This window comes from Ailuropoda melanoleuca, chromosome X (assembly GCF_002007445.2).
Source record: "Ailuropoda melanoleuca isolate Jingjing chromosome X, ASM200744v2, whole genome shotgun sequence".
In the NCBI taxonomy this organism is placed as follows: Eukaryota; Metazoa; Chordata; class Mammalia; order Carnivora; family Ursidae; genus Ailuropoda; species Ailuropoda melanoleuca.
In genome coordinates this window covers 71001710-71073798 of record NC_048238.1, presented here as the reverse complement: position 1 = coordinate 71073798, position 72089 = coordinate 71001710, and positions in this window count along the sequence as shown.

Here is a 72089-nt window from a genome sequence, read left to right as displayed (position 1 = left end):
AACATGTACTCCTTTCAATGAAAAGAGAACAATAAAAATGCAGAGAAATGAGATGGCACCTGGTGGTCAGATCCAGGATGGCAGCTCAGAGAGTCCCAGACTAAGGGTTACAGTAAGGAAGAGGGAGGATAGAGGTTGGGAGGCTGGCTTCATGGAATCAGCTAGATTTCTTGATTTTCCCTAATTGGAATAACCCTCTGTATGCATCACTTTTCTAGAACATAAACACTGTTTCTAGGATATCTGAACCTGAGATTGGAAGTCTAGCTCCAGTCCGGACTAAGAGCAAAGCTGCAACTGTGATTGTGTATGGAGGTGGTAGAGCTGGAAGAGGACACAGAAACACACATACATGCGGTGTCAATACAAAAAAAATATTAAAGAGGAAAAAAAAGTTGGTTTAGTTTGTAGAGTTAAGAGTTGTTTGTTCTTGGGGCGCCTGGGTGGCACAGCAGTTAAGCATCTGCCTTCGGCTCAGGGCATGATCCTGGTGTTCTGGGATCGAGCCCCACATCAGGCTCCTCCACTAGGAGCCTGCTTCTTCCTCTCCCACTCCCCCTGCTTGTGTTCCCTCTCTCGCTGGCTGTCTCTATCTCTGTCGAATAAATAAATAAAATCTTTAAAAAAAAAGAGTTGTTTGTTCTTGATTACAGCATTTAACATGCAAATTACACTCTCCTCTTGGTACCGAAATAGCACCCTGCCTTTTCCTTGGGACAGATGATCCAGATAGAATTATTCCAGGGCAACCCTTAACTATGCGTCAGCCAGCAATGACCCTCTCTCCCTTCTTACATACATATGTAAACTCTGTCTCATGCAGAAAACTGGGAACTGAGCTCTTTTCTTTTACTGAACAGCTATACACAGTATAGCACCAATGATTTGTCAATAGATTTGTTATATTTTGAACACCAGATCAAGACTTCACATTGTTTAACCTGTCTTTGATGATCCCAAAGGCACTTGAGAATCCAGCAGGGTCTCAAGGTCACTGATTTTCACTGGATGCTATTAAACAGTATAGAATGTTTGCTACGTTTGTGCTGGCTCTGGGTATTTGCTCTGAAAAGAGCTCATTTGAATAAGGTTTTGACACATCTGTTCTGTCATTCTGTAGGCTCAAAATGAACAACAGAGAAAGTTTCGTTTTGCATATCCATAGTTGCTACATGTTTGATAATGAAATGCATATTTGTGTAAAGAAAGGTATAAAAACACCAACAAAAACTTAACAGTAAAATGCAGGGTCTTTGAATCCCATGAAATCAAGAGTTTCTTGTAGTTAGAAGTCATACTGAGTGCACATAATAATTAGGTATAATTGACAACTGTTTTTCCACAGACTGAATTTTTGCTGTTTTGTATGTAATTAGTAGCTTATGTTTTTTTCCCTTTTTTCTAATTTTCACTACTGGAGTCACCAGTCTTCAGCCCCGAGCTCCTCTTCCATTTCATCTAGTACCCATTGGCAAACTCTCAGCTCTGAAGCTTCCCACGTTCTCTTGAAAGCTTCACTGGTATTTGCAGGCACGGCCATGGTGGCTCCAGTCATCTGCTCCTGCATCACTGGTGAATGGTCAGTGGCATTATCTTGGCTCAGGATCAGAGTAAAAGCTCTGAAGACCAAATGTATTTAACAAGTACCAGGATTCAGAATTCACACAGGATGCATCTAATGTGAGTAGTTTGAATCTTTGTTGCAGCATAGTCTTAAATGGGAAGAACGGTGGTAATGGGACATTGCTTGTGACAAAGCCTGAAAATTTCATATTGATCCATTCACTGATACGAATCACGAGAACTAGATGTGGTATATACACATAATGGAATATTGCTCAGCAATAAAAGAGAATGAGATCTTGCCATGTATGAGAATGTGAGTGGATTGAGATGAAACAGGTCAGACAGAGAAAGATAAGTAACATATGATTTCAGTTAGATGTGGATCTAGAAAATAATACAAAGGAACAAGCAAACAAACGACAACAACAACAACAACAACAACAAAACAGACATTTAAATATGGAGAAGAAAGTGGTGGTTACTAGAGGGGAGGTGGGTGAAAGGATAGACAAAATAGATAAAAGGGATTAAGAGTTACCAAGTTCCAGTTTTAAAATGAATAAGTGATGAGGAAGGAAAGTATAGCATAAGGAATGTAATCAGTAATACTGTAATAACGTTGTATAGTGACAGGTGGTGACTGCACTTATCTGGGTGAGCATTGAGTAATGTATAAAACTGCCTCATATGTTGTATAAATGAAACTAATATAACATTGTATGTCAACTATACTTCAATAAAATAAATAAAAAATCAATCAATAAATAAAAGAATTATAAAAAGACCATTTGTTACATTGCTTTTCATCATGTCTGTAAGCATAGTGGAATGAGTCAGAGGAGACTATGCACTACTTTCCTTTTAGATTTTTGAAAACTTCATCTTCCGGGTTTTAAAGAAATATTTTCTGTTTAGTTACATGGGAAAAATCAGCATACCTGTTGCTTGGTTGTACTGTCCTGTCAAAAGTATGTCGAGGTTCTAACCACAGATACCCATAAAATGGGACCTCGAGTGGAAATACTGTCTTTGCCGATGCATCAGGTTAAGCCGAGGTCATTAGGGTGGTCCTAACCCCATATATTTTAAGACATTATAAAGAGGTGATAATGCCATTGAAGACAGGGACGTGCAGGGAGAACATGTGACGACAGAGACAGACACTGGAGTGATGTTGCTGCAAGCAAGGAGCATCAGGGATTGATGGTCGGTACCAGAGGCCAGGAAGAGGCAAGGAGGATTCTTCCTAATGTCTCAATGTGCAAGGCCCTACTGACACCTTGATTTCAGACTTTTTTTTTAACAGATATAAAAAACTTCATTTTTAAAAAGTACAGCTTTTTTATGTTCAGTCACCATATAGTACATCATTAGTTTTTGATGTAGTGTTCAAAGATTCATTAGTTGCGTATGACATGATTTCAGTCTTTTATCATCCAGAACTGTGAAAAACTCAATATCTGATGTTTTATGCCATTAATTTGTGTATGTTATTGCAGCAGTTCACAGAAACAGCTACAGTACCTTAGTTCTGTTTCTTTTCTTGTTGGATTTGTTGCTTTGTTGTGATTAGCAATAAGCATGTGTCTAAGGATATGCATATGTATGCAGCAATAGCATATGCTGGTTATATATTTATTTCTGAGCCACATAGCCTGTGTTTACAACTAAGCCTCGAAACTTGCTAGTCCTGCCCTCACTGTATCTCAGTTCCCTTATGTATGAAGCTGGGCAACAATAGCTCCTCCACATAGGTTGTGGTGAGGATTAATGATTAAGTACAGTTTTAGCACTTACAACAGCATTTGGGAAGGGGGAGGCAGCAATAAATACTAATCATATTATCATTAATATATTACAATGGACCTTTAAAATTTCAAGTGTCATTTTTATTGTTATGTGCATTTTATTTATTTATTTATTTATTTATTTATTATGTTATGTTAGTCACCATACAGTACATCATTAGTTTTTGATGTAGTGTTCCATGACTCATTGTTTGCATGTAACACCCAGGGCTCCATGCAATACACACCCTCCTTAATACTCATCACTGGGCTAACCGTGTGCATTTATATTGTATGGCATGTACTGACCTGCAAAATATATTTGTCATAAAAAAGCAGTTTACAAAGCTATAAGTAGGATATTATTTTACTTCTTTTCTTAAATATAGTTACATTTGCATAGTAAAATTTCTGAAAAATACATACGCAAATGGAAACAGTGCTTATCTGTGTGTCACAGACATTTAATAGCTTCTAATAATTTCTTCCTTCCCTGTATTTTCCAATTTTATTTACAACCAAAGGACTCGAGGGTCGCCTGAGTTGCTCAGCTGGTTAAGCGTCTGACTTTGGCTCAGGTCATGATCTGGCTCCCTGCTCAGTGGAGAGTCTGCTTGTCTCCCTCTCCCCCTCCCCACCTGCTCTCTCTCGAATGAATAAATAAATAAATAAATCTTTTTTAAAAAACAAAAGCTCTTGGGTTTAGAAGTAACAAAGATAACAAGACAAAAATAAATATTCCCAACAGTTCTCACAGGAGAGTGAGTCATTGTCACATGCACAACAACCCTAAAGCAAGGGAATTAGTAAGGTGGTCACTGCATAATTTTTTTCAAATTTTTTAAGGATTTTATTTATTTATCAGACAGAGAGAGACAGCGAGAAAGGGAACACAAGCAAGGGAAGTGTGAGAGGGAGAAGCAGGCTTCCCGCCGAGCAGGAAGCCCTATGCGGGGCTCGATCCCAGGAACCTGGGATCATGACCTGAGCCGAAGGCAGACGCTCAACAGCTGAGCCACCCAGGCGCCCCCACTGCATAAATTTTTGAATCTACCACATGACAGTCCCAACTTCATGGGCACAACAGATGCAGAGGGGAAGAGCAACCATGTCTCTCAAATAATCTTTACATTTCCCAGTCTTATGATATTTCCACTCTCATATTTAGTTGCATATTTAGTTAGTTCTGTGACCTCTCCAATCCTAAGTTTTAGTGAAGGTCAAGAGAAGAAAGTAGTTTCACAACATACTTCTGCTGTTCTCTTCAAATAAAGACCCTTGAACTGAAAGCTGGCTCTTGGGTTTAATTTCCCAGTTAGCCAAGCAGGGAACCCACATGGGAGGGAAGGGGGGTGCATGAGATGGCCCAGCACTCAGCCCACAGCTCCTAGAGGGGTGATGCTTCAACAGTGGGATTCATCGTAAAGTTTCTTCACAGGGTTCTACAGTCCAGGGCCCAGGGCAACCAACACACATGGATTAAAACATTTCTGGAAGATCTTCTTCGTGTAACTAAAATAATAAAAAAAGTAAAATGTACACATGCCCAACACTTGTAATAGGAATCAGCTCAAGTTCAAAATGGAATGAACCCCTGAACTGACCTAGGGATTTGACTGTTAGTCTGGAGGAGGAAAACAAACTCCGTGCAATCATTTCTGTCTCTCACCAGGATGGCACAGATTATGATATGGATGTACAGGTCCGGGTGAGTAACAGTGTGAATGAAAGCCGGAAAATAAGACCTGGACAAAGGGAAATTGTTTTACGTTCAGGAGACGTTGAGACACTATTTTGGGCTACCTGGAGCCTAAGAACTCTAATTCTCATCAGAACATCTCAAAAGCACTTGAAACAACAGATCTTAAGAAATGGAGCCACCATTTCTGCACCTGATTGAGGAAAAGGCCGAGGGCTCATCCTGGATTCACTCCATTATCACAAACCCTTACCATCCACCACTGCAGTTTCTGCCTGTCCTATCTGCATCATACTCAGTCCAGGGCCACTTCTGTCCCCTGTACACTGTTGCAGCACTGGGACAATCAACTCTCATCCCTCCCTTGATTTCTGCGAGATTCTCTTAATGCTCATTCCCACAGCCATCTTGTCCCTGTCCATTCTACTCTCCAAACATCGGCCAGCGTCATCTGAGCACATGAATGAGATCATGTCACTCTCGTACTGTAACTCTCCAACCTCGGAATGACTCCAGAACAATGTGGTTCCTGTCTGCCTTTTGACCTCATCTCCTACCATCCACTTTGTCTGCTGGGCTCCAGCCCCTGGAGCCCATCATCTGCCTCTGGACCAAATGATGTCAAGCACATCACAAACCAAGGGCCAGCCCAGACCTGGTTTCCTCTCAATCTTCAGAACTCAGCTGAAATGTCACTTCCTGAGAAAGAGCTTCACTGACAATCCCATATGTAATAGTCCCATCCTGGTGTGCCTGGGTGGCTCAGTTGGTTAAGCATCCAACTCTTGGTTTGGGCTCAGGTTATGATCTCAGGATCTTGAGATTGAGCCCCATGTCAGGCTCTGCACTTAGCAGGGAGTTTGTATCTCTCTCTCTCCCTCTGCCCCTCCCCCCCTTGTGCTTTCTCTTTGTCTCTAAAATAAAGATAATAATCCCATCCCCATTATTTCCTACTCAATAGATTCATTTACTGTAGAGCAGTCATTTTCATATACAGTTTTCATGAGTAGTGATTGGCTTATATGCTTATTGCCGGTTTTCCCATGCTAGAAACAAAGTGCCATGGATGCTGCCTTGTCTTGTTCACTGTGTTGGGTCCCTAGGAACTAGTTCAGTGACTGCTATAGGTTGAACAGCATCACTGCAAAGGAGATATCTTGAAGTCTTATCCCCTAGTACATCAGAAACCTTATTTGGAGTGTGGTTATTGCAGATGTAATTAGTTAAGATAAGGTCATACTGAAGTAGGGTGTGTCCCTAAACCAATGTGACTCCTGTCTTTATAGGAAGACCGCCATGTGAAGTCAGAACAGAAATAATGCCTTGTGACGATGAAGGCAGACATTGGAATCAAACATCCGCAAGCCAAGAAATGTAAACATTGCTAGCCAACCACCAGAAGTTAGGGAGAAGTTATGTATAGATACTCCGATAGCATTCTGAGAGAGGACGTCCCTGGCAACACGTTGATTTCAGGCTTCTAGCCTTCAGAAATTTGAGACAATAAATTTCTAGTATTTAAGCCACCTAGTTTGTGGTACTTTGTTATGGGACCCTTAGGAAATTACCTCAGCCCCTCCCATATCAAGCAGTAAAAAGCATGACTGGAGATAAAAGATTATTCCCTTTTTGATCTACTGGGAATAGACATAGATATTTAAATCTCAGTTGCAGGACAAATTGACACAAAAATAAGACATTAAATGATTCAAAATAGTAAGAAGAACTTGTTGTGAATTCACAGCAGTGATTTTCAAATTTGCATGAATACCACCATACACAAGAGAAATTATTCAAAATGTAAATACCTCCCACCAAACCTCCCAGTTTTGGGTACAGCAGACTTAATGTGGGCCCATGCAGCTGCAATTTTTTTTAATTTTATTTTATTATATTATGTTAATCACCATACAGTACATCCCCAGATTCCGATGTAAAGTTTGTTGCTTCATTAGTTGCGTATAAACACCCAGTGCACCATGCAATACGTGCCCTCCTTACTACCCATCACCAGTCTATCCCCTTCCCCCACCCCCTCCCCTCTGAAGTCTTCAGTTTGTTTCTCATAGTCCATAGTCTCTCATGTTTCATTCCCCCTTCTGATTACCCCCCTTTTCTTTATCCCTTTCTTCCCCTACCGATCATCCTAGTTCTTATGTTCCATAGATGAGAGAAATCATATGATAATTGTCTTTCTCTGCTTGACTTATTTCACTTAGCATTATCTCCTCCAGTGCCGTCCATGTTGCAGCAAATGTTGAGAATTCGTTCTTTCTGATAGCTGAGTAATATTCCATTGTATATATGGACCACAGCTTCTTAATCCAGTCATCTGTTGAAGGGCATCTCGGCTCCTTCCATGATTTGGCTATTGTGCAATGCAGCTATGAACATTGGGGTGCATATGGCCCTTCTCTTTACTACGTCTGTATCTTTGGGGTAAACACCCAGTCCCATGCAGCTGCAATTTTAACAAGCACTTCCTACCAATTTTGATGAAGTGTTCCTTGGACCACACTTGGAAAACTCCTGACTTAAACATCTGTAGTTTGTGTACAATTAATTTAATGTCTACCATGCACAGTTCTGTGTTATGTGGGGTGTCTCTGTTAATATAATTAATCAAAAGTTCTCATGTTCTAACCTCTCCATTATGACCACAGATTGTTTTCCTATGTGGATTCACACTAAACTCCACAATATCCCCGAGTTGTTAGAGAATTGGGTATTGTTATTCCCTTGTATAGAATACACTGGAAAAAAGTGACTTAAATGATGGGACCCTGATTTCTTCACTCTTGCTTGAGAAAAATGTCTAGCACCCTGGACGTCACACTTGATTTTCTAATGGCTCATTTTTGGGGCTTTGGGTGCACACATGCTCTGCTGTTCCACTAGAAAAGAGAGTAAGAAGATCAGACAGCACATGGAATAGAGTGGAAAGTGAAAGGAAGGGAAAACACATGAAACACAGGGGAAAAGGGTGAGCATGTGCTTACCTGTCCCCACTCAAGTCACTGGAAGCTGTGCAGTGAGGCTTTGCCCTTTCCCCAGCTCCATCCCACAATCCCCTCCTGCACACAGCAGTGACACTGAAGCTCACATCATGGAAATGGGGCTTACCCCTTCTTGTTGTTCTACGTCCAAGTATTCTCTCTGGTAGTTATGGTATGATGTTCATATCAGAGGCATCACATTGACAGAATGAAGGAGGCAAAGCTAGAATGGGCAGCTAACAATTTGAGGGCTTTCTAGATGCTACACAGTGAGGTTTGCTATTTTCAGACTCTTTTTCTTTATATCCTCAAAGCATTGCTCTGAAGCTCACAACATTAATTTCTTTATACAGTTTTGGGGATACTCAGGCTCACAGAGGAAAGTGCATGCTCAAAGAATTTTAGGGAGGTGACAATGGACATAGAAGCCAATTTGAAGGGGCTAATACTGGCCAATTCTGTGACAATCTGAGCATCAAAACACATAATTATAATGTCAGATGATAACTATTTGAGCACAATAAGAATCCATGAGTCGTACTAATAAAAGAAATACATAGAATTTAAGAAACAAAACAAATGGGCAAAGCGAAAAAAAAAGAGAGGCAGACCAAGAAACAGGCTCTTAACTATAGAGAACAAACTGATGAGTGCCAGAGCAGAGGTGGGTGAGGGATGGGTGAAATCGGTGATGGGGATTAAGGAGTGCACTTGTCATCATGAGCACCAGGTATTGTACAGAAGTGTTGAATCACTATATCGCACACCTTAAACTAATATTACACTGTATGTCAACTAACTGTAATTCAAATAAAAACTTTAAAAAAGGAAATACAAGAAGAAATGAATAAATGATAGGAGGGAGGCAAAATCTCTACCCAACGCGAGTACCAATGAATAAATCTAGAAGGAATGACAACACCATTATAAAAAAGAAACACTTAACAATTGTCAGAGTAATGAGTGATTCAAGCAAGAATCATAAATGAATTTTCAGTCTGTACCAAGTCCCACAGCAGTCACTGAGTCACCATGGTAGCCATGTTGGCCAAGAAAAGGTGAGAGAAAACAAACAGCAACCATCCTGACTTGTCTCTTAAACTATTACATGTTAGTGACTGGTTTTCTGAAGATGGCCTGTAGAATTTTCTGTAGGTCATTTTCATCCCTGGATTTAGTATAGTGCCAATCATATCTAAAATCTAGGCAAATGAATATTGTGTGTGTGTGTATACCACTTGTCTGTGACAATTTGAGCATCAAAATACATAAATATAATGTCAGATGGTCAATGTTTGAGCAAAATAGGAATCCAAGAATCATACAAATAAAATAATATATGAATAAATAAGTAAATGATAAGGGAGAAGTGAAAAGCTCTATTCAACACTTGAATGTCAATTTTTAAATCTAGAAGGAATGACAGCATTATGAAAGCAACACTTAACAACTATCAGAATAATGAGTGATTCAGGCAAGAACCATAAGTGGATTTTCAGTCTGCACCAAATCTTACAGCAGTCACTGAGTCACCATGGTAACCATGCTGGCCAAGGAAAGCTGAGAGAAAACAAACAGCAACCATCTTGTCTCCTAACGTGCTCGGAACTGAGGAGGACAGACATAACCCACAGTAATTCACCTCAAATATTCCTTTTTTTAAATAATATTTTTAATTATATTATGTTAGTCGCCATACAGTACATCCCTAGTTTTTGATGTAAAGTTCCATGATTCATTACTTGCGTAAAACACTCAGTGCACCATGTGATACGTGCCCTCCTTAATACCCATCACCAGCCTATCCCATTCCTCCACCCTCCGAAGCCCCTGAGTCCATAGTCTCTCCTGTTGAAGGGCATCTTGGCTCCTTCCACGATTTAGCTATTGTGGACAATGCTGCTGTGAACATTGGGGTTCATAGGGCCCTTCTGTTCACTACGTCTGTATCTTTGGGGTAAATACCCAGTAGCACAATTGCTGGATCATAAGGTAGATCAATTTTTAACTTTTTAAGGGACCTCCACACTGTTTTCCAGAGTGGCTGTACCAACTTGCATTCCCACCAACAATGTAGGAGGGATCCCCTNTTAGCTATTGTGGACAATGCTGCTGTGAACATTGGGGTTCATAGGGCCCTTCTGTTCACTACGTCTGTATCTTTGGGGTAAATACCCAGTAGCACAATTGCTGGATCATAAGGTAGATCAATTTTTAACTTTTTAAGGGACCTCCACACTGTTTTCCAGAGTGGCTGTACCAACTTGCATTCCCACCAACAATGTAGGAGGGATCCCCTCTCTCCACATCCTCTCCAACATTTGTTGTTTTCCGCCTTGTCAATTTTTGCCATTCTAACTGGCGTAAGGTGGTATCTCAAGGTAGTTTCGATTTGAATTTCCCTTAATGCTAATCTCCGGTAACCTACATTCTTGAGATTGGATTTTTTTAAGCCAAGTTTCTGTTTTAACTTTCTCTTCTACCATCCCATCCCCCAATTCACTAATTCGTTCTTCTGCCTCGTTTACCCTGGCTGTCAGAGCGTCTAGTTTAGACTGCATTTGATTCATAGCATTTTTATTTCTGCCAGATTCGCTCTCATTTCCACCCTTAGAGATTCTATATTCTTGTTAATATTTTCGTTAATAGTTTTTTCAATCCTACACATCATCTTGACTATTGTTACTCTGAACTCCATTTCTGACAATTTGGTTATATCCATATCCATCAGTTCTGTGGCAGAGGCCACAGTCTCTGTGTCCTTTCTTTGCTGAGGGTTCCTCCTCATCATCATTCTGATGACGAGAGGTTGCGGGGATGCCCAGAGCCCAAATTATTGACCAGGACCCAGGCAGTGTGCACTTGTTTTATAGGGACCTTAGGGATGTAGGCTTCTTGATTTTTCCGCCTGCCTTCTGTGGGAGCGGCCTGCCGCACTGATACTCAGGCAACCCTGTTTGGGTAGAGTCTCCCTGCCCACTGCGAGGGGGGATGGGGATGGGCACAATGTGAGCTGGTATTTCCAGGCTTTTGTTCTCTGGTGGCTTTCCCTGGTGGTTTTCTGTGACTCTTCTGAGAGTCAGAGCAGCAGTGGCCGTATCCTAGCCTCTGCCTCAGAACGGAGAGATCGCAGTCCGCTCTCCACTGAGCTCTCTTGGCCACTTTAACTCTCTCTGTTGTTGCTGCTAAAAACCCTGCAGCATCCCGTGCACCCCACAGCTGGTGTCTCAGCCCTTACTTCCAGGGCTGGCTTGTCTCTGTCCTTTGTGTTTCTAACACCGCCAACCCCCCCCCCCAGTTCCCCGCACTCCCGAGCTCTCTGTTTCAGTGTGGTTCGGGCACCCTCCAGAGCGCAGGTTTTCAGTCTGGTCGCGTCAGCGCTCCCAAGCTCCCAGTTTCAGTCTAGTTCCAGTGAGTGTTCTGGAGCTCTGGATTTCAGTCTGATAGCTTGTGCATCCCCAGGCCCACAGTCTCAGTCTGCTCTCTCTTGCAGGTACCTGTCCGCAACTCCAGCCTGCTCCCCAGTGCAGGTGGCTCTTGCTTCCTGGCGCCCGAGCGCAGCGGCTCCCTCCCCCTTCCATTTATCTTCTGATATCTGTGAGCAGATTCATAGCTCCCCGCTTTGTACCTCAATACTCAGCTCTGGAGATGTTTGTTTGTAGAGATCCAGATGTGTCTTCCTGAGTCTCAGGCTGATTCTGTGGGTTTTCAGGATGGTCTGGTACCTCTCCAGCTCGACTTAGGGGACCAGATGAAAAAGGGGACCCCTACTCCTCCGCCATCTTAACTCTCACCTCACATATTCCTCACAAGAAATATTACAGCTTTACCAACACACACACACACATACACACACACACACTCATACATGCTCTCTCAGTCTTTCTTTCATTTTTTTAAAAGATTTTATTTGTTTCAGAGAGAGAGGCAGCGAGAGAGGGGACACAAGCAAGGGAGTGGGAGAGGGAGAAGCAGGCTTCCCGCATCCAAGCAGGGAGCCCGATGCGGGGCTCAATTCCAGAACACCCTAGAACACCAGGATCATGACCTGAGCAGAAGGCAGACGCTAAACGACTGAGCCACCCAGGCGCCCCTCTCTCAGTCTTTCTTGCCACCAAAAAACCCAGGAATTCATTGAGGTGCATTTGTTTAAGGATAAACAAAAATCCTTAATTCAATCCTAACTAAACAAAGTTGAAAGCTACTAAACTATTACATATTAATGACTGGTTTTCTGAAGATGACCTGTAGATTTTTCTGTAGGTCATTTTCATCCCTGGATTTAGTACAGTTCCAATCATATCTAAAATCTAGGCAAATGAATATTGTGATGATGAATTTTGTGTGTCCATTTGGCAGGGCCACAGCACCCAGATATTTGATCAAACATTATTCTGGATGTTTCTGTGAGAGAGTTGTTGGATGAGACTTACACTCAAATGTGTAGAATTTGAGTAAAGGAGTTAACTCTCTATAGTGTTGGTGGGCCTCATCTTACCATGTGAAGATCTTATTAGAGGGATTATCTCCTCTAAGCCAAAGGGAATTTTTCAAGTAGTTTGCCTTTGACGCCACTACATCGTCAGCCCTTGTGGTTGTCTAACAAATAGCTTTCAGAGCCCAATTGTAATTCTTTCCTGAGTCTTCAATATGTTAGCCTCCCCTATCAGATTCTGCCAACCCTCCACAATCTCAAGAGTCAATTAAATAAAGCTCTATCTATATGCCAATATCCTATTGGTTCTGTTTCTCTGGAGAACACGACTAATACAGGTGTTAAGCAGCAATTATCTTTTCCATCCTAGAGTAACTTGTGTTTTCAAAAAAAAAGATTCACAGCAACTAGCTACTGATGGTTCAGTGAAAACATAATATCTGGGAATTATAATAAAAATTACCGCCATCGACAATAGCATAAAAAGTATGAACTACACAGAGGTAATCTATGTATCACATCTATGTCCACTGGTGTGCAAGGCCTGTATTCTGAATACTGTGAAACATTGCTGAGAGAAATTTTAAAAACCTAAATAAGAGGGGGAAGGGGGAATGAACCATGAGAAACTGTGGACTCTGGGAAACGAACTGAGGGCTTCAGAGGGGAGGGGGTGGGGGATTGGGATAGGCCAGTGATGGGTATTAAGGAGGGCAAGTATTGTATGGTGCACTGGGTGTTATATGCAAGTAATGAATCATGGAACTTTACATCAAAAACTTGGGATGTACTGTATGGTGACTAACATAACACAATAAAAAATTATTATAAAAAATAAAAATAAAAAATAAAAACCTAAATAAATAAAGGGAAATACCATCTTCAAGGGAAAAGAAGATTCAATATTTTTAAGACGTCAATTCTCCCCAAACTGATCTATAGATTCAATGCCAGCCCCGTAAAAAACCTACCATATATTTTTTAAAAAATGACAGGTTTATCGTAAAAGTCATGTGAAAATGCAAAGGGCCTAGACTATGAAAACAAACTTTGAAAAACAAGAATAAAGCTGAAGGATAAGCACTACCTTATTTCAAGACTATAACTTCACAGCAACAAAACAGTGTAGTGTTAGGATGAAAGTAGAAATGTGTGTCGGAGGAACAAAACGAAGAGTCCAGAAACAGACCCACACATATATGGAAAACTGGACTTTGACAAAGGCACAAAGGCAATTCAGTGCATAAATGATAGTCTTTTCAACAAAAAAGTGCTGGGACAAGTGAATCTCCATATGCACAAATACCAACTGTGATCTATGCATCGCACCATATAAAAAATCAAGTCAATATGAATTACAGATGTAACATAAGGTTAAAAGTATAAAACTTTTAGAGGAAAACTCAGGGAAAAAACCTTATGATCTTAGTTTAACTGAATATTTTGTAGATATGATATCAATGTCAAAATCAAACTGTAAATAAACAAATTGAAATAACGGATTTCCTAAAAATTAAAAAAAAAAGTTCTTCCAAGGACACTGTTGAGAGAATTAAAATACAAGTCACTGACTTGGAGAATATATTTGTAAATCATATATCTGATAAAGGACTTGTATCAGAATTTAAAAAAAAATCTCACAAAGTTCAATAAGAAGAAAACAGGTCCTCTAATAAATGAGGGAGCAACTGAGAAAATACTACACTAAAGAAGATACGGAATCATGAAATAAACACATGAAGAGATGCTTAACATCCTTAGTCATTAAGGAAATGTAATAACACTACATCCCTCTAAGAATGCCTAAAATAGAAAAAACTTGACTGTACCAAGTTGTGGCAAGGTGTAGAAAATGGAACTCTCATACACAATCGATGGCAATGGAGAATGATGTGACCGCTGAGGAAAACAGTTTTTCAGTTTCTAACAAGGTTAATTTTATAACCGTTCTAGGTAAATACTCCTAAGTATTAGAGAAAGCATATGTTCAAGCAAAAACTTATATCTAAATGTTCATACAGTTGTATTTGTAACAGCCCCAAATTAGAAACAATCCAAATATCCATTATCAGGTGAATGAAAGACCACATAGTGGTCTTAATGTAACATAATGTAACATTAGTCAAAAATAAAGAAGAAAAAAATATTCATATATACAACAAAGTGATAAATCTAGAAATAATTAGATTAAGGGAAAGAAGACTGATACAAAAGAATACACATATAATTCCATTCACATGAAATTATAGGAAAGAAAATTTATCTATAGTGACAGAATACATTGATCATATAAGTTAATATAAATATGTCTGAATTACATAGTAAAAGAAAAAAATTTTCCAAATTGCCTATTAAAAGAAAATCCAGGGGCGCCTGGGTGGCACAGTCGTTAGGCGTCTGCCTTCAGCTCAGGGCGTGATCCCGGTGTTGTGGGATCGAGCCCCATGTCAGGCTCCTCTGCTATGAGCCTGCTGCTTCCTCTCCCACTCCCTCTGCTTGTGTTCCCTCTCTTGCTGGCTGTCTCTATCTCTGTTAAATAAATAAGTAAATAAAATCTTTAAAAAAAAAAGAAAAAAAAAAAGAAAATCCAAAGCTATACTTTTTTTCAGACATATACATAACACAAAATAGTTCAGTTAGGTTAGAATTTTTTAAATAAGGAAATATATATCAGGCAATTGCCAACAACAAGAAGCAAGGGGTTATATATAACCTCGATATTAGTGAGTCAAATTGAGAAAAAAATGAATTTAAAAAGACCAAAAAAGCAATTTCTTTTTTTTATTATGTTTAGTCAGCCAACATATAGTACATCATTAGTTTTTGATGTAGTGTTCGATGATTCATTAGTTGCCTATAACACCCAGCGCTCATCACAACATGTGCCCTCCTTAATACCCATCACCTGGCTACCCAATCCCCTCACGTCCTCCCTTCTGTAAACCTTAGCTTGTTTCCTGGAGTACGGAGTCTCTCATGGTTTGTCTCCCTCTCTGATTTCTTCCCCTTCAGGTTTCCCTCCCTTCCCCTATGGTCCTCCATGCTATTCCTTATGTTCCACCTATGAGTTAAGCATAAAAAGCACAGTTTCTTATGCTGAAGTCTAAAATTCACAAGGAAGATGTGAGATAATACTTATACACCCAATCACACAGAAAAAGTATTCATAGAGCAAAGACTACATTAGATACAAGGAGAAACAGGAAGAAACACACTAATAAAGATGATTCTAATACACTTCCCTTAATCCAAAATGGTCAAGTGGAGAAGTATTTAGTAATTATAGGGAAGAACTGAAAAACATAATCCCAAGGGCAGATCTTACAGATAGAGATTCCAAATTGTGAATCCTATTAGATAAGACACTTTTCAGAAGAACATTGAACATTCATGAAAATTTATTCTATGAGACACTGTTGAACAAATCTCGGGTCTAAATGCAAATAGAGATTAAAATCGCCAAATTTGATGAGGATAATTATAATGAAAACACAACACATCAGAACCTGGCTAAAGCAACAGTCAGAAGATATTTTGAAGCATTTGGTACCTATATGAAGGGTGAAGAGTGGGCAGAATGGCTGAAGGGGGTCAAAAGCTACAAATGTCCATTTATTAAAAAAATAAGCCATGGGGATGTAATGTTCAGCCTAGTGATTATAGTTAGTAACACCGTATTGTATATTGGAAGGTTATTAAGAGAATGGATCTTAAAAGCTTGCATCAGAAGAAAATTCTTTGTACCTATGTATGGTGACCGATGCTAACTGGACTTATTGTGGTGATCATTTTGCAAAATATACAAATATAGAATTATTATGGTGTACACCCAAAACCAACATAATGTTATATGTCAATTATACTTCAATAAAAAAAGAAATGAGTAGATGTGTTCAAAAGTTACAAGCTTCTAGTTATAAGATAATTTGGGAGATGTATTGCACAGCATTTTGACTATAGTTAACAATGCTGTAGTGTATATTTGAAAGTTGTTAAGAGACCAGATCTTAAAAGTCATCACAAAAACTGTAACTGTGTGAGATGATGGATATTAACTAAACTTATTGTAGTAATCATTTTGCAACATATATATGTGTGTGTGCGTGTATATATCATATATATATATCATCATGTTGTACTCCTTAAACTTAGCACATGTTATCTCTCAATTATATCTCAATAAACTAGAGAAAATGAAACAAAGCCTATGTAAATAAAAATGAAAATAAATGAATTAACTGTTCAATTAAAAAAGCATGATAAAGGATCACAATCTAAACTATGAGAACGAGAGGGAAAGAAAAGATAAAGGTAAATAAATGGGTTAAGAAATAGCATTCCTGTTAAAGCTCAGAGTAGTCATGATGGAAAAAAAGCAAAACCTGGCATCGTGAGTGATGCACAAAATACTGTGCTGGGGCTAGAGGGAGGGTTCCCTTTGAACTCCTCACAAGGCTTTTTTGACAGTAAGGATCAGGTTTTTCTGTGTATGTGTATGTACATACGTGTTTCTCTGTGTGTGTACATACTACAGAGATATACATTATTTATAGGCACAGTGTACACATATACACATTATATATATACACATATTATATATGTATTTGCATGAATGTATGTTTGTATACACAATGTTAAATTAAGAAGTTGGAGGTTGAGGACACCTACTGTGCTTGTGTGTGTGTATGTGTGTATGCTTGTGTAATGAAAGCATACAAGACAATACTATATTTTGTTTGAAGGAAACTCTCATTTGGAGTAAAAGGACAAAGTAGTGTGCAAGAATGAAAATCATCTCATCTAGTTAGTGACTATCTCCAGGGAAGAAACAAGGAAATGTAAATATTTTTATAAACTGGGTTAATTTCTTAGTTCACTATGGTTTTTTTGTTTGTTTGTTTTTAAAGGTTTTTTCATTTGAGAGAGAAAAAGAGAGAGAGAGAGCAGAAAATCAAAAATAAAGAAAATATGCTGGAAGAAGCCAAAAGAACAAAACACCTTTCCTATAGAAGAGCAAAGATAAGAATCATATCTAACTTCTCAGAAAACATACAAGCAAGAAGAGAAAAAAATCCACTAACCTTGACATCTGTACCTGTCAAATTATCCTTCAGAAGAGACAGAGAAATAAAGACCTCAGAAAACCAAAAATTGAGGAACAGTGTTATCAGTTGACATGCTTGCAAGAAATATTAGGAGTTCTTTGCAGAGAAAGAAAATAATATAGGTCAGAAACTCAGATTTACATAAAGAAGAGCATTGAAGAAAGAATAAGTGAGAGTAAAATTAAAATTTTTCTTTTTCTTATTTTTAATTGATTTAACAGAAAACAGTTTTGCTTGAAATTAGAACATCAAGAATGTATTTGATTATGTATGGTCTTATATAAATATATACACTAATATATTTTATGTGTAAGTGAAATGAGATGAATAGCAGCAATGATAGCAGGGGTGGGAGGAATGAATTTGGATTATTTTGTTATTAAAGGTATTTGCTCTATCTGTGAAGCAATATAGTATTATTTGAAAGTGCACATGGATTAGTATACGCATATTGCAAACTCTAGGGCAGCCACTAACAAAGAAGAAAAAAGGTGTACTTTCTATGCTAACAGAAAAGACAAAAATGGAACCAAACAAAATGTTGATTTAAAAAACCACAATCACAGAAAAAGAGTGGAGGGAAAAACAGAGAACAATAAGGAGAAAACAGCAACAAATATGGTTACATATTAATCTCCCTATATCAATAATTATTTCAATATCAATGGTCTAAATACAGTAATTAAAAGACAGAGATATCAGAGTAGTTAAAAAAAAAAGAGAGACCCTATTATATGTTGCCTACAGGAAACCCACCAACCCTTGTGCAGGCTGCCCAGACCTTTTACGACCTACCGTCCGCCATCCCCTGTTTGTGACACAGGACACAGCTGTCCAGACCTTGCTCTGATGCCCCGGCATCTCGTAGTCACCCCCTCCTTTTCTGCTCTGTGTCAACATTCGCACACCCGCCAACTGCCACGCTGCACCACTGTCACCTGGTGTTTCCACTACTGCAGGTCCCAGAGTATATTTTTCCACAATCTTCTATTACACCTACCAGGATTTTTAAAATTTATTTTTTAAAGGATTTTATTTATTTATTTTTCAGAGAGAGAGAGAGTGAGAGAGAGAGAGAGAGAGAGAGAGGCAGAAGGAGAAGCAGGCTCCCTGCTGAGCAAGGAGCCCTAAGTGGGACTGGATCCCAGGATCCCGGGATCACGACCTGACAGACGATTAACCAACTGAACCACCCAGGCGTCTTTTTTTTTTTTTAAGACAGAATTAGAATTAGTCTGTTTAGGTACAAAGCCTGGGTTTTTGTAGATTATTGTAATTTTGGTGCTCTTTGTAGACACTTTTTAGGAGAGAAGTTTGATGATGATGGTTCATTGGTACCACTTTTTGTCAAAACTTGTCTGTAGCTTGAACATTTCTCAGCAGGATTGTGGGAGGGAGTGGCTTTGACCCAAACCCATGAGACAGAACTTCCTGTAAGTCAGGATAGAAAGAGTGGATTCTGTAAGTAAGGATTTCGTGGATACAGTATATTGATGGCCTCTCTCTGCACACTTCATATAAATAGAATCATACAATTTATAGATTCAGCTTCTTTCACTTGGCTTAACGTTTGCAAGTTTCAAACATATTGCAGTGTGCCTCAGTACTTCATTTCCTTTGTCACCAAGTAATATTCCACCTTTCATTTAATCATTCATTAATTGGTGGACATTTGGGTTGTTATCACTTTTGGCTATTATGAATAGTGATGCTATGTACATTCCTAAACTAGTTTTTTTTTTTTTTTTTTTTTTTAAAGGTTTTTTTGGTTTTTTTTTTTTTTTAAGATTTTTATTTTTATTTATTTGGCAGAGATAGAGACAGACAGCGAGAGAGGGAACACAAGCAGGGGGAGTGGGAGAGGAAGAAGCAGGCTCACAGCAGAGGAGCCTGATGTGGGGCTCGATCCCATAACGCCGGGATCACGCCCTGAGCCGAAGGCAGTCGCTTAACCGCTGTGCCACCCAGGCGCCCCGCTAAACTAGTTTTTATGTAGACATGTGTTGTCATTTGTCCTGCCTGTGTGCCTAGGACTGAAATTGCTGAGTCATTTAGTAACTCTCCATTGAGCTGTTTGAGGAACTGCCAGACTGTTTTCATGACCCTGACAGTGTTGAGGAGTGCAGGCACAGTCTGTCGTTTTTCTTCTGATTGGACTCTTGTTATGAGTTTTGAGAAAGAATACCGTAGAGTTGAAGTGCCCTTCTTGTCACTTCCTATTTAGGAAGAGGTGATACCCACTTGACATCACTTCGTCACTGGAGATGCTGACCCTCATCACGGGGTTCAGGTGGTGATTGTCTAAATTCTCTAGTGTACAGTAGCTATTTTCCTTTCACCTATTCTACTCTGTAGAAGTAAATCACTAATTCTGCCCTGCCCTTAGGGGTGGGAGTCAAAATTAAAGTTCACCTAATAGAGGAAGTGTATGTAAGTATATACATTATTTGAAATTATTTTAAAGCAGTTTTTCACTTGTTACTCATTTTTAGTTAATTCAAACATTTATATTAATATGAATTTGTGCACACTTGTTTTGTAGAGGTTTTTTAGTGGCTATATCCCAAAGGAAAGTCTACCATTATGACTTCCATGGTGCAGAATAAAAATGTTGACTGAACACTCAGGAAACAACAAAAGAGCTCCCTATGGCTACCATTGTATATCACTACCATGGTATTGTCTAAATATGGTATATCAGACAACACTTAAAGACAATATATTTAAGCATGGCAGAATTTGGAAAAACATTATAATGTCACAAGATTTTATTCCATACTTGGTTTCCTCGAGGAAAAACACCAAATAAGACAGAAATTATTGAAAGTATCTTAGGGGCACCTGGGTGGCTCAGTCGGTTAAGCATCTGCCTTCAGCTTGGGTCATGATCTCAGGGTCCTGGGATCAAGCCCCACATCAGGCTCCAGGGAGCCTGCTTCTCCCTCTCCCTCTGCTACTCCCCCTGCTTGTGCTTGCTCTTTCTCTCTCTCTCTCTCTGTCAAATAAATAAGTAAAAATCTTAAAAAAAAAAAAGAAAGTATCATAAAAAATTATTGCTAACATGCACAAAACATATTGGCAAAATCTTTTTCAATGAAGCAAATGTATGGCTACGTCAGAAAAAAATGTGTTTCATTTGTAAGCTCGTTGGCTAAAGCATAGCCTTCCAGTTCTCTGACTCTGACTTTGTGGAAGTTATTTTACCACTCTAGCTTTAGTGTAACTGATCACACTGTAATACAATCCTTTGTCTATACCCAAACAATTGAATTCTTTCTTGGGGAAAGGAAATCTTTCCTCTTGGGGGAAATACTGGTTTCTCTCTATTTGAACAATCATTTCAATATCCCCGATCTGTACATGTGACCAATGGGTGGTTGTAGAATTAGCAAGTGTAATATACATGAAAGCATGGGGGACCGTGGCTTTCTTAGATGAGGGATGGAGACCTAGCTGGAGAGGATATGTAGGGGAGAGTGATTTGAGTACCCAGAATTCTTACAATTTTGGCGCAAAGGTGAGAATATATGCAAAGAAGACATTAAGTAGAGATGTGGAGAGGGGTCCAGGGCATTAAGATACATTTTTAAATCATCAATTTTAAGAAATGAAATTGTCGAGCATGTTAAAATCTTAATGGAAAGGAGCCATCTCTTCTCGGATTTGACATCTGAATTTTCCACACTACCCTTTCCATACCTTACTTCCTTGTTTCACTTCTGGAGAAGCCTAAAATTTAATCAAATGATGTACAGTTTGGTCTTAATGCCGGTTAACTGGATGAATGTATGTATGTATGTATGTACGTATGTATGTATGTACATATGTATGTGTGTATGAATGAATGGATGGATGCATGAGGTATCAAACATGTGGTGGGAAGTCACGGATTTTTACATCCCAAAGCAGAGTTTTTCATGCAACTGACTGAACCTGTGGTATTGGGTGGTTGAGAGAATGCAGTATCTGACGACTCTGCAACTAATGGATGCTAGAAGAGAGGCATTTTTGGTGTGAAGGAACAGGTGTTGCAGCTGCCTTAGAAAGGTGGCTTTTTGTGGCTACCATGATGACATTTAAGAGACAGTTGCAACTTGACATTAATAGTAGGTCCTGCCTCCAGATGTTTGGAACTCAGCTAAGGCTATGTATCCCTTGGATGGGGGCTGAATCTTCCTGCAGTGTGGTGAGACAAAAGGTCCAGATCTAAGTAGCCTCTTTCCTGTTATGGGGCTCAGTGACCTGGCTTTCATGTAGTTAAAGCCATTGGGGTTCTGCCTACCCCCAGAGCATATGGGTCCTGCTCCAGGGATATCCTGGAACTGCTTTCCTCTAAAGGCAGGGGCATAAGAGGTAAGACAGGTAACATCTCTGTGCCCCAGCTTCCCCTTCTGTAAAATGGGGATGAGAATGCTTTACCCACAGGATCACTGAGAACATTCAATGACACACATGAGCAAGCCCATGGCCCTGTGGTTACTGCAGGTTCATGAATACTTGTATGAATTCAGGCACTTTTTATTCTTTTTCAACTTTTTTTTAGGGGTTAGAGGAGGAAATGAGGAGGGAAAAAATTCCCTGGTGAGACATCCATTATAACATTTGGTTGTTATGATTATTACTTAATTGTATCTGTGTCACTTTCACTAACCTAGTGCATAGCATGGTGCAGAGTGCATAGTTACTCCAGTAAAGTACAGCAACTGCTGGACCAGTCTATTCCTGTGCAGCTCTTCATGAAGATGGCAGGTTCTGAGGGTCTGTATCCTGCAGGCTGCTGAAAGGTCTACTTCAGATTCAAGGGCAGTAGTCCTCAGGTGCACCCCAACACTTCACATTCCTGGTGGGATATGATGCCTGACACAAGTGAGTTCATAGATCTGAACGAAAAAATGCTGTGGAATAGCTCCTGTGAGGTTCACAAACTAGACCAAAAGTGGAGAAACTGCTTTGATGTCATCATGGGAGAAGAGGTTTAGCAGGTGGAATGTCATTCCCTCAGCAGCTACATGCTGTGTTGAACATCCTGAGGCACATCTTAGAGAAGTCCTCCCTTATCTGAAAGGAATGAATTGTTGAGCTGAAAAAGAAACCTTATCTTTAGTATGCACTTACAATGAGTATACATATGCTTTTCTTTTTCTTATTTTAATGTTTTTTTATTATATTATGTTAGTCACCACACAGTACATCCCTGGTTTCCAATGTAAAGTTCGATGATTCATTAGTTGCGTATAACACCCAGTGCACCATGCAATACGTGCCCTCCTTACTACGGGTACATATGCTTTTCTGACTGTATAAATGATAATTAACAAATTCTATGTTTTCCCAGAAGAATGTAAAAATATGCAGTTATTTGGAAGGGTTCCTAGCAATTTGAGATGTTAACATGGATTATTTCCTGGAACCTTGGCTTTATCCATTCTATAAAAAATTTTTTTTATAAAGAAAATTTTTAAGAGCCTGAAAAATTTCATGTGTTAGTTAAAAACTTATAAGACTTTGGAATTTTTGTAATGATAATGACCACTCTGTTTGTCCTGTTATGATTCCTAGCAATGTTCCTTTTACAAATCAGAAATTGTTAAATATCAGTATGATTATATTCCCACGACATCACTTTTTCAGTTCTGTACTCATGGACCACTGTTTCCCTCACCATGCCCTGTCCCCAAGCAACCACTCATATTTTCTCAACAGATTAGTTTTGATCTCCTGTAACTTAAGTCAGTGGGATCATAGAGGTTGCATTTTATATTCGTCTGGCTTGTCATGCCCAGCCATTTATTCATTCATTTATATTTCTTTTCTTTCTTTCTTTTTTTTAGAGAAAGAGCAAGAGAGAGTGCAAGCAGTGGGGAAGGGACAGAGGGAGAGGGAGGGAGAGAATCTTGAGCAAGCTCCACACCCAGCATGGAGCCCAAGAAGGGCTTGATCTCACAACTCTGAGATCATGACCTGAGCCAAAATCAAGAGTCGAACAATTTACCAACTTAGTTACCCAGGCACCCCCATTTACTTATAGTTCTAAATTATCTTTTATTTGACATGAATATATGAAACATTATTTATGAGAAGCTACTCTGACTCATCATGGAGGAAGAGGTTTAACAAGTGGAATTTCATTCCACCAGCAGGTGCATGCTGTCTAGTAGCCCTTGATGCCCATCTCTGTGATGCTTTTATAGTGAAAAGCAATAAATTGTCCAGTTGGAGAAAGAAGTTGGTCTTTATATACATTTGCTATAAATATAACTATTAAGCTAAGAAAAAAGAATATGAAAGGGCCACATATTGTATGATTCAATTTTTATGAAATATTTAGGGAAAGACCATCACTATCCTTTACCAAATAAATTCTCACCTTTACATCCTGACTTTAAGAAACCTCTGTCTGGTGGGTTAGGGTCACATCCCATTCATCCCACTTGGTTTCGCCACAATGTTCAAGCAGCAGTTCAGGCTTTTATCAAAAGATTGCACCAAAGTACCACCATCATCAACCTTCTCGTCTATGAAGAGACTGCCAGGACTAAAAAAATAATAATCTCCCCAAACCCAGGTTTTGTGCCTAAATAAAATAATTCTAATTCTGTCTGGAAAAAAAAAACGTTTAGGAATAAAAAAAGATTTTCAGCTATGTGAAAACACATACTCTGTGGCCTGCAGACATTGAAACACCTGGCAGCAGTTGTGTATCTTAGCAGTCACTGGCAGGTATTACAAAAGTGGTACAGGTCAGACAGGGGGTAGGTGACTGAAAGAAACTGGGGCACAGGAACAAGGTCTGAGCCGCTGTGTCTGATGTCACAGACAGGGGATGACTGACGGGGTGGAAGAAGGTCTGAATAGCCTGTACAAGGGTGGGGTGATGGAGACTGAATGCCCTGTCCTGTAGTAGGGACCTTCTGTACAGTCCACATTGTGCATCAGCTGACAGTGATGACAGCTAGATCTATCAATGATGACCATGTTGTTTGAGGTCAACAGGAAATGGATCTACTTTTAATATACTTATGAATTTTCCCAGGAGAATCGTTAAAATAGTAAACAAACCATTTCATGATATTTTTATACTCTTTGTAAAATGTACTCTTTTTCATTAAAAAAATGGAGATAAATGTGATGTCACCTGGTGGTGAGATTTAGGATGGCAGCTTTGAGAGTCTCAGACCAGGGGACCACCCAAAGGGGAGGGAGGATGAAGGTTGGGAGCTTGAACTCATGGAATCTGCCATCTTTCTGAATTTTCACTTAACTGTAACAATCCATCTGTATCCATCACTTTTCTATGACTTAAAAAACCACTTTTGGGGCATATCTAAACCCGAGATTGGAGGTCTCATGCCAGTATATACTGAGTTTAAACTGCAACCTGAAAGTGCATGGAAGTGGTAGAGTGGAGAGATGACAATGTTGCAGGGAATTTGTTTTCCTGTGCCCAGACTAACACCCAATTCCCTGGGTTGGTTTAGGGATGCATCCCACTTTTTATCTTGAGCTGATTTGTATTTTAAGAGCTGGGAATGTATGTATTTTCCTCTACTTTTACTATTTCAGTTGCATAAGGAAGGTACTTCAGAGGCGTTTTAATCTACATGTGTTAGTTTCCCTGGGCCCTGGGGTAAAGGAGCCTGTGACTAAACTTTCCCCTGAATCTTGCTGTTGAAACATTTGCCCTCTGGAAGCTGTGAGCTGAGTGCTGGGCAATCTCATGCACTCTCACCCTTTCCCTCCCCTGTGGGTTCACTGCTTGGCTAACAGAAAGGTTAAATCCATAAGCCAGCTCTCCATTTAAGGGGCCTTTGTTTGGAGAGAACAGAAGGAATCATGTTGCGAAAATACATTCATCTCATGACTTTCACTTTTTCCTGGGAAGTGGAGATATCCTAAGCCTGAAGAATGTAAGGCTTGTTTAAGTGACATACTTGCCCTTTCCCTAGGCGTCTTTTGTATCCCTGAAGCCACTCATAGGGATATGTGATAGATTAAAAAAAAATTAATGTTGTAACCACCTTATTACCTAATTCCCTCGCTTTAGGGATATTCTACCTCGGATATGGGCTCATTTTCTTTTGGGAACCCTTTGGGATATTTATTTTTTCTCATTATTTTTCACTTCTAAACTCAAGTGCTTTTGTTGTAAATAAAAATGAAAAATGCAAGGAAGGAAACAATCATTAGGATCCCTTAAATGTCAATTATTCATGGATAAGCACTCTTTCCATTTGAATATATAATTTCACAGAAAATTTAGTAGGCAAATAAAACTATATTCAGGAACAGAAATGAAATATTTTACTTACAGCTTTGTAAAATGCTTTCTTAATGATAAATATTACATTATGAAGTTCAATCCTTGCCATACAGTGTGAATGAATATAATAATAAAATTGACAGTTCAAACTCCCGGGTCCATTTTGATAGATATAATGATATCAATGATTGATATTTATTATTGTCTTCTCATTGCCTAATACTGAAAAATTAAAAATAGAATTACCATTGATCCAGTAATTCCACCATAAGGTATTGACTCAAAGAAAATGAAAGCACTAATTCACAATGATATATGTACTCCTATGTTTATTGCAATATTATTTACAATGGCCAAGATATGGAAACAACCTAAGTGTCCATTGATAGGGGAATGAATAAAGAAAATGTGATATGTATATACAATGGAATTCAGCCATAAGGGAATGAAATCTTGCCATTTAGACAACATGGTAGGATCTTAGAAGCATTATACCAAATGAAATAAGTCAGACAGGGAAAGACAAATAGCATATGATCTCACATGTGGAATCTAAGAAAACAAACAGAAGCAAACAGAAAAAATAAGCTGATGGATGTAGAGAACAAATTGGTGGTGATTTGAAACAGTGGCTGAAGGCTTGGCTAAGTGAGGAATGGTGTCAAAAGGTATAAACCTCTAGTTATAAATAGTTATGGGAAAGTCATGTACCGCATGGTGACTATAGTTAATAATACCGTATTGCATATTTGAAAGTGTCTAAGAGTACAGACCTTGCATGTCCTCATCACACACAGAAAATCTACAGCTATGTAAGGTGATGGAGCCTAACTAGACTTATTGTGATAATTTCATGATGTAGATATATATATATATATCAAATTATTACATTGAACACACACAAAAGGTAATGAGGGGATGACTTATTTCCTCTTCCTCACCATAATGAGGAAACTTATGTACACAGAAATGGCACCTAAGCTATTTCAGCATATAAATATGTGTATATTTCCTTTCCTGCTCCACAAAATCCCAATGATCTCTATGAGTTGTTTGTGGTAAAGTCACACCCCTTTTGTTAGAAGGTGAACACAGGAGTGACCATACATATATTTGCTGAAGTTTTACAGTATTATATGTCAGATACTTTCCTTTGGTTTGTTCGTTTCTCCTCAAATAGCTCTATGAAGTAAGTATCAACCTGCCCATTTTACACAGGACCTACCATAAGGTCACACACATCTAAAGAGAGGCATCTTTGATTTTCTATAGGTTAATTTTTCCCAATGAAAATACATAATTTTAGATACAGAAACAAAAACTTTCCTTCAAACCAGATTATGAAACGATAACTAGAGTGTGATCCCAATGTCTTTTGAAAAATTTGTATGAGTATAAAAAAGAATGAAGAAACATACACATAGTTTTATTTCCTAGTTACGCTTACATTTACATCACAAAAACCATAACCAAAGTAAAATGAAAAATTATAAGTTGGGGAAAATATTTACAACTTACATCACAAAAGGTTCGACTGCTAATATATAGAGTCATGAAAAAGTGAATGCAAAAATCCCCCAATAACACCAGAGGAGAAATAAAAGTGATAGATACAAATAGGTATTTGACCCAAAAAAGGTCCTTAGTAGTGCCTGGCTAGCTCAGTCAGGACAGCATGCGACTCCTGATCTTGGGGTCGAGAGTTCAAGTCCCATGGGGTGGGTGTAGAGTCTACATAAAAAAGTACAAATAAATAAACAACGCTAGAAACAAGAGAATCTATCAGATTCTAGGGCACTGAATCACAAAAAAAGGTCCTTAAAAATGTAAAAAGTGCTGAACCTAAGTCATGTAACGAAAAATAAATAACTTCCTTTTCTTACCAATATGAGAGCCTGTGAGGAAATCAGCATTCCTATGCATTACCGGAGGTAATGTAAAATGGTACAAACCTTGTGGGTAGGATTTGATTTTATCTGATAAAATTACATATGTATACTTCTCTGTAGAACCAGGAATCTCTTTTCTAAGAATCTATCCCAAAGATGCAATGCAGAAGATAAAATGGCTTACATACAAAGTCATTCTTTGCAGACAAATACCTAATGGCAGAAGAATAGAAAGAAGACAGCTGTCCACCAACAGGGGGCTGGAGTGATAAGCTATGGCACGTCTACATCCTGGCATCCTTTGCAGCTAGAAAAGCAATGAGGACTCCCTGTCTATACTGCTATGGAGTGATCTCCAAGATACACTGTTAAGTGAGAAAAGCAAAGTGCATTAAAATGTGTAGAACAACTGCTGTCCAATGCAGTAACCATAGCAACAGAGGGCTATTTACAATTCAATGAAATTAAAAATTATTTCCTCAGTCACAGTAGCTGTAATTTAGCTGCTCAACACCCACAGGTAGCTAGTGGCTGCCATGCTGGACAACACAGATACAGAACATTTTTGTTTCTGCAGAAATATCTGTTGCATGGCACTAGTGTAGAATACTATACCACCTTTTACCTATAAACAGGGAGGAAACTAATATACATATTGTAATTGCTTATATTTTTTTAAACTGGAAGTTTAAGACAAAAACTGATAAAAATGATTACCTACAAGAAGACAGAGAAACAGCCAGGATGGAAGGAGACGACGTATATTTTCTTAAACATTGTAATACGAATTTATAGGCTCCATGCCCTGAAGTGCACAAGAAACAATGACCAACCAACCCAATAGCAATGAGCAACTCTAGTTCCCTTCTGACCTTGTTGGACTAGAAAATTCCTGACTGACAAGTTAAGACAGCATTTCTGGGGGAGGTTGAAAATGTAATTATATGAGGTATTAAGGCCCAGTTTGGTGATGGCCCAGCATAAGTGTTCCATTTTAGTCCTATAGTTTTCATTTTCACACCACCAAAAGAGATATAGGCCAGGACTAACATCACCAACCATGGGCTGGGCTGACACAGTTGTCTCTTTCTTCTTCCTTAGTGTACTGGCTACAAGTGTGGGCTCTGGAGACAGAGTAGGGCTAAACCCTAGTTCTTCACTTACAAACAATGAGAGTTTGATTATTTTACTTTATCTTACTCAATTGCCTCATCTGCAAAATTGCAATTTTACAGGACTGTAGAAGAGAAAACTGAAAACAAAAATATGTCCCTGTGTTTTGTCTTTTATAAAAATAAATGGTCAGAAATCACAGCACATTTAAAATTCTACTCCATAGACATTGGGATAGGTGGCTCTCTTTGAATCCAGGGAGAGTGAAAGAACTTCTCTGTGCCTCAGTTTCCTGTCCTGTAAAATGGGGAAACAATCAACCCTTTCTCATTGGTTGTTATTTTGAGAATTTATTGAGTTACTACATAAACACACCTAGAGGGGCGCCCGGGTGGCTCAGTCATTAAGCGTCTGCCTTCGGCTCAGTGCCTGATCCCAGGGTTCTGGGATCGAGCCCCACATCAGGCTCCCTGCTCCACTGGGAGCCTGCTTCTTCCTCTCCCACTCCCCCTGCTTGTGTTCCCTCTCTTGCTAGATGTCTCTCTCTCTGTCAAATAAATAAATAAAATCTTAAAAAAAAAAAACCACACACCTAGAAAAGGGCAAGGCATACAATAACAGCTCAATAAATGCCAGATATTTTTATAAATATAGGCAAGTTCAGATTGTTATAGTTTTCATATTTTTACAAAAGGTTTTCACATGCCTTTAATAAGACTTAGTAATCTTACAACTGAATCCTATTCATCAACTGATACACGTTTTAAATCACTATCACCACAACCACTGCTGGATACCTAACAATCATGAGAACATCTCAAAGCACTTGGAACAATCTATCTTGGTAAATAACATCACCATTTCTGCACATGGCTAAACAAAAATTCGAAGGCTTATCCTGGATCCCACCCTCAGCCACTGAGGTCACCTCTCTCCTACCTCCAAAATGTTTAGTCCAGGGCCACCTCTGCCCCTTGCATGCTGCTGCAGCACCTGGCCATTCCATCTTCATCCCTCACCTGGACTTCTGCAAGATTCTCCTAATGGTTATCCTCACGGCCATCTTGTCCCTGTGCAGTCCATTTTCCACACAGAGGGACAGTCACCTTGTAATCACATGAATCAGATCATGTCACTCCCACACTGTAACCCTCCACCCTCAATATGACTCCAATCTCCTTACACAGCCTAAACAATGTGGCTCCTGCCTGCTCCCTTGACCTCATGTCCTACTGTCTGCACTTTGTCTGCCAGCCTCCAGCCATTCAAGCTTGTAGTATTCTCCTTAAACATCTTTTGCCAGGCACCTCACAAACCGAAGTGCCAGCCCAAGCCTGGTTTCCTCTTGACATTAGAAACCCTCTCTTCTCTCATGGCCGTGTTTTCAGTCAACCTTCCCTTTGATTTGTATTTGCAGGAAAGCCTCCCCCGCTCACCTGTCCTGCTGTGCCCCAGACCCCTGTGCCTCTGTCTTCCCAGCCCTCACCAGAACTGCCCGGGTCAGTAGTAAGCTGTAGAGCATTTGGTCAGCACCATCTCAAGAAGCAAATAAAACTGCAGCCCAATACAGCAGCCTCTGAATTAATGTCATTCTCCTGTTGTCCCCACTGCCCCCCACCAGTGTTTGCTTTCCAGATCTATGTGTCTCAGCAAAGTCTGTGGAGCAGCTCCACAATGATCACATTAATGGGTTGTGTCTGTGTTGACGCGTCTGTTCTCAGCCTAATGGTTCTTTCTGTCCCTGATGGCTGCCCCTCCATTAGGGTCTCTGAGCACCCGATACCAGCGCCAGGGGAGGGTGGCCAAGGGAAAGACTGTGCACATATTCACTTAAAGAAAAACAGTATCCCCAAGGCCACTTAATTATTTTAGCATCTCTTGATGCATTAAAAACCCTTGAGGACTGCGGTTAAATCCAGGCACCATCCGGTGTGAACCCCAGCAAGATCCCCCGACACAGTCACTGGGTAGGACATGTTGGCCGTGCAGGGCCATGAATGCCAACGCAACGTCCAAAAGGTGGTAGGGCCATTCCAAGACATTGGGAGAATTCTCATTACAGCACCACATTCCTCCCCAGCTCGATGAGGCCCTTCTCATTCCACAGGGAGAGAAACTGCTTGAAGATGATAGGAAGTGCCAAGGCTACATGGCTGGTCTGCGAAAGAGACTGGAGTCCCGGTCTGTCTGGCTCTGACATTCTTACCTGCCAACGGAAGGGGTTGCCTCTGGTCAGCAGGTGACAGCGGTCATTTTTCCGACAGTCCCTTTCCTCACACACTTGGTTCACTGCTTCTTCTCTTCCACTTCTGATTCATGGAATGTTCTGCCTGGAATGTTCTAAGCAATACATGATGGACAGCAGAGCCATGCCCCACGGGCCCACAGCTTCTCTGAAATGGATGTGAGGACCCCACTCACAAGTGGCCTGCCCTGGCTTCATGCTCTGTCCCCGGCCTCAGGAGGACATGTGGACATGCATTCCTGGAGGGGTGCCCAAGTAAACAAGACGTTCGATGTGTTCTGCTCTGCTCCCATGCAAGGGCATGCATACAATGTGGCATCTGATTCCGTCTTCCAGAGACCCCCCTAGCCCATGTGTCCCTTCCACCGCTTATGCAACCATGACGTTGATTTTAATTTACTGTAGAACACATGCCCTCCCAAAGGATTATGTTCCCTTCCAAAGGTGTCACCAGGAAAGGCTAAGCAACTCCAAAGGCACTCTCAGTTGCTCAGGACAGCTGTGAAGCTCCCCTGGGAAGGGCTTGCAGTGCTGGTTTGGAAGGTTCTGGAAGGAAGCACACCAGGCCTGGTACTCCCTGACTCTGCATGTATGTATGTGTGTGTCCTGTGCCCAAATAGCCTGTGGGTTGCTGAGCACCTGCATCTCCTCTTCACAGTGTCATTGCCAGGCCTGTCCACGCACTTCACTCAACAGGACTTGCATGTTTCCTTTTTGATGCATTGATGGTTTTCTTACAAAGTCTTTCCTCTGGACCACCCACTGCTGCTCTAGGGAAGGACATGCCCCTCCCCCCCCCACACGCCTGACTGCTTTAACTCCCAAGACATTGCCATGAGCTCCAAGGGAGCTGGGGAAGGGGAGAGGAACAGGAGTGCACAGGGCCCGGCTTCGTGGCAGAGGCACATCCTGCAGCAGCCTGGCATGCTTGTTGCACCCACCCCTGGGCGCCTGGAAGCCTACATTCCGGGTAGCTGGCACCCCCACTCACATTGAGGCCTTTTTAAGTGTTGGCTTTTAGACCTGCAGCTTCATAACACAGGCCGAGCATGATTCTCACAACTGGACAATAAAATCATTTTCTCTAGTTTCAACTGCATTTGTAAGTGGAAGTATCTGCATTGCTAGCACTCTCTGTGTGCCAAGCCCAACCCTCCCATCTTGGGATGCTGCTTCTGTATCCTCCCACTAGGGCTGCCACAGCACAACTGCATAGACCAGGCTTGAAATAGCAGACTCTCTCCCCTCATGGTTCTGGGGGCTGGAAGCCCAGGATTGAGGTGCTGGCAGGGTTGGTTTCTGACGAGGCCTCTCTTCCTGTCTTGCAGATGGCTGCTTCCTTGCTGTGTCCTCTCCTCCCTGCACACTTGGGGACAGGGAGAGGGGTCTTCTGTGTCTCTTCCTCTTCTTACAAGGACACTAATATTATCAGACCAGGGCCCCACTCTACTAACCTCTCGGAACCTGAATCACCTCCCTAAAGGCTCCATTTCCAAACACAGTCATCTTGAGGGTTAGGGCTTCAACATCTGAATGGGGGGGACACAGTTCAGTCCACAATGGCCCCTTTTCCCGATCACTCCACCACCATTATCTTCTTCTCTTCTCACCACTGCTCCCCCGCCCCAAGCAGCCTCTCCTGGGCTGGCATCTTTTCTTCCGTGCTGGAGCTGCTGAGGCCTCCAGTCGCTCCTCCCCGGACAATGCTGAACACACACTAGTTTGTGTCCCTTTCCTGCTGGGGTGGGCAGGCAGAGACCAGAGCTCCCCCGTGGTGGGTTTATACCTCTGCAGCTTATACCAATGAGTAGTTGTGGGGATAGGTTTGCACTCCCTGAGCAAGTATCAGCTGGACAGGAAAGGGTGGTGGGACACAGCTGGCCAGAAGAGAACACTCCTGAGTCATTTGGAATATGTCGCCTGGGTTCATCAAACACCCACGGCACTCACGTCCAGCTCCATGCCCCTGCTGCAGGAGACCCTCACTCTACCCACCAGAGCTGTGGCCTAATTGGAGGTCCCAGAGCACAGACTTAGAGGAAGACCCTCACAGAGGGTGCACAGAGATTAGGAATAGCATCCTTGTTTAGTACTCCATGCAGGTGCAGGAACCACATCTCTGGGGAAATCAGAGCAGCTACATATTGTTGTCTGTAGAGAATTAATCATTGCTTAAACTGCATAACTGAATATCACAAACGTCATAGAAGGCACAAACTGAGTGCTGTTCAGCTGTGTCGGTGAATGCTGAGCACCTACTATGTGCCAGGTCTCGTGTCCCCAGTGCCCAGCCTGGGGAAGTAGAGACACATGTCTTGCCAGTCTGATCCCAAGAATTGGGGACATGAGTTCTCAAGCCCTCATCACCCCACCATCAGGCCCTCCCTACGCTCCCCCTGTCCCCAACCTGATCACAGGCAAGACCACGTTCTGCAGACCAAGATGTCGTTCCAGTTCTGCCGCTTGATGGCTGGCGCCTAAAGCCTTCCAAGCCTGAGCTCCCTCACCATAAGAAAGGCATGTAAGTGGCACATACCACAGACAGGTGCGAGGGGAGTGTGAGGACGTAGAAGAACAAATGTACAAAGACAGCTTGCACGTGATTAATATCAGTTGCTGGTGTCACTTCCTCTGGGAGGTGACAGTGTCTGGAGCGGATCCAGCCGCTGACCCTCCACTTACTGGCCCTGTCCTCTCCATCCTTCTATTTCCTCTCCAATCACTGGAGGGGCAGGCTGGGTGACTGCTACATGTCTTTCTTGCATCGTGCGCCCTGGTACTTGAGCCAGGCAGACCTGGCTCACTTTCTCAGGGGTGTGGCCACAACCTTCATCCAGAGCAGGGACAAGAGAGTTAATTCGGCAGTGCCTTCTTTGCGGGAGGGCTGTGGGTGCAGGCTAGGCCAGTGCAGGGGTGTGTGCCAATAGCACATAGGCCGGAGAGCCCAGCTCACTCCCCGGTTCCCACTCCACCGGCCAAGCAGGGTCTGCGGGTTACCAAGTGGATAGTGCCAAGGTACTGATTTGCACATGGCATCCATCCCCTGAGCCCATGGCTTTTCCAACAGGCCTGCCCACCCTCCTCTGCTTTCCTCTGTAAGCAAGCTCATATAGTCTGCCACTAACCCCTACGCCATCGGCCCCCTGCTGACACGCGACCCTCAACAGCTGGCTCTGGCCCTTGACCAGTGGGGTTTCTGAGTTCCTACGGTGGGCAGCAGGTGTGCGGTGGGGTGGCAGGTGACACCCAGTCCTGAGCCCCAGGGCCTCTCGAGCAGGCAGGCAGCCCAGGGAGCAAGGTGGGCTGCACCTGGGATGGCAGGGCAGCCTGACCCCACACTCCCAGCTCCCTCTGGTCCCTGGAGGAACGTGAGGCTCAGTCTGCCCAGTGCCCGCCCACTGCCCACACTGTCCTGCAGGCAAAACTTGTGCTGGCAGTGCTGTCAGCTTTCAGCCACATGTAACGGATAGGTCCAGAGCCCAGAGCCTCATCACAGACTCACCAGTGCTGGCGCCTGGTGTGGTGGTGGGGGAGTTGCAGGTTCTAGAACTGCATAGACCTTCATGCAAATCCTGCACCAGCCCTCATTAGCTCCCCGAGCATGGGCAAATAAATGCTCCCAACCTCAGCTTCCTCACCTGTCAGAGGGTAACAGCCATTCCTCCCCCAGCGGGCTGTGGCATGGAGGGTGAGTCTGTACACATAGATGCTTAGGACAAGCCTGGCAGGTAAGATGGTCAAGAAACACTCCTTTCTTTTTTTTTTCCCAATAATAACTTTTTTGGAGATACAATTCACACACCCTACAATGCACCCACTTCAGGTGCACAACACAAGAGTTTTCATTGTGGGCAAAACATTGTACAACCATCACCACCCTCAATTTAGAGCATTTTCATCACCCCAGGAAGAGACCCTGTGTCTGTCAGCAGCCATGCCTCATTTCCCCAAACCCGCCAGCCTCAGGCAACTGCTAACGTTCTGGTCTCTGTGGATTTGCCTACTCTGGACATTTCACACCAATGGACTCATATGCTATGTATCTTTTGTGTTGGGCTTCTTGCATGTAGGATAGGGTCCAAGGTCCATCAGTGATGCAGAAGTTGTCAGAAGCTCTTTCCTTTCATGGCTGAGTAGCCTTCCACTGAGTGGATGGGCCGCATTTTATCCGTTCCCCAGCTGATCATGTTGAGTTGCTTCCACTGTTGGGCTACTGCGAATAGTGCAGCTGTGCACATGTGTGTGCTTGTTTGAACATACGTTTTCTCTTGTGTCATGTGGTAACTGTATGTTTAAGGGAAACGTTAGCTCTCCTTGTTCTAGGACCAAGCGAATCAAGGGTCACCCCTTTCCTGGCCACCCCCCATTCTTCTTGGCGTTTTCTGAATGCACGATTCACCTCTTACCCAAACTCACAATGTGTCCTTGGTTACGTGTTATTAATAGGTGTGCAGGGCAGGGTTGCACCCTCCTGACAAGAGCTGAAGCTTTTCGGTGATGGTGATGAGGCACCTGCTCATCCACTCACACCTGCAGACAGCAGGATGACTCCTGCTCACTGAGATGACTGGCCTCCGTGGAGAGAGTCTGCTGGCAGCCACAAGAAGGATGGCCACCTATCATTCCATCCCTGCCCCCACTTTGGTGAACACATGCTCTGAAGTCAGCACTGCGTAGAGGCTGGGAGGCTGCAGAGTGATGGAGAAACAGGCAGGGTCCCCGAGCCTATGGAGCAAATAGTCTGGGGGGGGGAGGGTGCAGTTAGTTCACAAATAAATTAACTGAACGGGACACTCTGCTACATAGAGCAGCTGTGGAAGTCCTGGACAGCACTTCAGGTCTGGTGGGAGGAGGCTTCTCTGAGACCGAGCTGCCTGGTGAGGTCAGGGGACAGAACATGCTGGGCACTGGGGCAGGTGGTGTGAGGCCCAAGGGGGAGGAAGGAGCTGGGCTGGTGACAGGGACCTGGCAAGGTAGGAAGAAGCTGGAAGGACACTGTAGAGATGGTGAGAGGGCATGAGACCAAGTGAAGAGTGAGACAGAGGGAGACAGAGACAGAAGGAGACAGAGGGACATAAAGACAGAGGGAGACAGGGGCAGAGACAGAGAAGCAAAGACAGAGGACCTGTAAGGCAGGGGTTGAAGGCTGGGGTGTAGCGTAGAGGTGTAGGGCGTGGTGTAGGGCGGGGGTATAGGACAGGAGTGTAGGGCGGGGTGTAAGGCTGGGATGTAGGATGGGGATGTAGGATGGGGTATAGGGCAGGGTGTAAGCAGGGTGTAAGTCAGAGAATGGTTGGCCCTCACCCTCAGGCTGGAGGATCAAGGAGCACACTAGCGAGAGCCCAGGGGAGAGATGACACGTGACTCACGGTGGCCTGGATGCAGAGAGCAGGGGGCTGAGGCTGTATGTTGGGGGAATCCCTGAGACTTGCCCTGGGGAGTTAGGGTCCCAGGGGAAGGGGACACAGAGGAGAAGCAGAAGTGGCTCCTGGGCTCTGAGCTGAGCAACAGGGTTGATGGTAGAGCCATTTGACAGGGTGGGGACGATTGGAGGATAAGCAGACTGGGGCACTGAACCAGCCTGAGTGAGAGTGGAGAGACCCTGAAGCCACGCTGATACCATGGGTGCTTCCCAGGCATCACCAGGCGGCTCCCTGAGCCCCCTAGTGGGGGCGGTGCCCCCTCAGGAGAAAAGAAGCCAGTCCTGCCCCCGCCAAGGCTTGAGAGCCTAATCCCCCACCTCCTGGGCTCAACTCCATCCCCTGAAGGTGAGAGAAGCTAGGAGTGCAGGCCAGGCACATGCTGTGTTCACTTGCTTAACCTCCATAGCCAGCCCAGGAGCTGTGAGCCATTTCCCCTGTCTTGCAGATGAGGAAACTGAGGCCCAGATGCTGGTGGGTTTCCGGTACCTCCAGCCCAAAGGCAGGGGTGTGTCATAAGAAGGGATTGTGAGCAGTTAACGGCACGCAGACAGATGGATGCTGAAGGCGGGGATGGGTCTGGCAGGGCGCCTCGGCTCAGCCAGCTGTGTGTGCAGGCTCGGCCCCTGTCCCTGCCGCAGCTCAGCAGTCCTGCTGACACCTGACCGTCTCTTCATGCAGCCACGAAGGAGCGGGATGCTAATCTGGGGCACAACTGTGCTAAGTCACCAACCCTAGAAGGGATGTGCCCATAGGAAAGTGGTGTGGCCAATGGGGAGGACAAAAGTGTGGTGGCCCTCAGCCCCTGGTCCCTGTGGGTGGCTTTCCAAGCTGGCTGTAGAAGGCTCAATCCACACCACAGAAGGGGAGGCTCAGAGAACATTCTGGACTCTAGGCAGCCAAGGAGCCCCTGTCCCCCAGCCAGTAGGTGGCCAGCTCCCAGCCCCAGTGAGTCAGGGGGCCTTGGGCAGGCAGGGGCCATCGGTCATCAGCCTGTTCTTCAGCCCCAGCCCCCCGGGGGGGGCATCAGTCCTGCCCCCTTCCCACTCCCTGGAAGCAGAGCCCCCTCAGAACGTGGGAGCACTTTCCATTTCCAGCTGGGTTAAGACTTCCTCCTGCTGTCCATGCTGTCAGGGCCCATGGTTCAGGCGTAGGTCTGGAGAAGGGAGACACAGGGGCAGGTGGAGGAAGGGAATCCAGTTCACTGGAAGGACAGAGGGAAGGGCAGAGCTGGGCATGGGGTGCGAACCCTGGTTTCCTGCAGCCAGGCCTCCCCCAGAGCCCAGGGAGGGACTCCACACAGAAACAAGTCAGGCGACAAAAATCAGCTGCCAGAGCCCCAGCTGAGCAAAATACCCAATTGAATGCATTTCCCCAACAGAGTAAAGGTTGTGAGTGAGCCTCTCAGCAAGAGACCAGAGGAGGTAGGCTCCTGCTCAGGAGAGGGCCCCGGGGGGAGGGGATCAGGGGAGAGCCCAGATCTGCAGGTGCAGCTCACACAGAAGACTCAGCAGAGGGCTGCCTGTCAGGAGAAGATGCTAGTGGCTGTTCCTAAAGTCATGCTGTCGGGTAAGCGAGGACATTGCCAGCATGCCACTAGTTGAATGCAGAGCTTAGTTCAGCTCGGCTCTACAGGCTGTCCCCAGGGACAGGACAAGTAGACCCAGGTAAAGCCTTCCTGAAGACATGACACGAGGGTCCCACCAGAGGCCACCCGGAGGCCAGCATGCCGGTTGGGTTCCCTTCCTGAGTGGATGCTAATGCCAGACTGTTTTTCTTCTCAGGAACCCTGCCCACCCCACCCCACCAGCTGGGGGACTGCTTCGGGTTCCTTCTCTGGCTTCAGTGCCCTGACCCTGCCTCCTGGAGGCTGGTAGGAGAACATAAGGAGGCACTTGTGAGAAGCAGGCCTGCTTAGTTGATGGCTGGGGTGGGCTCTGTGCCCTGGTGAGACTGTGTATAGGGAGTTCCTGAGCCTCCACTCCCCCGTTGCCCCATAGGGTCATGATGTAATTGACCATTTCTCATTGATCTGAGAGCTACACTTTCTAGGTGGCCCTGTACCCTTTTGTGACCTGTGTCTTTACTGAGGAAACAGGAGTCCAGAGAGTTTTGGGGACTTGCCCAGGGGCCCCGCAAAGTAGCCTCAGGGTTGGAGCTTTTGGTTGGAGTGGTCTGCCAAGGGAGGAGGGGAAATTAGGAGAAGCCCTTGGTTGGGGGAGACATGGCCTAGGCACCCCGGGGTCTGATGGCAGGAGGGAAGCCCTGCGCCTGGAGAAGGATGGGGGAGAGAAACAGGAACAGGGGTCCTGGCAGAGCAGTCTCAGGGCCCAAACCTGGCTTAAAGCTCTTCTGTCACCGTCTTAATAGTCACAGTAGTCTTCAAACACGGGGCTTTGTCACTTTGTCACTTTGTCACTCTGCACCGGGCCCCACAAATTAACTCAGAGCTGGGTTTTGGTGTCCGGAAAAAAAAAGAGCCCAAGTTCCAGCCCCAACATTTTGTTGCATGACCTTGACAAATCACTTAACCGTCAAGCAAAATACGATAAAGGTGGTGCACAGGGACACTTGGTGCAAGGAGCTCTCTCGGTCACCAGTCATTGGGTGAGTGACGGCCATTGTCTCCGCATCTCTGGCTTGTGGGTTTGCCTCACACTGTAGGGGTCAAAGGAGCAGAGCTGCCCCCCCCTCCCCGCCCACGTTGCTCTCCAGCACCTGCATCCTGGGTGCCCAGAGGGGTTGGGTGCTGTGTCCTGGCACAGAGCACCTTCGCAAGACTTTCAGTGCGATATGGCAGCCCAGGGACAAAGGGGATGAGGAGCAGGGGGCACATTAACAGTTGAGGAGGCAAAGCAGATGGGGGCTGGGCATGGAGGAGGGAGCCTGGTGGTTGCTGGGGTGACAGTGGAGGTGGTGTAACCACCAGAAAAGGGGACACAGGAGGAGCAGGGAGACTGGGTTTGGGGGGAGGGCAGTGAGATCAGCCCTGGAATTTGGAGGTATGTGTGGGACCCCAAGTGGACAGATCCAACACATGTGGAGATGTGTCTCTGAGCCCGGGGTAGAGGGGAGGTCTGCAGGCTTGCATGTGGAAGTGCTCAGTGTATGACCTGCTCTCAGAAGCATGATGGGGTGGCCCTGTGAGTTATGTAGGGAAGTGGAGAGTTTTGAAGTCTCCCCCAAGGAATCTCCTGTGTTTGGGGAAACAGAAGCAGGTGGCAAAGAGATGGAGGGACAGCAGGAGAGGGGCCCACAGAAGCCAAGGTGGGGGAGAGGGTATAGAGAGGAGGGAGGGGACCCCTCAGGGGCCAAGTGGCCGTGCCAGTGACACATGGGGACTCTAAGATCCAGCACTGAGGAAACCGCAGTAGCCCCACAGGGCAGGGGTGTGGAAGGGGCAGAGACAGTTCTCCATTCCCAGATGGACGCAGTGGTGAGTGGACTGTGAGGAGGGACAGGAGGGCCACGGCGAGGGATCACCTTGCCAGAAGCTTTGTGGTTTTATTTTTTTAAATGCCAATGACAAGGAAAGAGTGTGACCAACCACAGGGAAGGACCCTGAGCACCCCCAGAAGGAGGGAAGAGAGGCAGGGAGCTGATGGCTCCTGGTTTCTCCGTGGAGGAGGAGGTGAGGGTACCTGGGGTAAGTCAGGTGTCAGAGGTTGGGGCAGAACAGAGACGGTGTCACACGGTCTCCATGGAGACTCAGAGGAGGAGTCCAGCTGGACAGTAGACAGTAGCTAAAAGCAGGTGTAGGGCCTCCGTCCTGGGGTGCGGGGGGCCTCCCATTGCTCTCAGCAGTCTGGAGGCAGGTGGGGGGCAAGCACTTACAAAGCACCTACTGCATGCTGGGGGGTCAAGGACAATGTGTTTGGAGGACTGAGTCAGACATCTGTATGAGCATTCTAGGGCTATTGTAACAAATTAATACCAACTGGGGGCTTAAAACAAGGGAAATTTATTCTCCTGCAGTTGCGGATGCCAGAGATCTGAAATCAGGGTGTCAGCAGGGTTGTGCTTTCTCCAAAGGTCAGGGAAGAATCTTCATGGCCTCTTGCAGCCTCAGGTGGCTTCTGGCAAACCATGGCCATGCCTTGACTCATTAGCTATGTCTGTCTGGTCTCTGCCTGTGTCTTTGCACAGCTGTCTCCCCCAAGAGAGTGCTTGTGCCTGCATCTCTGTGCAAATCTCCCCTTATACAAACCCGAGTCCTTGGATTGAGGGCCACCCTCATCCACTAGGACCTCATCTTAACCTAAGCAATCACATCTTCAAAGACCCCCGTTTCCAACGAAGGTCACATGCTGAAGTTCCAGCTGGACATGAATTTCGGGTGGACATTATTCATCCCAGAACAGCATCTAAGCTGGATGAGGAAGGGTGTGAAGATAGGCAGGGAGAGGGGGACACTCGGGGGAAAAGGGGAAAGCTGACCTCATGAAGTTGGAGTCGGCATTTTCCATGAGAGGAATGGTTGGGGAATGCTGGAAAGAGAGGAGAGAGTGCCAGGGAGCAGAAGGCAACAAGGTGGAGATAGGGCTCAGAGGCCTACGGGGGAGGAGGCAAAGGGACAAGGCAGAGAGGGTTGGGAGGGAGAGGCCATCAGATGGGTCATCACCTGGAGTCGGCCAGGCCATGCATGTGGCCCGGTGCCCAGGAGGGGAGCAGACCCAGAAGGAGGAGACATGGAATGGGGTGCAGCCAGATGGTTGGGTCACAAAGGAGCAGTTGGCATCATTTTCCCATGAAGACAGAGGAGGCCCAGCCTGAGAGCTGTGGTGTGGAGCTCGGGGGATGACCAGACACTCCTGCTGACCCCACAGGCTGAGCTGTGGAACGTGAGCAGCCAGCCCCAAGTGGCGTGAAAGACCAGAGGTCTGTCTTGGAGGAAGGGATTGAACGTGACCTCTGTGATCCAGAGGGCAGAGATCGGACCATGGGGAAATCACTGGGAGGCAAATATCAGTCATTCCCAGGGAAGAACTTTGTAACAAGGGGAGTCTCTGGGACCAGGATGGGAGGAGAGGGAAGCTGGGAAGCACTGAGATCATCTCAAAGGGGACGTGGGGTTGGCCAGGGTTGTGCTGGAGGACCCATAAAACCCCACCGACCCTGAGCGTCCACACGCCAGCCTGGATGCTGGTGTGGAGAATATGGGCCTTTCACGAACGGAGTGAGAGAACGGATGACGGTTGTAAGGCTAGAGGAGAGAAGAGGGACATGGTGTGAGACTGAGGGCACCTGTGATGTGTGCAGGGGAAGCCTGCAGCTGGAGGTGACAGCAGATGGGACACTGGAAATCCCATCAGAAACTGAAGCTGGAGCCGCATGTTCTCTCCTGCACTTGGGCGTTTCAGCTTCTCCTCCTTGCCTCCACTCAGTGGTCTCAGGTCTCCGTACCTAGACCTTTCCTGCTCATTACATCACGTGCCCTCCCTAATGCCCGTCACCCAGTGACTCCATCCCCCACCCCCTCCCCTCCAGCAACCCTCAGTTTGTTTGCTATGATTAAGAGTCTCTTATGGTTGGGGTGCCTGGGTGGCTCAGTTGTTAAGCGTCTGCCTTCGGCTCAGATCATGATCCCAGCGTTCTGGGATTGAGCCCTGCATTGGGCTCCCTGCTCAGCGGGAAGCCTGCTTCTCCCTCTCCCACTCCCCCTGCCTCTGTTCCCTCTCTCACTGCCTCTCTCTGTCAAATAAGTAAACAAAATCTTAAAAAAAAGTCTCTTATGGTTTGTCTCCCTCTCTGATTTCATCCTATTTTTCCTTCCCTTGCCCTATGATCCTGTTTTGTTTCTTAAGTTCCACATATGAGTGAAATCATATAATAATTGTCTTTCTCTGATTGATTTATTTTGCTTAACATAATACCCTCTAGTTCTATAATTCACTAGAATGTCTCATAGACCAAAGAAAGGCCTGTGCTTACAATCAGTTTTATTGTAAGGGATGAACATAGGTAAAGATCCTGGAGGGAGCTGGGAGCTTCTGCACCCACCCCCCATGGAATCAGGCGTGTCACTGTCCCGGCACATGCATGCGCTCACCAACCAGGATGCTGCCCCAGCCTTGGTGCCCAGAGTTTGTATGAGGGTTTCATTACATAGGTAACGATTGATTAAATCATTGGCCACATGATTGAACTCAATCTCCAGCCCATACAGGAGCCTGGGCTGGTGCAAGCTTCCAACCACCCAATCACGAGGTTGGTGATCTGCCCCCATCCTGAAGGGATCTGCAGGACCACCCTTAACATACAAGAGACTCTTCCATCACTCAGGAAGTCCCAGGGTTGTGAGGCTTTTTGCCAGGACCCCAGCCCAGCAGTACGCCCTTCGGGTCAGGCTGGCTGTCACAGTTACATGAACAAAGCCAAATAATCCCACTCCTGACGATGGCAAATAATCCCCTTGAGAAAAATACTGGGAAGGTTGTCACCAAAACACATCACATGGATGAGACCACTTAGTAGGCCCATAGGAACTGAGGAAAACAAGACAAGGTGCTGGCTGGGCCAAGACAGTGAGGACATGTCCTTAAAGGGCTGGAATGTCTTCAAGGGAAGAGGGGCAGCCAGCTGTCCAGGTTTCCACACCACCAGGGGGGACATGGGCCAGGACGGCAGTGCACAGGGACCTCCTTAGCTGTAGTCAGGTTTGCTTCTGTTGCTGGATGGTGGGTCACTCTGTACATTGAGATGAAAGTCATCACTTGCAGGAGGGAAGGCAGGACATCCCAACAGAAGCTTGCACAGAGAGCTTCGCCCCCTGGGTCATGGGTAAGCAGCCCTGTTTGAAAAGCCACTCAGGTGTGAGTCTGTTACTGTGCCAGTGATTTGGGTAGTGTTTGCCTAACAAGCGAATCTAAATTCCCGCTGTCTGAGCAAGCTGAACGTGGAGCTATGGACCGTGTGGACTTGAACCGTGCGGACTTAAACAGCATGGAACCCCACTCCGAGCCAGTTCTGGGCCACCCATCCAAAGTCACCTGCAGCCTCCAGTGCATGTGACCTGCCCACGGTTGGCTTGCTTTCCCTGCCTGGGGCTCTTGGGAAGCAGTCCGAGAAGCTTATCTGTGAAATTCCAGCCCCGCAAATCTCTGGAATGTGAGCGGATTCACCTAATGGAATTAAAATTGTAAAATAGCGGTGGTGATCTTGAAAGGAATTCAGAAACTAAGCCCCTTCTGGAAATTGGAAAGTCACTAATATCAGCTGGGGAGACCCTGGAAATTACAGACCTATGTGCCCAGAGGTAATGAGGTCAAACCGCTCCACATGTCTGAAGGGAAATCGGGCTCTCCAACTCACCAGAGCCCTCTAAAAGGTCAATCAAGTGGCAGGCATCCCAGCAATTCAGTGAACGTAAATTACCTGGGTTGTCCAAAAGCTTTGATGAGTCCTGCCTGAGAGCCGATCAGGCCAGGGGAACAGGGAGAGGACAGTCCACTACAAGTGAGCCCCTTGTTAGTGAGAGGGGTCCTGTGGCCAACTGTTCCCAGAATTGCCTGAAGATGGTTCATCGTGGACTCCCTGGGCTGGCTTTGGGGAGGAAACCACCATTAAATTTGTGGGCTGCTTTCTGGGTAGGCTTGGTGCTGTTTTTGTGTACTGCCACAAATCTGCATTCTTGTGGGCTGAGGGTCCCCCCGGGCAGCAGTGACGGCCCGGTGGCTAATGCCCTGCCCTTCCCCAGATCTCCTTCTGGGCAGGTTCCTCCAAGGGGGCCAGGGCCAGGAAGAAAGGACAAGGAATTAGCAGCTCCCACCTGTCCTCAGGGCTGCTCATAACCAGGGCCCATATGTACTGAGGGCCCAGGAGTAAGACAGAAAGATCCAGGTAGGGTGACCTCAGGAAGGTACACGGGAAAGGAGCCCTGCCAGGCTGAAGCTGCCGACCAGAGCATGTGTGCAAGTGTCCTGTGGCGGCGGTAACAAATGATCACAAGCCGGGTGGGAGGGGGATGGCTTAAACAACAGAAATGTAGTCTCTCACCGTCTGGAGGCCCAAAGTCTGAAATCACAGTGCCAGCAGGGCTGCACTCCCTCCAAAGACTACAGGGGAGGATCCTTCCTGCCTGTCCCAGCTGCTGCCGGTGGCTCCAGCTGTCAGTGTCCCAAATCTCCCTCCCCATCATTGGATTTCAGGCCCACCCTAGATTCTGGATGATCTCATCTCCAGATCCGTAACTTAATCCATCTGCAAAGATGCTTTCTCCAAATATGAGGTCACCTTCACAGGTTCTGGGGGTTAAGACTTGGACATATCTTTGTGGGGGACATAGTTCACCCCTCTACACAGTGTGTGCATACATTTACCCAACAAATACTCACCAGGCTCTGCTGTGTTCCAGGCACTGTTCTAGGCACTGGGGATTTGGGCAGCAGTTGACAATGTCCTAAATCTCATGGAGCTATGGTTCCGGGCAGGGGGGTGTGGGGGTGTTTAGTGTTCTTGGTCTGCCATCCAGGTGACTCTTACCTGGTTGGCCTAGAAAGATGAAAAGGGGAGCTCACGTAGAGTCAGAGCAGCCTTCTGCCTCCAGCCTCTTCTCCCGGCAGCATCTCATGGAGCTGCCACAGAGCAGGGCAGGTTCTCCAGCCGGGCGTCCGTGATAGGTGAACCCCTGACTGGAGAAAGAAGGCGCAGTGTCAGCAGAAAGCCTGTGTGCCTTTCCAGTGTTCCCAATAAATAACATAAATTCAAAGTGCTACACAATCTACAAAGTGCCTATAAAGTACCAACCTTCGCTTGGATTGCTCCTTTAAAGTACTCGCCACCTTCTAAGATGCTGTGCTAGGGGAAAGGAATGGAGAAGAAATCCTGAAAACGTTCACCTTTGCTGCAGTTGTCACTCCAGCCTGAACATGTCCAGAACCATAAGCCTTCCACAGCCAGGGGACAAGCCCAGCGCCCACTGGGTCAGAGAGGGAGGGATTGTACCTTGCCCTTCTCAGAGCACTGGGGTTTCTGGAATGCCTCATTAGCTCTGGATGTGTTACCCTACCTGAGTGGAAGGCCCCGAGCCCACTTAGCCAAGTGGCAGCCATCTTGAACGGGCGAGGGCCAATTCTTGGGGGTGGTTGTCAATGCTTACCTCTACCAGCCTTAACTGTCGAATTCATCCATCCAGCTCTTGTGTTCCTTTCGCAGCCAGACTACCTGAAACGAAGAGCAGGTGCTTCGTGGCCAAGGGTCTAGAAGGCACATCTCCCTGTTGGGGGCTACCCCCATGCTCATGGCTGAAGGCAAATGCGTTGGTTTCCATCGAGTGGGAAGGAGAAGAGTGATTCTATTAAAGTAGTCATGGACTGGCCCCTCATGCCTCACGCAGGGGTACCTTTCAGCACCGTGTGAGGAGCTTGGGCCTGGACAGACACATGCAGCTCTGAGGCCGCCCGGGGGCTGATCTCCATAGCCCCCCCCATAAGCCCACAGCTCTTTCTACTCTGCCTGTGGGCCACCTCTCCAGAAAGAAACTATGATTAAGGGATCCTACCCTCTGAGCAGACAGTGGCACTAACCTAATTTAGGACCCTAATCAATTCGCCACCCCCCCCGCCCCATGTGATTTATTGAGATCTTCCCATTGATTTTCCTTCAGAGAACAGTCTAGGTAGAATTCAGAGAGAAATGTACAAGGGCTCATACACCCCTGCAGTGGGGAGCCAAGACCAGGGGCTATGTGCCCCCTCCTCTGCACATGGGGCAAAGCTGGAGCAAGTACAAAGGCCTTGGGGTAGAGTGTGCCTGGAGAGCTCCACAGCCAGCAAGAAGGCCAGTGCTGCCTGTGGAAAGAGCAGGAGGGTGGTGAGGTCTGGGGGTGAATAGACCAGCGCAGGTGGGGCTTCAGAGCTGGGGAAGAACTTTGAGGTTGATTGTGAGCATGAATCTATGATGCAGACTGAAAATCTCTCTCACACCCTGGTTTTCTCTACTTGGCCACCCCGCCGGCCATTTCACTTCTTCCCGGTGGTCAGGGGATTGGACACCCCACAGGCCCAGGTGACAGAAAGCTGGCTCCAGCTTCACTACATCCTCCACCATAGGCCCAATGTGACCAAACCTCTCTGGGCGGAGGACTAGCCCTTGGGGTGCTAGCTTTGGCCTTGGCAGACTGTGGTCCTTTTGGAGTCAGGGTCTCAGACCTGGCCACCAGTTGACCTCTCGCTCTTAGAAGCAGCCTCTGGGCACCTCTAACTCTGTTTGGCACCCACCATGGGCCCACATTCTTCCCTCCCAGGGGTCCTAGCTCTGAGGTGCTGAGGGAAGAGCAGGGCCCCATGCAGGGGGTCTACAAGGGGTACAGGGCATGTGGGAGCTGAGGCCTCAGCCTGAACTAGATCTATTGTGGGGGGTGTGGGACACCAGGCACATTGGGCCCACTTTGTGGGGAGGGCCCCACTTAAGAAGCTAAGCTTCAGTAAAAGAACCTGACCCCCCCACCAAGGACTGACTCTGGGCAGTGGGTGGGGAGGAGTGAGGGGCATTCAGGCTGGACAAAGGGGGTTCACACCCTGACTCTCACCCCTGCACATCCTTGTCTGGTAATTTAACAAGGTGGCGGGTGGATTGGGCCAGGCCTTGGCGAGGGCGGGGGGGAAGAGGGTCCTGCAAACATCTGTGAGACACAGCGGGAGGGGTTCCCGGGGTTCCCATAGTGTCTGCCACGCAGAGGGCTCCACCTCCTCCAGGTCTCCTGGAAGATGATGACACGAAGGGCTCAGAGTCCAGGCGCCCATCACCCACCTCGTACTCAGTTTCCTCCTCTGTAAAATGGGGATGATGCTCAGACCCGCCTCTTAGGGGCTCCCGGAGACTCGGGAGCCAACTAGGAAAAGCCCTCAGATCGGCACGGAGTCCAGGGGGCTGCTATGGGCCCCTATGTGCAGGTGGGCAAACTGGGTGCAGGGAGACTGGGGTGTTTGCTCAGGGCCTTGCAGCTCAATGTGGCAGAGTCTTGATTCAAGCCCTCCTTTTCCGGTTCTTGCTCTGGAGCTCCATCCAGAGAGCAGAGCCAGTGGGTGCCCTGCTCTCAGGCCCAGGTTGGCATTCTGAATGTGCCCCCACCCCCACCCTCAGGGCACCGGCCAGGGCAGGATGGGTGATGGGTCTGTCTCACCTGCTTGCTCATTTCCCAGCCTCTGACACTCACAATTCAGCCGAAGGGCTGAGGTCCGGGTAATCCCACTGGCTTCCCTCACCACCCCCCACAGCTACTTGGGCTGCTGGTGGCCTTCCTCCTGCTAATGAGCTCCTTGGAGAGCTGGCAGCTATCAACCAAAGCCCTTGTGAGTCAGCCCAGAGCTACTCCCTTTGGAAGGTTTGCTCTCCCCTCCCAAAGCCTGTGGCCACTCAGGCCACCTACCCTGTTGACCTGTGGCCCCAGCTTGGGACTGCTGCACCTGCAGAGTTGACAGGTTGCCAGAAGGGTCCTGGAAGACCCAGACCGATGTGTGTGGAGCCGTCGGAGCTGGGTTCTTAATCAATGCCCTGTTGCCAGAGTGCACAGATTGTCTGGCATTGGGATCACGTTTCCAGGGGGGCACTTCGGACCTGTGTGGTTAGAGCATCATCAGGCTCACTGCTGCACCTGGGTCTTGGCCTCTCCTTGGCTCCTGGGGAGCACAGGATCACCAGTCCAGCACAGGGAAACGTCTAGCATGTCTCTGCTCTACTGGCTTTCAGCCCCTTCCATGGCAGCTGAGCATTCCCCCCAGTTGCAAAGCAGCCTCTCTCCCTGGCCCCTAAAAGTTCTGCCCCTCCCCTTGCTCCATGAATTGCCCCCCAGATGATACTTCATTTGCAACCTGTCTGCTTCTCAGAAAAATAGGAGAGGCTTTTTCTTGGTGACAGCCAGTCTCCTGCTGATACCTTTCCCATATGCCTGTGTGCTGACAGGTGCCCTTGCAGGGGGCTGGGTACCCAGAACATCCTCTCACCACATAGTAGCCAGTCCTTCCCGGTGGACTCGGCTCAGGAAGGGCGCTGTGCCCACCCCGTCCCGCACTGTCCTCAACCCCAGGAGAGCATAGCCCCCGGGGTAGAATCTGAAGATGTCAGGTCCTGTCTTCAGCTCATTCTGGGTATCAGGTCAGTGTCTCAGGGGAGAGGAAAGTGCAACCACTGAAAAATAGCATTTGGCATACACGGCTGCCCTGCTCTCTCCACTCCCATACTCACTTCAACCTGGTGTGCAGAATTTACAAGGGAAAGAGAGTTTTGACATTTCTGGTTTTAAGCTAATCTTGGAGGTAGAACTGCAAAGTCAGCTGTGGCCGCAGAAAGAGCAGCCCCCCTCGAGTGCAGAGCTGGGAACCTGGGTCTTTGGGGATACCTCTGCTGGGACAGTGTCTTTGAACATGGCATGCAGCAGCTCCCCTGCCTCCAAGGTAGGTTGAGATAGTCTGCTCAAGTTCAAGGTAATCCAGGTTACCTTCTGTGCAACCAGCAGTGCAGGAGGAACAGGCGGGAGTCCGCTGGGAAGCCCCGGTGTCATCTCCCACAGCTCTGGGGTACCATACCCTCACCCCTCCAAGGGTTTGCCCATCTCCTGCTTGGTGCAACTGAGAAGCACTTGGAGCCCTGCCCGTTCCCTCTTGGCTCCCAGAACCTGTAGCTCTTTTTAACCTGTCCCGGATCTGCCCCTGAGGCTCCTGGCGTCATTCCAGCTTAGGGAAATTATGCCCCATTTCCACAGTGACCCCAGGGAGCCAGGGCTGGCCTAGCACATTCTTGATGCCCAGTGAACGTGGTGTCAGTATGGCAGCCGTGCTGGCAGCGGTCCTTAGCTACCTACCCGGTGATTTTGAGTGAGGGAGAGTCTACCTTCTGCTCTTGCCTCAGTGCAGGAGGGATGAGTGGGGTGTGAGGCTCAGGGGTGCAGTTTCAGGGTCTCCCTCACTGAGGGAGCGCCAGTGCAGGCCCCTCCCTGTGCTTCACCTCCCCCGCACTGGGTCCACTCTGAACGTGAGACTGCCCAGCGCCAAGCCGCAGAGCAAACGTAGGTTCTTCTGCGTAATCTCTAAATGATATGGGTTTTCCCTGAAAACATCAAGAAGCAGTCTTGGACTTGCATTTAGGAACTGGAATCTATTTTCAGTAAGATGAGAAAAGAGAAACAGAGAAAAAATAGGATTCGGAACTCTTCAACGTAAGCAGCTGAGAAGTGTGCCCTCCTTGCTTTTCTTTGCCCAAAACAATAGCCAGGGAGAGTAGTCTCTCTCACTGACCCCTGGGTTCTCTGGCTCTTCAGCCCCGCCCTCCTCTCCCCGCCCCCCCCCCCCGTTGGTGCTAAACCAGAGGGCTCTGCTTGTGGCCCATGCAGCTCCGCGCAGTCCGCAGGGCCTGATTCCACAGCCCCGCTAGCTGGAGTGTCTTTCCAGTCCCGGGTTTGCAGGCTGGGGCGGCCACACTGCGGACCTCCAGGATTTCACTTGCTAAGCATGCTCTGAAAACGACATCCTGCCTGGGTTTCTCTGGAATTGGGCACTGCTCCTGAGGCTCGGGGCTCTGGGGAGAACCTGCGCGGAGCACCCAAGGGCTGAGGGCTTGCAGTAGACCATCAGCTTCTCCGGATGCCCCAGGACAGTCGCTTCCCAGCATCTGGTGTTGCTGTGTTTTGGTTTCCTGATGATTCCCCTCTCACAGTGGAAGGAGGCAAATCACCCCTCAGTCTGGAGATGTGGCTCTGGGCAGATGAAGGGTCGGAGCCCACTGGTTCCCACATTTCTCCGCCCCTCCCCCCAGAGGAAGGAGGGGGAGAAGACACGGTGTTTTCCACCTAAAGACTTTCTCCTTCCCACAGGGATGGTTCTGCAATTTACATAAAGGGCTATAACGGGTCAGAGTAAATGGATTAAGTTTGCAATTAGTTTTCAAAGGACTTATTTCATTAAAGTAAATGAATTATTGATTCAGTGACACTCATGCTTTTAGTAAATGGTGTGGTATCATCCTGGGTCTGTGTCTTGGCTCTCAGAGCCAGTGACCGGCATAAGCAAACTTGGTTTGTGTAGGGATTTTTTTTTTAATTTTAATATTTGCTTCTCATGATTTAGCTTTTAATTAAAGTGGATTCACATGAGAAATGAAGGGTCGGTTTATGGGAATGAGAAGCTCCAGAGACAAGTGTGCCTGCCTCCCTGCAGGGAAGAGCAGATCTAATATGTCTCTGACCTCAATAGCTAATGAAGGTTGAGGAAGGGGAGGGGGGCATCCCTTGGAGGGGTGGAGCTGATTAAAATGGACCCCCCATTGCTGGTCCATCAGCAAATCCTTTTCTCCTGGACCATGGAAGTTCATGCGTTGGAAGGTAGCTTCCTAAATTCCTAAGAGACTGTGACCAAGAGTTTGCAGGGTGGCAGGGCCTCGGCCCCCCAGGTTGGAAGAGCCCGGGACAACAGCTGGAGGGCACCTGAGCTCATCCTTGCTCCAGAAGCAGAAGGAGCAGGAGCCCTGGCCCAAAGCAGAGGATGAAAGTCTCAGGCTTGGTTGGGCCTCGGTGCCAACCCCAGGACACCACTGTCCCCGGGATGTGCAGGGGGGTCTTCGTATCCTGGGTTCTCTGGGGAGGAACAGGACAGGGGAGGGAGAAATGCAGGGACACTGCCCCCGAGCATTGGTGCCCCCAGTATGGAAACTCGCAGGCCTGCAGGCCAAGCCAAGAGCTGGCTGCTGAACTGCTGTGGCCCCTGCCTGACCTGGTGCAGACTCAGTGTCTTGCAGAGTCATCCCCAGGAGATGCGACTGCCAGGGGAAGACAAAGAACCCCGTGAAAGCTGCTGGCTTATGCTGGCCTCGGCTTCCGGCTGCCTGTTGTCTTCATCCTCAGTTCAAATTAACATGGCCGGCACTGGAGGAGATAATGCTAAGTGAAATAAGTCAAGCAGAGAAAGACAATTATTATATGATTTCTCTCATCTATGGAACATAAGAACTAGGAGGATCGGTAGGGGAAGAAAGGGATAAAGAAAAGGGGGGTAATCAGAAGGGGGAATGAAACATGAGAGACTATGGACTATGAGAAACAAACTGAAGACTTCAGAGGGGAGGGGGTGGGGGAAGGGGATAGACTGGTGATGGGTAGTAAGGAGGGCACGTATTGCATGGTGCACTGGGTGTTATACGCAACTAATGAAGCATCAAACTTTACATCGGAATCTGGGGATGTACTGTATGGTGATTAACATAATATAATAAAATTAAATTAAAAAAAAAACAAATTAATATTGCCTTGCCCCTGAGTACAGCTGCTGGGGACAGCACTCCGGGGTGAAGGATGGGGGAGCAGGGACTGCGCCCCTGTGAGGTTACTTTCTCAAACCACAGTAGCAGCACAGGTGCTGGCGTGCCCAAGTGCCACTCGTGGTGTCATCAGTGTCTGGCCCCTGGCTGGGCGGGGCCTCCTTTGGGTAGAGGCTGCTTTGGCAGATGGCCCACCTGGGAGCAAGTGACCCTCCTTACCTGCCGGCCACCAACGGGCAGGGCTGTGAACCAGGAAGCATCCATCCTGGGCAGCAGCTGGCCTTCTCCAGACCTCAGGGTCCCTGCTCCCTGACAGGACACCCGAGCCCGTTCTGGAATGTCACACCGTCGTGAACTGCAGCCTCACTGAAGGACACCTAGGAGTATTGGCCTGGGTGTTAGGGACCCGACAGTAAACTGGTCCTCCTTGCACAGCTGCAGGCCCCAGCCCAGGCATCTGGGCCACTTCGTTTAGCCATTGATGACTCAGAAGTCCTGACGCCCTTTCTGCAGATGGCTCCTCTCTGAGCCTGTGCTCCGCGGGCTGTGGGGAGAAAGGAAAGAGCTTGGGTTTGGGAATTCCAGGGGATCCACAAATGGGCTTCTCGTCCATTTATCCTGTGCTCGGCCCTGCTGCTGGGCTCCAACAGCTGCCTCACCAGCTGGACACAAACTGCCCAGCCTGTGATCTGAAATCCCAGAGCAGCAAGCCAGGGCGTTGCTAACTGGATCAAATGCGATTTTTCAAATACGTTTCTTTCTTTTTGATAATTTTTTTTTCATTTAGTTAAAAATGTTGACATTGTGCCTGGATACTCCACTGGAGAAAGTGGCTATAAATTAAACATTAAATCTTTAATGGTCCATAAATAAATATTCATCTCTGGTTCTGTGTATACTGGATATAAAGAGAGGGCTTTCTTTTTTTTAATCTGGGAGGCCAACTTCTTTTTTTAACCTCAGCTGGATAATCTTGTTAAGTGAATGTAATTAAAAGTTGAATTAATCTGTGTCCCACCACCCCCCACCCCCGCTTTGTCTGGGGTGGGGGAGGGGGAGAGGGGTACTTAGGGGAGGGAGGGGGATGTGTCCCCACTGGTTGTAACCCCTCTTTGGGAGGCACCAGGAAGTGGTCAGGAGGAGACGGGATGTCCTCCTCTGAGGCATCTGTCAGCCGCCAGTTGCTACTTGGGCTGCCCCAGGCTTCTGTTGTCAGGTTTCCTTGCTCCCTTTCCCAAACTGCACCCCCATGGTGAGGTCAGCAACCTGGGGCTCCGTCCAGAGAAGCAGTTGCTCCGAGAGCAACTTTGCAGAGCTCTAGGCTCCAAGAGAGCACCACAGACGTGGGAGAAAGCTCGGGGTGGGCTCACACAGGCCAGCGCCCCAGGAACGGGATTTAGAAAACCCTCCTCTGTGAGGGAGGAGCCCTGAGAAGGGGACTTGGGGGCTGTGAGGTTTGGAGACCTTCAGTTCCCCTTGGTGAATCTATTCCTCTTGTGTCGTGCCAGCTTGGTCAGCTGGAGAGGTTGGATGAGTGTCTCATTCTCTGTAAATGTTAAAGCTTGTAAAGGCCGGAAGGGAGAGGGAGGACAGACAGACAGAACGACAGAGAGATTGGCTGGAAATGTCAAAAAGAGCCAGAATCATGTGCTTCTGAGGCCTTTGCCCTAAGAAGAGGATATTAGTTTCTGGTTGCTGCTGCAATGAATGTGGTGACTTACAGCAACACAGATGTGTTACCTCATGGTTCGGGAGGTCAGAAGTCTGAGCGGGTCTCACTGGGCTCAAGCCAAGGTGTCAGGGGGGCTCCTTCTGGAGGCTTTGGGGAGAATCAGCTTCCTGGCCTTTTCTGGCTTCTGGAGGCTCCACATCTCTGGGCTTGGGGCCCCTCCTCCTCCTGCAAAGCTGGCAGCGGCCAGGTCTTTCTCACTCTGAACCTGCCTCCCTCTTCCACATTTAAGGACCCTGTGATTCCATTGGGCCCACTTGGATGACACAAGATAACCCTCCTATTTTATTATTTTTAAAATTTTTTTATAATATTATTTCTTTATTATGTTAGTCACCATACAGTACATCCCTGGTTTTTGATGTAAAGTTCCATGATTCATTAGTTGCGTATAACACCCAGTGCACCATGCAATACGTGCCCTCCTTAATACCCATCACTGGCCTATCCCAGTCCCCCACCCCCCTCCCCTCTGAAGCCCTCGGTTTGTTTCTCAGAGTCCACAGTCTCTCGTGGCTCATTCCCCCTTCTGTTTACCCCCCCCCTTTCTTCTTCCCTTTCTTCTCCTACTGATCTAAGCGAAATAAGTCAAGCAGAGAAAGACAATTATCATATGGTTTCACTCAGTTATGGAACATAACCCTCCTATTTTAAGGTCGACTGATAAGCAAACTTAACTCCATCGACTACCATAATCCTCCTTTCCCGTGTAACCTGACATAGTCACAGGTCCCAGGGGGTAGGATGTGGACATCTGGGGGGTTGGGGGGGAGCATTGTTCTCTGACCACAGGGGCTCTCCCTACCTCTATTTCAAGCACAGCCTCCCCCAAAAGGTGTGTGAATCTGGGGCATGTCTTCAGTCTGTGGGGCCACAGGATCTGAATTATAGCTTTGTGCAGCTGTCTGTGTGTTCTCATCTTATGTTGCCTAAGATAAGACAACACCCTGAGATTAAGGAGTGGAGCGAAGAGGTTCTAACTAGGGAGAAGGTGAAGAGAGAAGCATAGAGGCCCAAAGGGCTGGGGTCCAAGATTCTTTGAAAGTAGAAGAAATCCTCGTAGTCCCATGGGGATTAGCCTGAGGTCAGAGGACAGTCCACTGCCTGGAAGAGAAGGGCCTGCAGCAAGACAGGGCTGCAGGCAGATGGAAGGGCAGGTGCAAAGTTTCTGTGGCTGGGGCCCACATGGGAAGGGGGACAGGAACAGCTGCAGGTGTGGGCAGGTCCAGACCCCATGGGACCTGGTATGCCAGGCCGAGGCTCTCCAAGAAGCAACAGAAGTGTGTTAATGGGAAGGAGGGAGCATGATCAGATTTACATCATGGAAATGTCTCCCTGGCTGTTAAATGGAGAGCAGACTGGTGGGAGCCTGAGTGGATGTGGGAGATTCCCTCGGACTTGGTCCAGGTGAGAAGTGTGTGCCTGAGCTGGGGAGGTGGCACATGGCCCAAGGTGGAGAGAAGTAGATGAACTGCAGACCCGCTCTAGTGGTCAAACGGACAGAGTCGGTGACAGGATGGGTGATGGGGTATGAGGGCTTGCCCACTCGGATGGGTGAGGGCTCTATGTACTGAAATGGGAACCACTGAAACAGGACCAGATTTCTGGGAGAACCCTGAGCCTTGGGCATGTCAGGCTGGAGGAGTTTGGGAGACACTCAAGTAAAGGTGCACTTTGAGCCGGCCTGACCCTTGGGGACTTTGGCTGGAGGTGCCAGATCAGGCCTCCCTAGCATGCAGGCACTGGCACAGCCACAGCACGGAGGGAGTGTGGTGGGGGCATGGCACAGGGTAGGAAGAGAAAGGCCAGGATATTCCATCACCCCTTGGAAGAGGCTGGAGCTGCTACAGGGATGGGCTGGTTAGGAAGAGTTGGAGCGGCAGAAAGGGGAGTGGGTGTGGGTGTCCCACGCAGGACAGGGGCTGCTCAGGAAGGAGTGAGGGTCCAGTCAACAGTCCCACGTCCTGCTGAAAAGACAGGGCTGACAAAGGCCACCTGATAATTCGGTTGAATGAGTTTGTCGGTGGAGAGAAAGGGATAAGTCTTTTCCAGGAAGGAAAGGAAAGATCCAGAAGCATGAATGAGTTTATCAAGGAACCACAAGAAGCTCTACTTGGCCCGAGGGTAAACCCGTGATAGGGGAGCTTGGGCGATGCGGGGCTACAAGGCACGTTGGCACTCGGTGTGAGCAGCCAGCCACCAGGTTAAGGATCTGGACCTTCTTGAGCCTGCAGGTGGCTGCTGAGGTGTCTGATAGGGTCGGGTTTGTGATGCAGCGTTGAGGCCGGACTCACAGAGGTCAGAGCACTCTACAGAAGCCAGTAGGGGAGGCACAGGCGGCAGACTGAGCTTCTCAAAGTGGTCCCAGATGGCTCCCTGGCCTGGTGGGCTTCCGCAGACTCTGCAGACAGCTTTCCTAACCCCCAGCTCCCAGTGCTCTCAGCCCATTATCTACTTTCATTTTGTAAGTAGGTTGATGGACACAGATTTCTGAAAGTCTTAGAGGAATACACAGGTTGGTTTCTTAGGGGATTTGCTCAGGAAATGAGATTTTGCCCATCTCCCACAGGAGAAGGGGCATGTCTAAATTTACCCCAAAGATACAGACGTAGTGAAGAGAAGGGCCATATGCACTCCAATGTTCATAGCAGCATTGTCCACAATAGCTAAATTGTGGAAGGAGCCGAGATGCCCTTCAACAGATGACTGGATTAAGAAGATGTGGTCCAGGGGCGCCTGGGTGGCACAGCGGTTAAGCGTCTGCCTTCGGCTCAGGGCGTGATCCTGGCGTTATGGGATCGAGCCCCACATCAGGCTCCTCCGCTATGGGCCTGCTTCTTCCTCTCCCACTCCCCCTGCTTGTGTTCCCTCTCTCGCTGACTGTCTCTATCTCTCTGTCGAATAAATAAATAAAATCTTTAAAAAAAAAAAAAGAAGAAGATGTGGTCCATACATACAATGGAATATTACTCAGCCATCAGAAAGAACGATTACCCAACATTTCCAGCAACATGGGCGGGACTGGAGGAGATTATGCTAAGTGAAATAAGTCAGGCAGAGAAAGACAACTATCATATGGTTTCAGTCATTTATGGAACATAAGAAATAGCAGGGAGATCGGTACGGGAAGGAAGTGAAGAATGAAGGGGGGTAAACAGAAGGGGGAATGAACCATGAGAGACTGTGGACTCTGGGAAACAAACTGAGGGCTTCAGAGGGGAGGGGGGTAGGGGACTGGGATAGGCCAGTGATGGGTATTAAGGAGGGCACATATTGCATGGTGCACTGGTAGTTATACGCAAATAATGAATCATGGAACATTACATCAAAATCTAAGGATATACTGTATGGTGACTAACATAACATAATAAAAAATTATTACCAAAAAAAGAAAGAAAGAAAGAAAGAAAGAAAGAAAGAAAACATACCTCCTCTAGGAAGCCAGCATACAGCTGTGTGCGAGCTGAATGACGCTGTCTGCCCTAAGCATTGTCTCAGCTCCCTGGCCCATCTCTGCCACCCTCCCCATCCTCCACTGATGCTGCTCACAGACCCAAAGGGGCACCTCCAACCCCACGCGTCCCACCCAGCACTTCTGCTGAGGGGCCACGTGTTCAGTGTAGACCTGCCCCTCTCCATGGAGAGGCCGTGCATCTTCCGGTTTCTCAAGGTCACCTGCACGGGATATTCAATGGGTCTTGAGAACTGACTGGCGTAGGGGACATACCCCAGCTATGGCTTTGAACCTAGCCCAGGTGGACTGTCTGTACTCAAGAGCCAGCTTTTAAAGAAACAGAAGGGGCAGGAGCCAAGGCAGAGTAGCCACGTAGAGACTGGACGGCCGTGCAGACATGGCCATCGCTGAACTCCACTTCAGCTGAGTGTTGACAAGAACAGGGCGTGCAGTTCCCAGCTCCATGGGGAGCAGCTCCAACGGGGCCTCTGCTACCGCTATGGTTTGCTTTAGAAAGAAGAACAGCATCCTCAGCCTAATCAGACAGCAGCATGCCAATGTAGCCAGGAAACCATGGAGTCGAAGGTGTGCGAGACCCACAGTCTGAGCGTTCTCCAGGGGCGGCACGGCACCAGTCTCTTGCATCGCCATGTCCCTCCCACCTGGACTCGGTAGGTAGCGTTGAACGGGTAAACGAACTTGGAGACCGGGCAGCTGTGAGGCTGGGTGAGCTCTTCAGGAGGTGCATGGCTCAGTGTGACATAAAGAATGATGGGGAGGACATCAGACCATGATTGCCTGCAGCTTTTATCCCCATTGTGTTCTACAGACAGTTTTGTATCCATCTCCATAACAACATGAAATCAAATGGGAATGTGTCCATAGATAGAAGTCAAGATCAGAGAACAGGAAAGAACAGAAAAATATAGCTGTGGGGCTTTGAAATTCAATTAGTGAAGTTGCGCCACAGTTTTTGCTGTGGTTTTCTGAACTTGCAGGCAGCCAAACAGGAAACATGGCCAATTATATGATTCTCATCTTCAAACGTGGCTTAAAACCCAAATGTTCATTGGCAGATGAACGGATGAACAGAATGTGGTCCATCCATACAGTGGAATATTATTCAGCCATAAAAAGACGGGACATTCTGACACCTGCTACAACATGGCCCGGCCTCAAAATCCTCACATTACATGGAATCAGTCAGTCACAAAGAGACAAATACTATGTGACTCCACTTACAGAGGTCTCTGGGATTGTCAGATTCACAGAGATAGAGGGTAGAACAGTGGTTTCCGGGGGCTGGGGGAGAGGAAGAGGGAGTTAGTGTTTAATGGGGACAGAGTTTCGGTTTGGGATGATGACAACGTTCTGGAGACGGATGGATGGATATACAACAAATGAGAATGTACTTAATGCCCCTGAACTGTGCACTTAAAAATGGTTAAAGTTATAAATTTTGTTATGTATATTTTACCACAGGAAAAAAATTCAAACAATCAAAAACCAAAAAACAAACACGAAACAAATAAAAAAAGTGGATTCAAAATTCCCCAGGGGAATATCGGTTCCCCTGGGGTCCTTCACTCTGAAAGGTATTTCTCAGTGTCCAGTCGTGTGACACCAGCATGGACGCCCAGCTCGACAGAGAAGAGCATTGGAAAGGACACCTCTGGGGAAGGTGAGTGTCCCAGGGGTTGGCATGTCGGGAATAATGTCATGGAGGGTCACCCGGGGGGAAAGAAGTGTGGCTAGGCAGCTTGACAATTGCCATGGCTGCTCTAAGGCGTGTGGAGAAGGCTGTAAGAGGAGCGTCCCAGGACTGCCATGACAACTCACCACACACTGGGGGCTTAAAACCCGGGAAGTTTATTCCCTCACAGGCCTGGGGGCCCGCAGCCTCCCTCTGGAGGCCCTAGGGGAGAATCCTTCCTGCCTCTTCCAGCTCCGGGTGGCCCCAGCGTTGCTTGGCTTGAGGCCACTTCCTGGCTTCCCGCACCTGTTCCCTGCCTGGTGTCTTCTCCCTGGTTCTTGGAGGCACACTCAATGGACTTAGGGCCCCCCCTTAATCTAGGGAGACCTCATCTTGACCTTTAAACAACTACATTTGCAAAGACCCTATTTCCCGATAAGGTCACATTCTCGGGTTCCAGGGGGACATTCATTCCTGAGGGTACTCCTGTTCCACCCAGTATAGCTGGCATCTTCTCCGCGTGCTTTCAGCCCCGTGGGGTTCTGCAGACGTGTTGAAACAACCCAACACTGGACGGGTCAACAGGGGTGCCTCTGAAAGCTCTTCAGGGAAGGGCTGAAGGCCTACCCACCTGCTTCCCCTCCATAACCGGGGGAGCCTGGGAATTTCCATGGCCATAGCAGGGTCTTTGGACGATGTTGACCTTGAGGACCTCTGGGCCTCATTTCCATACCAGGCCAACCTGGGGGCAGGAGGGTGATACACAGCAGTGCCTGTGGACACCTTGGATGCTGTCAATGCCCCTCGGCTGAGGACGGCCACCTGTCCTGTGACCAGTGAGCTCACTTCCCTTCCCAGGTCTGTGCTGAGTTCAGCGAACCCACAGAAGGATCTTCCCCACGACCCCTCCCACTGAGGGCAAGGTGCCCACAGACCCCAGCCCCCAGACAGAGCCTCTTATGTAGCATGAGTGATGACAGTGTACAGGGCCTCTCCCGGCTCCAGGCCTGGGCAGCACAGGGGCCGCTGGGCTGGGCCTGACATTCATCAGGACATGACAAAGCTCAGCACAGCCAGGAGAACCAATTGGCCGCAGAAGGTCAGAGAAAAACAGGGCCAAGGGAACAAACAGATAGGAGGGTTTGCACAGCCGCTTGTGTCCTGGGGCCAGCAGACTCACTCTTCAGCCAGGTAGGCTTTACCCAAGCCTTTGCCGTGTGCACTGCTCCAGTGTCAGCAGTGCTGCTAGGACAGGGCCCGGGGTGTGTCCCTTCGGTAGGAGGTGAGTAAATCCTGGGATGTGCCCTGCCCCCACTGGAGTGGCCTGAGGGGATCTAGCAGGAGGGACTGGCAGGTAGGGCCTCAGCCCCAGGGCTTCCTGGGAGAGGGATCTGGGCTGCTCCAAGCCCGGAGTAAAGAGGTCTCTGAGACAAGAGCCAGCGCCCTCCCTTCCCCCCCACCCCGTCCCTCCCCTCCCCACCTCTCTCCTCTCCAAAGGTGAATTTCTTTCAGAGGGAAAAAAAAAACCCTTTAAACTGAAGTGGCTCTGCCATCATGATCTCCGTCATGGAAAGTCATGTTTAAGCCACCTACAGTTAACTTCTAATTTATGATAAAAATTTATAAAATTGTGCCCTTCACCTCCAATTCCCCTTAGAGCACAAAACAGGCCATTTAATAAAATCCCAGGTGAGATGACAGGAGTCCCAGCAGGCAGGCAGCCCTTGTAGAGCCAAGCAGAGTCCCCCAGCGCAGCCCTGCCCCTCCCCCAAAGGGCAGGGGCACCACCTGGGTGAGCAGGGGACCCCCAAGGCCCTTCCTGGCGCTGGTTGCTGCACTGCGGCAATGTGTTCATCACCTACGAAAATCTGCCCTGACTGTCCCTGAGAGCCAGCGTGTCACCGCACGCCTGGGCAAATGCAGGAGCAAAGCAAAGTGTGGGCACTGGCCCTCTGAGTGCCCTGGACTGAACGAGTGTGACCCCCAAATGCCCAGGCTGACATCCTAACCCCCACTATGATGGTATTGGGGGGCCTTTGGGAGGCGACCAGGGTTAGCTGAGGTCGTGAGGGTGGGGCCTCACGATGGGATTAAGGTCTTTGTAAAAGGACACAGGAGAGCTTGCTCTGTGCTCCCCTCTCCCGTGTGAGGACAGCAGGAAGACCTGAAGCAGGCTCTTGCTGGGACCCCGGATCTGCCAGCACCCTGACCTTGGACCTCCCTGCCTCTGGCACTGTTCCATCCACCCAGGTTGGGGCAAATTTTGTTACAGCAGCCAAGCAGATGAAGACCCCGGTGTCTTTGCAGGAAGACTCCCTTTCCCTGCTTCAGACATCCGAGCCTCCTCCTGCAAAAATGCGTCTGTTGTCTCAGGCAGCATGCTTCCCCCTTCAGCGTCTGCAAGCATTTCCATCCCGGACACCACTGCAAGGGCAGGCCACCTTCTCTTAGCCTTAGTGCAACAGCACCTGCTGTGGCTGACTCGTTCATTCTTGCCTGTGGAGCTAAGAAGGTGCGCAGGCTGGGTTGTCCAAACACCCTACCGCAGAGATGTGGAAGACTCAGGCCAGGATGAAAGTGTGAGGGCCCCTTCTCTCACCTGGACATCAGGCACCATAATGCCTACCTCCTGGGACTGGTGTGGGGTTTCTAACACAGCCTCATTGTCTGGCACATCATAGCCGCTCAATAAATAAGAGCCAAGATGGTGACGAGAGATGCACTTCAGCAAACAGGAGTCAAACCCACCCCAAGTATGTGTTCTGCTTTCTCTATATGGTTCCACTCCTGCCCGTCTAGGACTGACTCAGCGTCCAACCAGGCGGGAAGCGGGTAGTCCAGGATGCCACGGTGGTGGCAAACGAAGGGCCATCATGAGAGGGAAGACTCTGAGCTGTAACCTTACTGGAGGTTTTCCAGCAAATTGTTTGTCATGATCCACGCTAAAAACTGGTCTTACTAATGGACATGTGCTCTTGTCAGTATAAGGGCGATAGAAGGGGGCAGCAGTTTAATTTCTGAAGGACAAAATGTTTTATGAACAGAAGGAAGCAGGGTCACAGGGGTCACCTGTGTCATCTGGATGGAGATGAATAGACAAAGGAACAAGTGCTCTTGAGGAGGAGATTTGCAGAGGAAAGCCCGTGCGGGGTCGGCATGGAGACCACTAGACCGAGGCTGTGTGTTAGGCCGTGTGCTGGGTCCCGGTAGGCACAACAGAGCCAAGCAGACAGGGAGACGGGGGAAAGGGTCTCCATGGGTGGGTGACTCTCATCCACAACAAGGATCGTGTAGAGCAAAGATCACTCTAGAAGGACCCAATCCCTTCTTTAAAACAGTAATGCAGTTCAGGTCCCTGGAGGCAAATGCTTTCTGGCTGGTTTATTCATTCATGCAGCAAACACGCACTGCCTCCCCTGTGGGGCAGGCCCGTGCCAGGCTCTGCACGTGGGGTTTGCAGTCAAGTGTTGGAGGCGGCCATGCTGGACAGTGGAAGTCCCCCCCACCCGCCGCAGGTGGAGAGCAGTCCCACTCTGCATCATTCCACGCCCACCAGGGCCCCCCGGCAGAGTCACCACTGTTTTGTGGCTCCACAGACTTTGTGTGAGGACCACTGTGATGGGGGAGGACTGGGTGAAGACCCTCTGAGCTTGGTAAATGCATCTCACTCTGTTTGGACTTCACGGAAGGGTCTTCCCACAAGCACACTCAGAGAAGTCAGCAGCCCTGGCCTAATAAGCTGTGTCCCTGTAGGAACCTTATCATCCAGGCAAAAGTCTCCGTAATTGATTATCCTGCCAAACGGTGGAGAGCAGTGTTTGTTAACACTGAGGCTGAGAATCAGTTCCATATTTCCCAATCCAGGAGCTTGCCCTTGGGTGTCATCAGCAAGGCCCCAGGTGCCTCCCTCCCTCCCCATCCCTTGCCCCCAGAGCAGGTGGGGGAGCAGGGTGGGTGACATGATAAAGTAGAAGATGCTGGGAAGCCACTCTTCATCCCAGAAGTGCAAGGCAGGCCCCATCCAGGCCTGTCCTTGTCTGGCTCACTCCTGGAGGATGGCCGGGCCACAGCAGGAGCGGGTCCAAATGGGAGCTGCTTCCTTTCCGCACAATGAGGCATGGGGGAGAACTCTGTTACTCCGGAGATTCTGTACCCCGACAGAGGACAAGGAAGGGTCAGGGGAACTGCTGGCCTGAAGCTCTGGGAAAATAGGCTGGACCTTCGTGGGCCACGGATGGTGGAGGTATTAGGCTCAGCGGGCTCTCCAACCATCCCTCTGGTTCTGGATTTTTCGAAACACAGAGGCTCTTTGGAGATGGACATGGGTCCCAGCCTCTGAGTTTCCCGACAGGGACCGAGCAGGTGTAACACTGGTGTTCATACCAGATATTTTTGCTTTGATCAAATGAGGACGCTCGTGACAATGAGAGACATTTTGGGGAACTTGAAGGCAGTTAGGGGTGCCTGGAGATCAGGGCAGGTGGGTAGGGATGGGGATGCCTTGCCAGCCCTACCCTATGCTGATGTTGCCTGGGTGGGAATTCCAGGGCCAGAACATCCTTGGCACTTGCAGGAGACCTGCAGGTTGGGCACAGAGCCTGGTGAATAGAGGATACAGAGGGGGACGTGGGAGTGATTAGGTGGGAGGGACGCAGGGCAGGGAAGGAGTAGTGCTCTACCCCAAACCCTCAGATTAGCTCTGACAGAGCTGCCTGCGGGGCCGAGGAGCAGACTTCTCTCACCCAGCTCCAAGCCATGCACTGGGCCCAGACCCGCACTCTGGGCTGTTTGCTAACCCGGGCTGGATTGATTGAAATAAATGGAACTAAATTGGGAGGAAAACTCACTTTAAGAAACCAAGAAAAAAGTCAGCAATAAGAAACCCCCCAAATCCACTGAAGTCAGCGGTTGATGCGAATTGATTGATTCAATCCATCTCATTTTGTGACGACACCTTCTTCATCTGGCAGGGCATTCCACTCCCATCTGCTCCTCCTCAGAGTCGCTCTGTGAGCCGCGCGTGGAAACGTGCCAGAAGTTGCTCTTGCCATTTTGCCCGAGAGGGAAAACGCTGATCAACAAACAGGCTGCGTGGGCCACATCAACGAGGGCCTCCCCACTGTGTGGTAAAAGACTGGCCTTGTGCAGTGTCCCACAGCCCGCTCTGCTGCAGTCCCGGGGCGGGTGGTGGTGAGAGGCGCAGGTGGTGCGGGGAGGGGAGATGGCCCAGGAAATACAGCCACCGTGATTTTTGCACAAACTCCAACAGCATGCTAAGCAGGCTCTGTGCCCTTAAATGCTCCTTTCCTGCAGAGAAGGGCGCTGTCCACCAGTGGGTGACGGGGACCTTCCAGGGAAACCAGCTGTCCCTGCGACTGGGGGTGCCACTGCTTAGCCAATCCATGCGTTTTCTCATCTGAAAAAGGGGGACAGAATAGTTACACTATTATTACAGTGTACACTTCTTATGGTTAGGAGGGCTGAATGAGGCAATAGTTGTCTAGTGCCTGTTGCATAGAATGCTCAAAGCACATGAGACAGTCACCTGTTTTTTATGATGATGTTGACGATGGTAATGACCATGAGGTTTCTCCATCTCAAGAGGCCCAGTCTGATTGCCTTTGGATTCCAGAGGCTTTTTGTTTGCTTTTATCCTGTTTCTGGTAAGTTTAAAAGACATGCACACAGCGGGGAGAGGGGAATGGGGAGGGGCTCCTTAATGAGTGTGCAGTATTCTTTGGGGGATGATGGAAAGTTCTAGAACCAGGTAGTTGGTTGCACAACGTGAATGGACTTAATGCCCCTGAATTGCACGCTTGACAATGGTTAAAACAGTAAATTTTACAAGTATTTTGCCATGATTAAAAAGATGTACACAATATGCACACATAAAATTATGAAACATTAGGGGGTCTGGCTGGCTCAGTCAGTGGAGCACATGACTGGGTATACTACACAAAGTGGTCTACACATTATCAACCATAGCCATGCTATGGAAAGAGCCCAAATGTGCACTGACAGATGAAAAAAGAAGAGTTAGCACACACACACACACACACACACACACACACACACACACACACTGGAATATTACTCAGCCATCAAAAAGAATGAAATCTTACCATTTGCAGTGATGTGGATGGAGCTAAAGTGTATTATGCTAAGCAAAATAAGTCAGAGAAAGAAATATACTGTATGATTTCACACACGTGGAATTTGGGAAACAAAATAGATGAACGTGTGAGAAGGGAAAAAAGTGAAGGAGGGAGGGGGAAGCAAACCATAAGGTACTCTTAACGGCAGAGAACAAACTGAAGGTTGATGGAAGGAGGTGGGTGGGGATGGGCTAATTTGGTGATGGGTGTTAAGGAGGGCAGTTGTTATAATGAGCACTGGGTGTTTTACGTAAGTGACGAATCACTAATTCTACTCCTGAAACCAATCTAATATGACATGTTAACTAACTAGGATTTGAATAAAAAATTTCCCTGAAGCACTGGGTGTTATATGTAGCTTACGAATCGTTGAACACTACATCACAAAAGATGTACTTATTATATGCTGGCTAATTGAACATAATAATAAAAATTTGAAAACAAAGACAGAAAGAGCATTGGGATCACACTATGGTTGTTGTTTCATAATTTGGCTTGAAGAAAACTTTCCATGTGTATCTTAAAATTCTGCCTTTTAATAGGAAAATATAACCTGTAAAAAATGAAAATAATAGACATCATTTTCATCTACATCATGTGGATATGCATGACCATGTAGTGGGTTATCTGTAAAATGGGCAGGTTGATATTTACTTTACACATCTATTGTGGGGAGAAATGAACAAATAAACCAATAGTAACCTATACATAATAGTATAATACTCTAACACATATAAAACAATGTATAAAATTCTTCATCATTTATCAGCCCATGTACATGCAAGATATTATATTTAAAGTTATGTGTTAAATAAATACCTATAGCATACAATTCTGATATTAAAAATATTCATGATTATCATTTTCCAACTAACCTTCCTATTCTTGCAGCTAAATATGTATGTAGGAAACAAAAACAGGCCATTTCCATGTTCTGTTATTTAAGATGGTCAAAGCACAAAATTTTGCTTTAAAGCAGAGGAAAATACTAATGTTTTTATTGTCCTTTTTGGGAGAATTATTAGCTCTAACATGTTATTTTCAATTTTGAAATATTTGCTATAATGCTAAATCTGAACACAATTCTGTATGTTTTTCTACATCAGTGTACGTGAAATGAACAATTTGGTGATTCACAAAAGAACTGGTCATCTAAATGATTCCCAAACGTGAGTCTTCTTCTGGAAGACAGTATGTGTTAAATATTCAAGAAAGTGTTTCCCAAGTGTTCACAAATAATGTTTCATATATTCATGTCAAATAAAAGATAACCGAGCGTGAATAAATAAATAGCTTACTGTAACAAGCCCGAAGACAATAAAACGTGACCGTATGATTACTGTTACATAGAATTATAGGAAATCAAAACTAACTTATTGAGAAAAAGATCACTGGTTGTTTGGGGATAGGATATGATGAGGGAGTAGGTAGTGGGTGAGCACAGAACTAAAAATGTGACATCGTGAGGATATAATCATAATGTTCTTTAAGAATACTTGGTAAGTATCGGGGAGATTGCTGGGTATCATGATAATAGGGCAAACACATAGGAAGTTATTATTTTATAAAATTCCAAATTCTTATAATTGACATTTGTTAAAATTTTAATTTTAATTAACATTTTTAATTAACATATACTGGATTATTAGTTTCAGAGGTAGAATTTGGTGATTCACAAGCTGCATTCAATACCCAGTGCTCTTTACTTCAAGTGCCCTCCTTGATGCCCATCACCCAGTTACCCCATCCCCCCACCTACCTCCCCCTGCAGCAACCCTCAGTTTCCTATAGTTGAGTCTCTTATAATTTACCTCACTCTCTGTTTTTGTCTTATTTTGTTTTTCCTTCTCTTTCCCTACGCTCGTCTGTTTTGTTTCTTAAATTCCACATATGAGGGCGCCTGGGTGGCTCAGTCAGCTAAGTGTCTGCCTTCGGCTCAGGGCTCCTCAGGTCATAATCCCAGGGTCCTGGGATCAAGTCCTATGTTGGGCTCCCTACTCAGCCGGGGAGGCTGCTTCTCGCTCTGCCTGCTGCTCCCCCTGTTTGTGCTCTCTCTCTCTCTCTGTCAAATAAGTAAACAGCATCTTTAAAAAATTCCACATATAAGTGAAATCAGCTTCTCTACTTTTAAGCTAGTCTGTGAACCTCAAGGACCTATTTCACAACGTGCTTTTGTTCAGATCTAGGACCTCACATGAGCCAGGCATCATATCTCACAGGGACGTGAACTGTGAGGAACTCCTGAGGACTGTTGCCTTCAGATCTGGAGTAAAAGTCTCAGCAGCCATCAAGACGCAGGTCCTCAGAATCTGACTCCTTCAACCACCTGATAGGAGGCTGACCACAGGCATGAAAAGCTGCACAGGGAGAGACAGATCCAGATATGACTATGATTTATGGAGTAATTATGTGCTGGGCACCATGCTAGGCACCAGGTTACAGATAATGGCATTCATAAAATTGTTTTGTGGTCATAACAACAATCTGTTTTAATGGGCTTCACAACAGGGACTTTTTCATCTTTCCTCATCTATCCCCTAAGAAGAAAGCTGAAAAAAAAAAAAGAAGTGGCCTGGTTTCATACAGGTGTTCATGACTGCCTGTGGGCAGTAACCACAAGTCCATGGTCTTGCTCCTGTGTATCACTGAGTGTTTTCAGTGATCCTGTGGGTGAAGCATTCTCATCCCCATTTTACAGAGGGGGAAGCTGGGACTCAGAGTATTTACTCATCTTCCCTCCTACACCCCTGCCTTCAGAGGAGAGCAGCTCCAGGACGTCCCTGGAGCAGGATCCACACTCCCTGGGGTGGGGCAGGACCCTAATGGCTTTATCTAGAAAAAAGCCAGAGCATGGCTTCCTGAAACGGGAAAGAGGCAAATTTGATCTGGGATCCCTTTGTACCCTCACACTTCAGGGTAGTTCAGCCCTCACTGTGGGACTCACTCTATCAGCTGAGTCCCAAATACTTGAAAGTGGGACCTGCTCTTTTTCCAGGCCACTTTTGTCTCTATTCAAATGTCATCAGGGTCTTCACAATGAAGTCACATTTCCCTGGCAACTGAGTTGTTCAAGTTGGTCCTTCACAATGGCACTGCCTCTCTTCTTGCAGCCATCAGTTGCAGAGTCCTGGGAAGCTGCATCCTTTCAGCCACCCAACACCACGGGTTCAGTCAGCTGGGTGAAGACCTCTGACCTGGAATGTGATCATCTGTGGCTTTCCAGCATATGTTTGATTGACATCCATCCATCCATCCATCCACTCATCCATTTAACAGGCATTAAGATCAAACTCTGCATCATCCCTTTGGTTAAGTTTTGGGCTTCTCTAGAACGGAAACAAAGAATTAAAGTGTGAAAAGTGTAGTGTGGTAAATTCAGACGTTAAATCTAATAAGAGATGGTCATTCCCATTAAGATTTCAGCCTGCTGACTCATGTCTCCTATAATTGATAACTTATAAATGTGGTTTAATGCCCTGGACCGCTCTCCACATCTCTAGTTACTTGCCTTTTTACATATACATGCAAAAATATTCTTTGGAAAATTCTGGATACTTAATTCACATTCCCTGCACTTGCCATCCAGCTTGGTCCTCATCCCTCATCTAATGGGGTGCTGTTCCCCCACGCGTCCATAGAAATTACACTTGCCAATTCTACAACCCAATCTTTGTCACATGTATAGATCAGGAAGATTTAAATGATTGTTCAAATGAAGACAAACATGTATTTCACCCAGAGGAAGAGTTTTTTTTCCTTCACGACAGCATAAGTTGCCTGGGGTTGATAAGGATTTTAATGCAATGGGATCAATTATGTACAGGCTACAGTTGTGAATACTTTTCATAGAGTCAGAGTCACATAACAGGAAGGCTACCCTTTAGACAATGGTCTTTCAAATGAAGTGCACTTTTCTCCAACAAATCTCTACTTTTCCTTCATTAAAAAGAATTTTGCAAATATGTTTTGTGCATATTAGCAATAATATTTTCTAGTCACTTTCATAACCTCTTTCAGAACTTATTTTCATTTCTTTTTAAAGAAAACTAGGTGTGGAATAAAATTATGTAAAATTATAATGTTGTTCCGAACTCTGCCATTGTTACATATATTGTCTAAAAGCATTGCCTTTATGCCATATTTAGACCATACAATGGTGACGACATATGTTAGAGTTGGGGAACACTTGCTGTTACCAAGGGTTCAGTCAAAATTGTTTTCTCTACCATAGAGATCATGCTAGACTTTCTTTTGGGATCTATCAAAAAAAGGTATATCTGAATCCAAACTTATATATATAAACATATCAATTAATAAAAAATGGATCACAGAAGACAGCCTGTCTTTATCAAATAATTCCAAATAATATTGTAGATACATTTTTTCCATGTGGTGAATATTAATCCTGCCTCTCACCCTTGAGGACAGGGTACACTTAGTGACTCATTTCTTGAGTAGATGAATGGAAAATAGTTACTGCGCGCTAGAGAAACTAGACAAAAACAGCCTTAACCCTGAGAGGAAGGCCAACATCTCTAGTGACCCAGTGCTATCAAGTGGGTATTATGTCTTCCTAAATATGAAGTGATGAGAAGGGTATTTCAACTCTGTGGTTTTCTTCCTCAAAACCCATAACAGTGTAATCAGGAGAAAAATAACAGATTATGCTTGCAGTCCTCAACACTTTCAGGGTCGTAAAAACACTCTGGCAGTTCTCCAAGCGCTTCAATAGAGAGTGACCATGGGACCCTGCAATTCCACTCCTAGGTTCACAGGCAGGACAAATGACAACTTATGTCTACATACTTGGACACGAATATATGTAGCATCATTACTCGTAATAGCCAAAAGTGAAAACAATCCAAATGTCAACCAATTAATGCATTAGTTAAGAAATGAGGCATAATATTTAGCAATAAAAAGGGATGAAGTACTGAAATATGCGACAATATCAATGTACCTTGAAAAAATTGCCACGTGAAAAGACCGCATATTGTATGACTCCACTCATACAACATTTGCAGAGAAAGACCATCAACATAGTTGGGCCCAAAGGATTCCCCCCTTTCCATCCTGACTTCCAGACAGCTCTGTCTGGTGAATTTAGGTCACATGCCCTCACTCACAATTTCCTGCTCCACCATGTCTCAGCTGCATTTTACACTTTTGTCAGAAGGTGACACCAATGTACCACTATCATCAAACTTGGATAGGAGGTATATGCCATCATTACTTATATTAGCAAAAAAGGAAACAATCCAAGTGTTCACCATTGATGAATGGATGAAATAATGGTATATTATATGGCAATAAAAAGGAATGAAGTGCTGATACACGCTATAATGTGGATGAGACTTGAAAACATTAAGACAAGTGAAAGAAGCTGAATATCCTCAAAACCATGTATTGTAAGATTCCATTTAAATAAAGTGTCCAGAGACAGCCCATCAATATGCTGTACCCAAGGAATCCCCCCTTCCATCCTGACTTCCAGAAGTCTCTGTCTGGGGGAGTGGGGTCACAGCCGCTCCTTCCCACTTTTCTGCCTTGTGATATTGAACCTGCAGTTCTGGCTTCTGTCACAAGGTGGCACCAAAGCACCACCATCAGAAAACTGTTCCTAAGAAGTATCTGCTAGGAGCAAAGACACATCAATAATCTCCCCAAAACCCAGGATTTGAACCTATGCAGAATGATTCTAACTCTGTCTGAAAAAAAAAACCTGTTAGGTGTAAATGAAGACTGTGAAACCACATATTCCGTGGCCTGCAGACAAAAAATACCAGGTGGCAGTCGAGGGCAGATGGGCAATGTATAGCGGAACAGGGGGTAGGTGACTGAAAGAATGAGTTGTCAGGGCTGGGTCTGAGCAGCTGTGTCTTGTGTCATGGACAGGGGATGACGGACTGGGACTGGGACAGGGCAGGCTGTACAAGGGTGGGGTAATGGAGGTGAACATCCTGGTCTCTGGCACGTCAGCTGACAGTGATGAGGGAAGAGATAAATCAATGAACAGGGTGTAGTTTGGGGTCAATAGCAAATGGGTCTGCTTTAATATACCAGGGAATTTTCTAAGTAGAATTGGTAAAATAGTAAATAAATTGCTTCATTTTTTTTACTTGTTCCAAAATATATTATTTAAAAAAAACCAAGAAAAATGGAAATAAATGTGATGTTACCAGGTGGCAAGATCCAGGATGGCAGCTCTGAGAATCTCAGACCAGGGGGCTGCATAAGGGGGAGGGAGGATGGAGGTTGGGAACTTGACTTTATGGGATCAGCCAGCTTTCTGGATTTTCCCTTACCTGAAAGAATACCTTTGTATCCATCACTTCTTTAGGACATATATAAAACACATTTTCTGGGATATCTAAACCTGAGATTGAAGGTCCAGCTCTGCAACTGTTTAAACTGCAACTGTGAGTATGTATTGGAGGTGGTAGAGCTGGAGGGAACATAGAAACACACACACACACACGCACACAGAGTCACCTCAAATTTTCTTTGACTAGAAAACCGGGTGTTCTAGTTCTGTGAAAAATACTCTTGGTATTTTGATAGGGATTGTATTAAATCTGTAGGTTTCCTTGGGTACTATGAATATTTTCATAATATTTGTTCTTCCAGTCCATGAGCCCTTTGTGTTGTCTTCAATTTCTTTGTTTTATAGTTTTCACAGTACAGGTTTTTCGCCTCCTTGGTTAAGTTTATTCCTAGTTCTTATATTATTTTTATGCAGTTGTAAATGGGATTGTTTTCTTAATTTCTCTTTCTGCTATTTCATTAGTAGTGTATAGAAATGCAATGGATTTCTATATATTGATTTTGTATCCTGCAACCTTTACGGAATCCGTTGATCAGTTCTAGCAGTTTTTTGGTGGAGTCCTTGGGTTTTCTATATGTAGCATCATGTAATTTATAAATAGTGAAAGTTTTATTTCTTCCTTACCAATTTAGATGCCTTTTATTTCTTTTTGTTGTCTGATTGCTGTGGCTAGGACTTCCAGTACTATTGTTAAATAACAGTGGTGAGAGTGGACACCCTTGTGTTGTTTCTGATCTTAGAGAAAAAGCTTTTAGTATTCAACATGTAGCATGATGTTAGCTGTGGAACTTCCATATATAGACTTTATAACGTTGAAATTAAAAACGAAATGAGATATCACTTCCCACATGTTAGAATGTCTATTATCATAAAGACAAGAGATAACAAATGCTGGAAAATATGGAGAAAAGAGAGACTTTGTGTACTGTTAGTGAGATGTAAATTGGTGCAACCGCTATGGAAAACATTATG